The sequence below is a fragment of the Magnolia sinica genome, chromosome 5, assembly GCF_029962835.1.
Source record: "Magnolia sinica isolate HGM2019 chromosome 5, MsV1, whole genome shotgun sequence".
NCBI classification, from domain to species: Eukaryota; Viridiplantae; Streptophyta; class Magnoliopsida; order Magnoliales; family Magnoliaceae; genus Magnolia; species Magnolia sinica.
Window position 1 is genome coordinate 109,435,143 of NC_080577.1, and position 72,089 is coordinate 109,507,231.

Here is a 72,089-nt window from a genome sequence, read left to right on the forward strand (position 1 = left end):
ACATAGATCTAGACAAGGGGAAGACATAAATATCAGCTTGATCCTGGATCAGTGGACTCCAGGAGGTTTTTAGCTATAGCATTCAAATCCCCAGTCTTTCCGATGGTGTGGTCCATTTGAGCATTTGATCTGCCTTGTTTTTGGGTTCATTGCCTAAAATGATTTGTTTAAATGGGTGGACGGTGTGGATAAAACATATACATAATCATGGGTCCCATAGAGCCCTTAACAGGACCATTTGTCTCTAAGTAGGTCCTGATGAGGGAAATACCCAATCCCCACCCTTTGGAACTGTATCTTTTGAAAATTTTAACACCATATTTCAAAGGCATTCTTGAAATTCAAACTTTAGGTACTCAACAGTGTATTTCCATCCATTTTCTCTGGACAGTAGGAAATATGTGCACGAAATCTCCATGCTCCCTAGGTTACAGCAGCTTGATTGCAAATGTGGGAAAGTAGGTTTCTTATGGTGTGATAGAAGTCTGTTTGACCACCATTTTAAAAAATGCAGAACCTCTTTAAGTTCATACATGGTATGGTTGTAGGCCCATCTAAATCATTCAAATTGCTGACCTGATCCAGGATAGCCTAACGATTAGATGGAGAATATGACATTTACTATCTGATTTTACTCTTCGAATTTGGACCGTTCACTTCTTTTCTAACAGTCCATTTGATAGCCATCAATTGGATGGTTACGATTGCTTAGGTGAAATGGATGATGCACATGAAAAGCACTTTTGTAAGCCATTGGTGGGTACGTAGGTATGAGTACTTGATGCGTGTAGGACTCAGGCCCAGCTTAGCTATCCCAAATGAAAGCTTGCACTCATTTACTCTTTTTCGCTATGGCAATGGGCCGGATTTGTTAGGATCTGTGGAGCCTAATCATTAATGATGTACTACTGTTTATCTAAGCAGCATTATCGCAAGTCGAGCTCTGCATTAATTCCTACTACGACGAGCCTTGCAATATACATGATTTTGATAATTGAAACATGACTCCGAATTTAAAGCGCCTTCTAACTAACTTGTCACAAGTAATGTTATATTCTGTTTCTTTTGTATAATTGTGGCCCACTTGATAATAGGACCCACAAACTGCCTAGCTAGGTTATTCATCATTGGCCCAACCTAGTGTGGCTCAGTTTTTAAGCCTAAGCCCGGCCCTCAAGCCATGTTTAGGGGCCCAAGCCCTAACCCTACGGAGTGGCTGGGCCCTACCGGTGGCTGGACAGCCCATCCCATTGCCACCCTTTATACATGCACCAGTTTTTATGTAATGTGAACTTATCAATCTATGGGCAAAACAGTAAACTTATATTAACTCAATCTAGCCCCGAGTTGATCTGAACCATTGGACTTGAATCCAACCTGATCATTAATTGGGTTCAGAGAAAAGACCTAGATCCAACAAAATATCAGGTTGGCAGTTCATGCATGCACAGATCCGAGTAGCCATTTTTAAGTTATCTTACACAGGGGTGGCAATGGAGCGGGTTAGCCTGTGGGTCAATTGATGCTAAGCAAAATGAGTAGCAGGTCAAGCTCGAGCTAGAAATCTGACCAATTTAAGTAAATGGGTTGGGTGGGTTAATCATACCTGACCTAACCAGCCCACATAGGTTATCAATGGGCTGAGCCAGATGACTCGACCTGACCAGACCCAAAAGTATACATGCTTTTTTTTCTTTTTTAGATACGTATGTATCCACTCACTGGTCTAAGTTGTGCATAACCATAATCCCTTGTTCCATTGTTAACATGAGTTGGGTCATGGCAGGTTGGGTTGAGTCACTCAAATCTTACAGATTTACAAGTAAATGGATTGAGGCGGGTCAGGTTTGTCTTGGTGAATTTCAAGTGGGTCAGGTTGGGTGAGAGAGTAATGGATCGTGGATCGGTTTTGGGCTAGAATACTTGGCCCGTTTACTAAATGGGTCGAACTTAAGCTAACACAACGATCAGGCCGGAACCCGACTGGCGGCCATTCTTATATATGGGATGGGTACAGGATTTGGTAAATATGTCCCTATCCTGAGATGAAGATCTCCTCTGCCACCTTACACATGAAATGAGAGACAGTTCATTACGGTCGTCCATGTAGTGGGTCTATACATTAGATGGCTCGTGAGGGACAGTTGAATATTATTAAGGTAAAACGTGCTAACATGCCCATGTGGACACTTAAGAATTTATTTCAATACACCAACTGAAAGTTTTCAGAAAACTGTCCATCCATAGTGGGGCCACCGTATGGATGATCCAGATCATCCGATCATGCAACCATGTGGACCCCATCTAATAAATAGGAGTCTTAAGGCTTAATTACTTGCATTTCTTTATTGTCAGGATCATGAATAGATGTGACTGTTGGTACACTAGTTACATGACTCATCCACAGTAGGGCCCACTAGAGGAACAGTTCAAAATCATCCCATCATGCAACTACATGGGCTCCATCTAACAAAATAAGGAGGCAAGGGTTCAATCTGGACATTTCCTTATGAGAGTAAACATGAACGTGAATTGCACCTCAATGTTACCAAGACATGCTTTTCAGTTTGTAATTTTCTGCTTCTTTATTTACTTTTTTTTTCCCTTTAGGGTGTGTTTGCTTGCACCAAAATTCATGAAAACTCATAAAATTAAACTGATTAATCACGAAATTTGGTGCAACCAAATGGACCCTTGTGCTTGATTTGTTGATGAAATCCCAAGTGCCAATCTAATTGTATTACAAATAAAGATAAAGTCTAAGTGACCATAATTATGGACCACAGAGTTGTACATCGAGCTGAGTTGTGCCAAGCTCAACTTAGCTAGGCCCCAATCTAACCCTAGCTCGAGCTTAGCTCGGCTTTGCCTTCGAGCTCAACACATTAGCTCACCTTGACCCAATAGTTTGAGCCGAGTTGAGCTTGGATAAGTCAAGGCGAGTGAGGTGGTCGATGCGAGTCGAGCTAAGCTATCTTTAATAACATATGAGTGAGAGAAAGAGAGTGAGTAGGAGAATTTCAAACTTTCAATCCAATGGTTCTTGGCAAATGAGCGCAAACAGCGCACAAGACAGGTGCAAGGAAAATTTTCACATTATATATATATATATATATATATATATATATATATATATATATATATATAGATATATATATATATATATATGGGAAAAGGTACTATATGCTTGACCGTATTGTACCTGTCATAAGGTTGAGTGTTGGCGTTACGTTATTCGCCAGATGGTGAGGAAATTTTACAAGGAAAAGGAAACTAAATAAACAAAACCGCAAGAAATTTGGTAGGAAACGGACACGGATTAGCTACTGACAGGTTGGGTAACGGGATTTGCTACTGAAGTTACGTAACCAAGTTTTGTGGGCGTCATCATGATGTATATTATGTATCCACTCCGTCCATCCATTTGGAGAGATCATATTATGGCATGATCCAGAGAATGAGTCAGATCAAAAGCTCAAGTGGACCACCACAGATAATTGTGGAGAGAGTGACGTCCACCGTTAAAAACTTCTAATCGTTACAAAAGTTTTAGATCAAGCTAATATTTGAAAATTTTGTATTTCATGTCTGCGTTAACACATGAACAGGTTGGATCTCAAATAAACATCATGATGGACCTTAGGAAGGTTTCAACGGTGGTCGTCACTATCCCCACTGTTTTCTATGCTGGGTCCACTCTAGCTTTGGATCTTCCTTATTCTTTAGATCATGCCTTAAAATGATCTCTCCAAATGGATGGACAATGTGGATACAACACATATATTGTGGTGGGCCCACAAAATTTGGTGACGTGACTTCTACAACGAGTTTGGCTAGTCAACCCGTCAGTAGTTAATTCCCGTCCGCAGGAAACCCGCTGGAATACGCACTTAGGGCTGAAAGTTGGACGGGTTCAACCCGATCGACCCGTGACTGACCCGACATTGGGTTGGGCTCGGGCAGGATATATTGGGTTCGATCTCAAGCTTGGGCTATACAAACACCAACCCGAAAAAACTTGGGTTGGGCTTGGGTTGAGGTCTCGCGTTGCCCGACCCAACCCAAACCCGATCAATATATTAGTTACTTATAAATTATAATTGAGTGTGGATCATTTGTGTCGAAGGCACACTAGTGATGTCAGATCTCATTTGTCCACGTCATTTTCAAGTACTCAAGCTAACAAGATATGCCAAATTTCTCTCCCAAATAGATTGCGTGCTATGCTACATGACTTTTAAAGGAGTAATTGTCCTATATTTTAGCGTGTTTTTTTAAAGAAAAAAATAAAGTTCTTTATGATGAATAATCACATATATAATTAATAAAATCATAGATACAAAAAATAAGTCCCACATTAAAATATAATAAACTAATGTAATAACGAAAATATTAGCACGTATACCCGATCAACCTGACCGAGCCCGCTTGGGTTGGGAATTCCCAATCCGAGATTGGGTTGGGTTGGGTTAGGGTTGAGGTATAGGAACCTTGGGTTGGGTTAGGGTTGAGCACCAACCCGACCCGACCCGCCCGACTTTCAGCCCTATACGCACTTCACCCCTAGATTCTCGAGACGCAATCTACTTTGAGTTTTCGTAGGAAGTTAGCTGGAAACTAAGGTGGGGCCCACCATGATGTTTATGAAAAATCTACCCCATTCATCCATTTTTTGAGTTCATTTTAGGACTGGAGACCAAAAGTAAGCTTGATACAATATCTAGTCCACCATGAGAGGTTGAGTAGCTGAAGTGATGTCACCAAGTTCTGTGGGTCCCAGCATGATGTATGTATTATATCCACACCATTCATCCACTTTGAGAGATCATATTATGGCATTATCCAAAGAATGAGACAGATCAAAAGCTCTAGTGGAGCCCACCACAGAAAAAAGTGTGGAGAGTGATGCTCACGCTTAAAATCATCCTAAGGCCCACTGTATTGTTTATTTGACATCCAAACTATTGATTAGGTCATGCTGACCCATGTGAAGGAAAAAAACAAAGATCAACTTGATCCAAAACTTTTATGGCCCCCCAAAAAATTTTAATGGTCGATGCCCATTCAACACTATTTCCTGTAATGTGGTCCACTTGAGATTGGGATATACCAATTTTTGGTTTCATTACCATAAATGATCTAGAAAAACATATATACGGCATAGATGAAACACATACAGCATGTTGGCGCCATATAGCACCGACCACCCGCCATTGGTCGGTGGCAGGGGAGTAAGCGTAGCTAGTATATTTACCGAACCAAGGAAGCGGATTTCCTACTAAAGCCTTTCCTGTGAAGATTTGCAAAAGGATTCTGTGGGGCCCATTGTAATCTTTGTGTGAAATCCAACCCATCCATTCATTTTTAGATATCATTTTAGGGCATTATACCGAAAATGAGGAGGATCCAAAATTCAAGTAGGCCATACGAGATGAAACACGGCAGAAAGGATTGCTTACCGTTGAAACCTTTCTAAGCTCTACCTTGGTGTTTATATTCCATCTAAACCGCTTATAAGGTCATTTTCATTGATATGAAATGAAAACACCACGTACATAAACCAATACAAAACTTTTGTAGCTATATGAATGTTTCAAGGTCACTAAATCCCCGTTGTTTCCTCTCATGTGTCCCATTTAGTTTCTGGATCTTCCTCATTTTTGGTCGCATGTCCTAAAATGATTTTGAAAAACGGATGGATAGGTTGGATTTATCACAAACATCATAGCGGGCCCCACATAGAATTCTAGATCATGATCTTCCAACAACGAATAGCTCGCACATAAATTTCCTGCGGTTTTGTTTATTCACTTTCCCTATGAAATTTCTTTACCATATGACGAATAACGTGTTGCCAGCACTCGACCTCATGGAAGGTACAATACGGTCGAGCATATAGTACCTTTTCCCTATGTGTGTGTGTGTGTGTGTGTATATATATATATATATATATATATATATATATATATATATATGGGAAAAGGTTCCATACAGTCGAGCTCATGGGAACTCCCCATGAGGTCGAGCTATGTGGGCCCCACCATGATGTATTTCGAACATCTACCCCATCAGTCAGATGCACCATTCCATAGTGGGCCTAGGACTTAAAAATCAAATCAATCCATGACTTTTGCGGGCCACACCACATACAAAAGTTGAGAGGGGTTACCCTCCATTAAAACATTCATAATCATTTTTTGGGCCCACCGAGATGTGGTTCACAAATCCAGCCCATCCATTATGTGTGTCCCACTTGGATGAGGGCTCAGACCAAGTTTCAGATGCATCCAAATTTCAGGTGGGCCCCACCAAGTGCTTTTATATGTTGTAGGCATGTCTTCACATGATTTTAGATGGTATGGCCTACCTGAGTTCCATATACATCTGATTTTTAAGATATCTCATAATTTAAAGGGGACCCATCAAATGCACGGTGTTGATGTTCAACATACATCATGGTGGGGCCCACACAACTCGACCTCACAGGGAGTTCCCATGAGCTCGACCATATAGAACCTTTTCCGTTATTTTTATATATATAGTGATCCAAGACCTCGTATCGGTATGAATCCAGCTTTAAGCTGAGCCAAGCCGAGTTATCTGTTGCTTAATTGCTTGCTTTTTAACGAGCTAAGTCAAACAAGTAAAGCTAGGCACAAGATGATTTGACTGGTCCGACTTGTTAAGACCTGACTCAACTTGAACTGAGTGGGTGAGTTGATCCAAACCGAGTAGACTTTGTCGAATCCAAACTCAAAACGAGTCAAATTTAGGGTCACCCAATAACTCAACTCAACCCGAAATCCAACTCAGTACTGACTCAACTTGATCCAAAACCCAACTTATACATATATATAATAATAATAATTTAAAAAAAAAAAAAAAACAGATTTGATGTTTCATATCTGCAATGCCATGTAGCTGATGGAGAGGCTATAATTCCAGTAGGTGCACCCGGACTTGATGGATCAGGTCAGACATGTTGGACTTAGTACTGAGTTGGGTCGAGTTTGGGTCCGGTCTATTTCAAAACCGGGTCGAGTTGGGTCAGCCCTAACTCAGTCTAACTCGACTCGATGCCCGGCTCTACAAACAGGCTTCGGCCCATCTCGAATCCTCCTTTGAGCCAAAGCAATCCGAGCTAAATCGAGTAGAGCTCAGCGAACTTTTCAAGCTAGCTCGGTTAATGTACAGCTTTAATTGAGGGCTAACACTACAATTTTCTTATTTTTTATGCATTCAAACAAGGAATCTACACGGTAGGACTTATAATGGGCTGACTCGCTCTCTAACTCTCCGCACTCTTGGGTCTGTCATGGGTCAAGCTATGTTTGTGGATAGGCCTGGCTCCGATTTTAAGAATGGCAACTCAACGGGTTGGACCTGATCTTGAGCCCGACTATTGAGGTGAGCCGAGTCCCAGCATTTTTATGTTTCTCATAGGCTGGGCCCATTCCTGAATTTTAGGACAATCTGGCTTGGGCTGACCCACTTAGTCAGCCCACTGTCAGCCCCATCATGCAGCAATTTGATTATCGTGCAAGCTTAGCTAACGGGCCTAAAATTCTACCCAAGCCCATCTTATGGTGGACCACTCCTCTCAATGTAAAAATGTTCACTTCCGAATGCACTTTTAAGTTTGCTTGATCATTTCCATATTTGCACCGTTAACTTTTGTTACTTCATCTTGATTCTGACCCATCTAAATTAGCGGGCCTGAAATTAGGCATGGACTAAGCCTGTTTAGCTTTTGGGCCTAAATTTAGGCTCATGACCATCATTACTGGGTCCGACCTCAGACCTGCACATCCGGTCCAGGACACGCTGTAGTGGGATTTCACCACCTATGGGAACTCAAAACCAATACCTCATGTTAAAACTCCTGAGAGACTACAGACTCGAACCCAGACCTATAAAGGTTTATTTGACTTTTCAGACACCAGTTATTACAACACTTACGCGAATTCATAAAGGAAGGATTAGTTCTTTAAAATGGATTATGTTTACCTTAAGCTAAGGACTTTTTCTCTCAACAATGATAATATATTAGGTTTCTAAGAGAATTTATAATCGACAAACAAGATTTAAAAATAAGACTAAATCACCCATTTTATTGATTTGAATTTAAAGCAAAGTACGATCAGCGAGCATGAATATAAACTAAGCAAAGAAAGAAAAATACATACATATGGCTACTTGTGCTGGCAAATGGCCATGGAAAATTAGCAAACTGTTGTGGTGTGAAGTCAGCAACAGGATGTGATCAATGATCTGTCATATAAGATTTCAACGATTAAGGGATCCAATGATGGTAATTGTGGATATTTATATTACTCCTAGGCATATTGCAATAATGATGTTAATCAGTAGCAGGTATAAACTAAACTAAGAATTTTGGACTTGTTGTAGTGTGACTGGACAAAAATGGAATTATCTAAGCTGATAAGTAAAACTAAAGAGGTTGATTGTTTGTGGCGGTGACCTATAACTCTTCATCAAGTACTACTTATATAGAATTATAGGAGGCGGTGGCCATGTTGTAGTTCCCTTCTGAATGTTTGATCATTCGTTTGGTTGCATCCTAACAAGATTTGGATTCCTTAATGCACTGGATGTACTTTCCATTGATCGCTCTAATCATTTGCTACCTCCAAGAAAATATCAATCCTCTTTAAGAATTTCCCTTATTAGTATAATTATGTGAGATGGCCTTGCCATGCGTATATTATATTGTTGGATATTTAATGTCAGTAGGTCTTTAGGAAACTTTTTGTGTACGTTACGATTCACACACGTCGTGCGTGCATTGGTCACATGTCCTTCGGATGATGTCATTCTTATTTTCCATTGCAGGCATATGTATGGTTCTAAGTCATTTTACTTTTAGCAGGCGACATGTCGTCAAGGGATGGGAAAGTTTCTTGAAAACATATCCAAGTGGTCTTGCTTGGAATCAAGGGATTTAGACTGCAAAATTAGTAGATTTGTTGTAATTCCAAGCCCACAACAAATCTGGATCGATCCTAAAAAATAAAAACTTAAATTTAATGCCACCTGTCTATAACACGCTATGTGAAATAACATTCAACAAAAATAAAATAATAAAATCAGAAACAACCAATCAAACAATCACAAACACACGATTTTACGTGAAAAATCCTTGTAGGAAAAATCACAGTACAAAAGTGATAGAGAGATCCACCGTAATCGAAACTTTAGAATTAACCCTTGCAATTTACACCCTATGAAAAACCTTAGCCATTGAGAAAAATATATTCTCAGTTTTTATAAGTATAGAAACCCTCTCACCTGGTAAAACCCTTGACTTATGTGAAAAAACATTTGTCTATTTTAAATACTAACAGAATTAGGATTTAAATATCTCAACTTACGTAAAATCGTATAACACGTCGGTCGGACCGAACTAACATGTCAGCTAGATCGAACTTACATGTCAATCAGACCGTCTCAGATCAACAAGGTCCTGCTTTGTTCTTGAGAAAATTTGCACTTTTTAAGGTTTGGTCTAACCGACAAAGCCATGCTTCATCTCCCAGACTGCAAAATCCAAGGCATCCATACAACAATCTCCAACTTAACTTGTATTTTGCCAAGTCACCCTGAAAATCACCCACACTAGCCTCCACCTTAAACTTGGACCGCTCTTTGCGTCCTCCCCCTAGAACATAACTCCATTAGTACCCCTATAAAAGGACGCTTAATCTCATCAAAGGCTGGTGAGATCGATCAAGCCCAAGCAGTGCTTTGTCAACATGTCTGTAGTATTATCATCAAGGTCGACTCGACTCGACTCAACTCACATTTAGAGGTGGGCATCGGACCGAGTCGGATCGGATTGAGGCTAACCTGATTCGGTCTGAAATCTAGCTGGATTGACCCGATCCGATCCGGGATCGGGTCCGAGACATACAATCCGATCCGATCCGACACACGGTTGGCCTGACCCGAACCGAGTCCGACTCGGTCAGGGAAACCGAGTCAGATCGGGTTGGGTGCGATTCAGATCAATTTTTTAGATGGTGAAAATCATTATCCTTGTTATTATTTTCGGTGTGGTTCATTTAAGCTTTAGATATGATTCATTTTTTTTCCAGATGATCTAAAATGATCACAAAAAATGGATAAACAGTATGGATATAAAAAAAATAAATCATTGTGGGGCCCATCTAACATTGATATCATTTGAGCCGTTCGTACAACTCGGAGGCCGAGGCGTACAACTGTGAACGTCAAAGCAGCTGTAACGTATTATGCAAGCTTTGACGTTAGCAAGTTCTGTTGGTGGCTATAAATCATATCATGGGATATTTGTTCTATCCAAATTATTCATCCATTTGGCGAGCTCGTTTTAAGGCTTGAGACTAAAAATAAGATGGATTTGACTATCAAGTGGACCACACTTTTGAAATCATTCTTAGCTACTATTTGTGGTATGGTCCAGATGATTTTTGGATATGATTTATTTTTTGGATAATACTCTATAATGATTTCTAAAACTATATGAACGGTATAGATATAATAAATACATCACTGCGGGGCCCCTATAACTTTGATCTCTTTTGAACCGTTCGTACAACTTGGAGCTCGAGGAATGTTAGTGCTCGACTTAGCACGACACGTGCCTAAGCTATAATGCTATAGGCTTATGGACACGGATTGCCTATTACCCACGCCCGTCCCTAGCTCCGAACGGGCAGTTTTATGGGCGGGCCCACCGTGATGTATCTGTACATCCACATCACCTATCCCTTTTCTTGTATTATTTTAAGGCATTAAAATAAAAATGAGGCAGATCCAACGATCAAATAGGGCATTTTCAAAGAAGTTGAATACTTGCAGACGGGTAAACCTTTCACTAGTTTGAAAATGCATCAGAGTTGCTGACTTGAAAACGGGTTCAAAAGAGTCAGTTTAAAATTTTGGACTCACGCTGATGTATATGATAAATCCGTTCCGTCCATACATTTTGCCACAACATTTTGAATCATGAGCTAAATAATGAGCCTGATCCAACACTCAAGTGGTCCACACCAAAAGAAATAGTGGCCCCAAGAAGTTTTTAATGGTTAGTGTTTGATTCTCTTTTTCAAGTGGTGTGGTCCACTTGAGATTTGGATATGCCTCACTTTTTGGTTCATACTGTAAATTCACCTACCATAATGGATGAACGGTGTGGATAAGCGACATGCATCATGGTGGGACCCACAAATAATATCTTGTAGCTTTCTTGTTTTTTGTATCTAAAAAGTACACTGTCAAATTAGGCCTAGGGAAAAACGAGATAAATACAAAGGAAGTAATTATCACCCCTTTCTCGGGTGTTTACAACTTCTTTGAAAAATCAAGCATGCCCTTAATGCTTTGTGCATTTTAATGCAACCAAGATTATTATTTGGTGTGGTCCACTTGAGCATTGGATATGCCTCATTTTTGTGTCCATGCCTTAAAATAATATGAGAAAAGGGATTGACGGTTTGGATGTACAGATACATCACGGTGGGCCCAGGCAGTGTATTTTAGTTTGGATATTTTATTTGGCTTGCATGATATATATATATATATATATATATATATATATATATATATATATATATATATATAAAGAGGGGTAAACGTATAATTCACTGGTTACTACACCCGGTCTGAATTCGACCGAATCAAATCGGATCCAAATGGACCGGATTTCAGTTCGGTTGGATAGTATCAGATCTAAATGGACTGGATTTTGGTTCGGTTCGATTGGATTTGCTATTTATCCGAATCCGATCCGATTATCGTTTGGATCTGTCCAATCCAGGCCATTGGTTCTGTTCGAATCGGGGCGGATCGGGTTAGATGAGTCCATCTTACCCACCTCTACGCACATTCTACCATTAGCTGGTACAATGGATGGATGGAACCGGTGGGCTCCACACAATTTCTGCTGCATGGGCTGTCGGGAGACGGGGGACTCGACTCGACCCAACTCGTCCGGGTCGACTCGACTCAGGACCGAACGACCCAATCCGAGTCGCCGAGTATTTTAGCCAAGCTCTTTTAACCCCTCTTCCAAATGCAAGATATTTCACTATCTTCCTCTCCAAAGTCCTAACAACAAAAAACCTCGCCGACTCTCTCTCTCTCTCTCTCTCTCTCTCTCTCTCTCTCTCTATCTGTATTATGGTATGATGACATGTTGTTGAAGAATCCGAGAGCGAGAGAGAGAAATGGCAATGGCTGGCTTCGGATTCGTCTGCAAAAGCAACTCCTACTCCTTCCCTTTCCGCCCTTCTCTCTTCTACTGCGTTCGCAAGGTCTTATCTCTCCCTCGCTCTCTGTCTGTCTGTCTCACTCTTTGAATTTTTATATCTTCTTTTCTTGGCAGGTTCGTCGCAGCAGCTCTGCAACTGCGGTCGAGCCGCAGGTTCTTACCAAAGAGGACCGTCCAGATCCCACCACTTCTTATCGGAAAGGTGACTTTTTTACTGGAATCTTCTCTCCATGTATTTCTTTTCTTTATTGAAACAAGTTTTTATTTTTTTTTATTTTTATTTTTATTTTTTTTTATTGAGTTTGTAACCCTATATTAGAACCATTTGAGGCATGGGGGAAAGACTGTGTGCCCCGAGTGTTCACCAAGATGCATGTATCTTCGACCATCCAGTAGGGGTCGTTTGGATTGGGGGCATTTGGATGCCTTGGTATTTAAATTACCAGTTGTTGCACTGCCTACTTATTCCAATTGCTGGCAATTATAATTTCTTTGTTTGGGTAACCTCCTATAGTAGGGCATTGTGATTCCCCGAAACTATAATGCCCGTGTTTGGTTGGCTTACAAGCTGGGAATCACTTGTTGTGTACTGTTTATTTATCTAAGAAGTGTCCAGATTAAATGAACAAATGTGGCTATCTCTATCACCTGATCAACTACAACTCTTAAACATAGATTATATCATGCGATAAAATTGATGAGTGGATTGGATGTTGCCCATATGAGCAAAATTTGAACCTGTAATCCACAATAGCTAGGGAAATGAATGACCCATGTCGATCATACCACGGTCCAATCATTAATCTAGACTCTGTCACATGTTTCTCATCCTTGATCGCCCATCCTGTAAAAAAATAAAGATCCTAACTGTCTATTCAATGGTTAATGAAATGGACGTCCATATTGACAATGCTACAAACAGTCTGATCATTGATCTAGACCATCCATCGTATGGACTCACCCTTGATTGCCCATCACTATCATAAATCACTTTTGCTGGATGCTCTTAACCATCAATTCAATGGTTAGGGAAATGGATGATTCATATTGATCATATCGCATTTGGTCTAATCATAGACCTAGACCATCAATCGTGTGGGTCTCGGTGTTGATAGCCATCTAATGACAATCGCCCATGTCATTGCAGGGACACATGCAGGCATTAATGATGATAGATCTCTTATTGTCCCTAACATGTGTTGTATGTGTAGTAAGGACACCGAGGCCGTTGATCATCTGTGCATCCATTGCCTGTTCACGTCTAAGGTCAGGGAGTTCTTCATATTGGATTTTGGGGAATGCTAGATCACGCTAGGTTCAGTTAGGGATCTCCTTTGGGCTTGGCATGGGGCATCTGGGGGGAGGCACAACTGGGCAAGTTGGCTTCTGTTGCTTCCGGCTATTTGGTAGGCAATTTGGGGCGAAAGGAATAGCTGGTGTTTTTGAGATTCAGCTCGGCCAATTGGGGCTATCGTGGGGTTGGTTAAAGTGTGGATATCAGATTGGAAATCTACTTCTTGAATAGGACAGAGGCTTCGTATTTGTCTCTTTGTTTTTTGGCCCTTTCATATTCTTTCCTTGCTTCTTGCAGGTGTTTTTTTTTTTCAAAATAAATTTTCATCATCCTTAAAAGAAAAATCGATGATAGCTGATGGCAGAAGCTGCTGATGGATAAACGAATGCCATGACTTGGTGACTAATCATTTATGTTCAGGATGAATTTAAGCACCCTGGGAGCAACTTAGTGAAGGGAGAGCCAAAGACTCGAAAACAAGTGCAGATGCATCGATGTAGATATTCTTAGAATATGGCCGCGAATGATGGGCGATCGGGCATTGATGTTCTCATGAATATAGCTGTCAATCATAGTAATTGATATTCTCAGAATATGGTCGTTAATGAGAACTCCACTACGAATATCAAGGGATTGAAGAGCCCTCTCACTTTTCTTTCACAAAAGAATTTTTTTTAAAAAAAACACATTTCATAAAATCAATCAATTAGTGTGCTCTTACATTTGGGAGATAAGGGCGTGTTTGGTTCATGGAATTGAATGGTATTGAATTGTATTAGATGGGATTAACGTCATTATTGCACAATGATTGCATGTCTGGAAATTCCATGGTATTGTAGCCATCCAATCCCACATTTGGGATAAAAATTTTGTCACCCGAAAACACCGGATTAAGCAAAATCATGTTTGGTGGACCATGGAATTGTAATCAACGGAGCAAATTCAAAATGGATTTCGTTCACTTGTACACATATATAACTAGAATGTCATGTGTAAACGGTGCATGTAGATGGACGACATGGATAAACGCGTGCATCAATGTGGGGCCCACATGTGTAGTGGATTTCAAAATCCATCGAAATCCTACATGGGACCAAATGCAATTTCATGGGACTAAATGAAATTACATCCCACCTAATCCCAACCTCTCCAAATGCTGGATGGAATTGCACGGTACCAAATGCAATTCTATCCCACCTAATCCCATCTAATACCCTGCGCCAAACGCCCCCTAAGTGAAGCCAGAGCTCCCGTATGTTTATTTATTAGGTCTTGAATTTATGTTGGGGCTTGGCATAGCTCACTAGGGTTTGCAATGGGCTAGGTGATGTAGCCTTGTAGGGCCTTGGCTTGGGCCCCTAAACTTGGATCAAGGGTCAAGCCTTGTGTGAAATCTAGGCTAGGGAAGGTGTGCCGTAATGGCCATTACGTAACGGTAACGGTAGCAACTGTTATGTGTTTTGGGGTCATAATGGCTGTTATAGAAAAAATGACCTATAACGGTCCATTATAGGGCTAATGTAGTTTTTTTTTTTTTTTTTTCCACAAAAAAAGACTGTAATGACCTTTATTATGGGGGCCGTTATGGCCTGTATCATAACGGTAATGGTGGTGGCTATTACGACCACGATTACTGTTATGGAATACCATGAGGCCAGGTGTTTGGGCCAGCTGGGCCGGGTCGGGCCTGGGGCAATGACGAATGTCCTGGCCTGGACAATTGGCCTGGTTCTAATCGTTAAGTGGGCCATTATCATACAAAAATAATGGAGGGTTTGAAGACACTTGTGAGCGGTTCCCATTTAACATACATGTGTAGTTTAAAGGCATTCTTGGATCCTAGGTCATGTTTTAGTTATCAAAGTGATTTATATGATGGGACTTGTTGTGCATGGGAGGGGTTATTGCCAAAAAATTCTTAGATTGCCCTATCCAAATCTTTGATCTCGTCACTATTTTCCTTATGGTGCAAGGGCTAAGGTCTTTTTAACCTGATTAGGGCCATGGCTTAGTGGGCTAGGGCAAGGGGACTAGGGCGGGGCTAGGCCAACCATGGCCTGGTCAGTGGTCATAGCTTGGCCCATTGCCATCCCTATAGTGTGCTCAATTGCATAGTTTGATGGTCCTTCAGTCACACCTGGCCCATTGGTGGCCCTATCCACTGTACGCCTTGCGTACACATGTCAATTGGAACCATCCAAATCACAAGTGTAGTTGTGTGACAGAGCATACCCCAAAAATTATATTGGCCTACCACCATTTTCCCATTGGTAGCTACCAAAATGGATGGTGTAAAAGAAAATGTAAAACTTTCCAAATCAACAGGCAAAATTGGATGGTTAAGATTGGATTATCATGTATCTTTTCTAGTCCATGCTCCATTCACATTGGGGACGATGGTTTGGACAGTCATGATTGAATTTGATTGAGCGCATGTATGGATGGATTGCTAATACTCTCTTGAGTATGGTGAACTCACGCTTGGTCAATCTTGAAACTTATGATGAATCGTCTTTTCTCATCTATTTATTTTATTTTGTTTGAAGCGACTGATGATGTCAACGCGATGGAGTGGAAGAAGCTGAGTTCTAAAGAACTCGGGATCACGACATCGATGATTGCAAAGCCGACAAGATTAGTTCTCAATGGACTTAGGAAAAAAGGTATTGCATTTTTCTAGCATTTTATTTTCAGTCACGTTTTGAATGAATGTAATCAAGGATGTGGTGGAGATTTACAATTTTAAGCAATGAAGTACTGAGGACTTCGATATACATGTAGTAGCATTGAATTAGCAATTATCATAATGATGGGTTGGGCCCACTTTTATGTGATCCACTGTTCATTTGGTGGGCCACATCATGCATGCCCCATGCTCTAAGGATTCTCTCTCCATGGATGTTCTTAACTATCTGATTGACGGATCATTTTAATGTTAAAGGTAGAGCATTGGCTATATATGGATGAATACAATCCTTCTGTGGGGCAGATTTGGAGTCATGGTCTATGCTATGATGTGGCCCACCAAAACGAATGGTTTGTATCACCGAAAGGTGAGCCTAACCTCAATGGCTGTTGGCCTAAGTGATGAAGGCTTATTTGCTAAAGCGAGCATTGTGTGATACCTCCATAATGTTGGGTTTTGCACATGGATACATTAATCAAAGACAGGTAATTATGCATATGCTGACATATTGGGCTCTTCCAGAAAAGAGGCTCTTCCAACAAGTGTACTAGTGAATTGGGTAGCAATGAATTTAAATTTCTTTTAATTGTTCTGAATGATATAAATATATGTTGTTTCAAATAAAAAAACTCTTCAAGTCCATGTTGTTTCTTGATAAGGCATCGGGTTTGAATTTAGTCTTTCATTGTGTTTTGATTTTCTGAATCATTGACTTCAGTGTCTGTAGTATCTTCATATCATCCTCCTTGCAATTCTAAAGGCTTTTGGTGCAGGATATGACGTTTACCTTGTTGGAGGCTGTGTGCGGGATCTCATTTTGAAACGAACTCCAAAAGACTTTGACATTATAACTTCAGCCGAGCTCCAAGAGGTTCCCAACTCAATAGCCAACTCTTTATCTTTATCCATTCATTGATTTTTCTTTTTCTGTTAAATGTCATGCCATGATGTAGTTGAATTTGTAATATAAATCTTTGCATTATGTTTATTTTAGTACTTTAGTCATTTAGCGTCATTACCACTCTTCAATTCGGAACACCTTATTCTAGCTATAAGCTTTTTCATTCATATAGTTGGTTATCTACATCTTTGCAGCACTGAATTGATCAGGGTTGTAGTCTCAATCTCATACTGTTTATATCAAGGTGTGCTGTATCGGTTTCGGTGAGCGTAACAACGCCTGTTGAAAATACTCCAAAAAAATGTAAAGAAAAAATTCAGAATATTGAGAGGATTCAAAATATGTATTCTTTTGTGGTTTTTAACATGTTTATAATGGTGCAACGGTCCACTCTTTTGGTAAGAATGTTGTCTCATACTCTTAGCCTGTCTGGTGATTTTATTAACCTGATGGGTTAGATTGATCCCGAGTTGGCCCAAAATTCATACAAGCTATGACACTCATCCCACTAATGCATTTCTCCAAGTACTTGACATCATTCTCTCCAAGTAATTTAAAGAAAAAATAAAATAAAATTCAAATAAATAATGCCGACGAGTTGGGGGACCACTCAAATGCCCCCAAATTGACCTCAAATTCATGCACTCTATGGTACTCATCCCACTAATGCATATCTCTAAGCATTCAATATCATTCTTCTCAAGAAATAAAAAAAAATAGAATTAAATTTGGATGAATAGTGTCACCAAATTTGGGTACCATTCGAATGCCCCCAAATTGGCCCGAAATTCATGCAATCCATGGCACTCATCTCACTTAATACAATGGGCTCCAAATTGTGCTTATTTCACCATCTGATTTTCAAATCGATGGACATTTATTGGACCGTGAAGAATTAAAAATATCCAGTGTTCTTATTTTAATAAACAAGTATCCACAAATCAATGGTTAGGGTCATTCAAACAATCTAATTTTGGGATTGTGACTTAGCATTAGTGGGCCTCACATTTTAATGGGTGTAATTTGATTTAATGCATTGCCACGTGTACAAATTTCTGAGTGCAAGTGTATCAAGCGTCATATACCAATAAGGAAAAAAGAGAGTTCTCAAGTCAAATTGGTTGGACCACTAGCTACGATCCACCCAGAAAATAACTTTCAACTGGTTAAGTGCACGTGAAGTCCAACATTTCCAATAGCTTGGCCCCAAAATGAGGGTCACCTAGTGCAAAAATCATCCATATATACTCATCAAATCGGCCGCACCACAGACAATTTTCTAGCCATTGATAATAAAAATAAATAAATTACAAGTGTGGTCCAATCGATGCTTGAGTTTTGCAAAAAAGTCATCTGTGGTGGGGCTAACTTATTGGATGGATTGAATTTCTCGCACACATAAAAGATTGGAAGTTATTCGCTGCTGGACTGTGACTTATAGTCCAATCGGTTTGGACCATCTCTTTTAAATACTAGGAGATAAAGAAGCCACATTTTGGCACTCTTTTGAAAAGAAGCCACATCGGTCCACTCGTTGCTTGAGAAGAAGAGGAGGAAGAAAAAGAAAGAAGAAGAAGAAGAAGAAAGAAGAAGAGACTCCCATCTTAGCCCCAGCTACGCATTTTTCTTCTTCTTGAAGAAGATAGAAGAAGAAAAAGAAAAAAGAAAAACACTTCATCTAAGCTGTTTTTTATTTTTATTTTTATTTTTCTATTTTGTTTTGGGAGGTGATCGTTATGGCCCCCATGACGATGCCATTTTTTCGTGGGTGCCCGATTTGAGCCTGAATTGCGTAACGGGACACCTATGTTGGTTTTGGGTTGGGATCTCACCTTTAGGTATGTGGGCATGTTTAAGCACTCTTACATTCAATATATTATGAGTTGTTAGTGCGAAACCCACATTCTGTAATGTGCGTTTATAGAAGTTCATCATCATCATGATGTGGCAAAAGTTTGACACTGGCTGCCAGCTGAATGCAACCCTCCTTCATCCGGGCTTGGGACCGGCAATGAGAGCAAAAAACTCCCCCAGGCGTGGTGTAGTAGACTCTCACAAAAGTTCATTACATTCAAGTGCTATCTAATAGCATAGGTTGATTGCAATGGATGTTACTGATTTTGACGGTGTTCTGTTCAATTACCCTCGTGGTAGAAAAGATGACCGATTGGAGGATCATGATTACACTTATGATGTAAAACTTAAGATTCCTAAGTTTTATGAAGAATCTAAGGATTACAAAGAACAAATACAGGATTCCTTTGAAGTGTTTGAAGATTCGATGAATGACGTGTGCCACAATCTAAGAAGATACAAAGCAAAGATTCTATCAATGGATCGATAGATGAATCTATCAATGTATTAGCATATGGGTTAGTTGATGGAACAAGTAATGGATTAGTGTAGGAAGAGATGATGGTGCATTCTGGCATGTAGTATGTCAAAATTGAGGACATGTAGTGAGTATTTGGTTCAAAATTGAGGAAGAGATGATGGTGCATTCTAGCGAGTATTTCGTTCGGAGTCTTTGCCCTAGCTGAGGTTTCTTGGGTGAGGCCTCTATGGAAGACTTCTTGAATGCTTGGCATATAGCATATGGTGGAGGTTTAGGTCAAAGATTCTTCTCACGGTTGTATGGTCCATTTGGAGAGAGGAATAACTGATGCTTTCACAATGGTTGTATTTCGGCATCAGGGGTCTACAACATGGCCCTTCTTCTGTTTTGTGATTGGGGGCCTTGAGGGGTTCTCTTTGTTTAGTCGGATGGGTCTCCCCAACCATGGGGCTGGTTATTGTTGTATTTTATCCATAGTCTCTTAGCTTTTCCTAGGTTTTTTTCCTTGTTTCCGTTTTATTTCCCCTTGTTCTTGTTCTTGTTTTGCTTTCTGTTTGGCTTTGGCCTAATACATTCCATCTTTTAAAATAAATAAATAAATAAAATTGAGGACATGTTGGTCCCATCCTGTGATGATCAAAGCACATTAGCCCCCCAGCTCGGGCTTAACTGGTATCATAGTCAGTTTCAGCTAAGGTGAGAGCCAAGACCTTTTAGAGGTGTCATTTTGTGCTTTTTTACTATTCATCTACTATCTACCACGTCCATTATAGAACCAGAATGCATCCTGTTTTTTAATTTCTTAGTTAGCCAATATAAGGGATATGATGAATGGGTTCTGGATGAGTCACTCTCATCTTCAGTTTTCTCCCGATCCCTCCACTCACAACAAAGCCAATCATTTGAAAAGAGTGTTCGTACTCTCTTCCATGGTCTAAGTTAAGGGGTTACTCTTCGTATTTGGACAAAGGTTCTTCGATTATGTTGAAGTTGAAGGAGTTTAAAAAATCTTATAAAATGCAAAAAAAATAAAAATAAATGCATTTTTGTTTCCATTCTTAATGATGACAAGTTAAATTGAAGCATGCAGAAGGGAATGCACTTCTCCATTATCGATCTTGTTTGGCAGGATTTGGATGCTTTGGTCCTCTTTTGTTTTCTCAACTGTTGAGGAAAGCATGTTAATTGGAGCTATCAATGCTCCTATGGACAAGGGAAAAGTGGTTTCCTATATTAGTTCGGACCTCTTCCTCATGTTGACAGACATGTACCTCAAATAGGCACTTTGATTATAGATGCAGACTAAAGGATTCAACATGCTTCCTAGATCGATGAATATTAGTTTCACGTGGAAGATTGGGTATTGAGTACTCAATATGATCTCAACCATTTCCCAAAGAATCCCACCTTTAATTGTCTCTTCGTACAAGGATAACACAAGGGTTGAGTCATGATGCGGCTATGACTACGACATAGCGATGTCCAGATCTCGAAGTCATGGACCCTAGGCTCGGTCTGCCCCGAGCTATCGGGCTCCTTTAGCCTTTAGGCTGACCTAGAAGGCAATATAGTTGTGCCCTTTGATGAAGAACGAGAACTCGTCAATGAAGCCTAATCAATTGGGGGTCCAATATACCCTCGACAACGATTGGTCTCGATGGTCATTGCAGGAAAGAGGTGCTATACATGGATGGCACCAAAGGAGTAGAAATAGAAAATGCTGAATACTTGGAAGGATAAGAGGTGCAGCCGTTAGCTCATCAATTTCTCTAAAACAACTAAGATACATATTAGAGAAGCTTGGCGTGAGACAAGATCATTGATGTCGCACAAAGTCTCTCTTATGGACCTCGTGTATGGCACTAAAACTAATGTAGAAGACCTTACCATCGGGGCAGTCAAATAGCCCTCGTGGGTATCAACTAACAAGCCACTACCATCCTTTGCCTTCCCGCAAATGAGTCCAGTCTCCTTGATAGTGAAGTTGATAAGTTCACTTTTCCAACAGCTCATTTTTCGACTGAAGCCAAAGGGACTGCGCTAATTACTCGTACATCCAGATTCTACTGAATAAGAGGAGTAATGGAGACATCCATGTGGCTGAAATGCACGAAGCGCATGTCCTTCACCATCATTCGATGTAACTTGTCATAGTTAAGAATGCAAACAAACTCCCATAAAGTCTTGTAAAGCTCACTTTTTTGTATTTCCAAAAAATAGCCTAAATAAGAGTTCTTGCTGATAATGATTGAAACCCCAAGGCCATGATACTCAAGATGTCTGTATTCTTGTATTAAAATTATGATATGCAAGTTACATATTAGTGTGCATGTTTTGAATAATGATATACATGATTCATACGGCATGCCCCTACCAATGTACGAGTGTTGCAGTGTCAATAGTGCGGTACACTATTTTCAAAATTTTCAAGGATAGATTACAAGGCCAAGAACTATTTTAGAGTGCACAGAGCCAAATCTTAACTGCAAAGTTGAGTTTCAACAAATGTCATGTAGAAATCATGAAATATGGCGATTTTTTCGGAGCTCTTGTTTCATTCGTTTTTCTGTTTTGGGAAGACCTCTAATCCAACCCTCGCTCATTTGAGGTTAAAGGGTGCAAGAAAAATGGAAAGGGTAGTCAAAACAGTTCTTAGAGGCGTCTCTATTGATTGGTTTCATCCACCTATATCCAGTGTTCAAAATATCAGTATCGCGTTACGTATCGCATTCTTGGCATACGGATACGTATTGGTTATTGCAGGGGATATATCGGTTGTATCGTATAATGTATCGCTGTTGTTGGAAACATGGGGAAACATTGGGAAATTGGTTGAATTTTTCGATGAAACTTCGGTGATTGTTAAAAAGACATCAATACACACTTATAAATAAAAAAATTACAAAAAAGAAGTACACATAATAGGTTTTCTTTGTATGGGGTCCTAATCTATGCGTTGTCTAACTGATTTGATGCAAGTATATTCAATTTCTATCCATATAATTTATAAATGTAAGAAGACATGTGGAAACACAAGCAATACATTCAAAAGCAAAAGAAGAATCACTATATTAGGTTACAGACATGTTTAATGTGATGTTTGAACACAAAGAATGCAAACGATTTGCGAGAAATTGAGAAAATTTAGTTCTTTTTCAAATTTTCGCAACTCGGCCCATCTCCTCCAAATCTTGAAATCAAAGCTCCCGATCCATGTTTTTTCATGCAGAACATGAAAAATCATGAATTTGTAACAATTTGACACTAATTTAACATGATTTACAGAAAATGAGAGCATCAAAATTTGAAAATGCTCACTAGATCGAACATGTGGGATATTTCGCACTACTTGTGCGTTTCGTATCGCACTGGTGGGATACAAGATATATCAGTGGGATATATCGGCCAATATTGTCGATATTTAAAACAGTGCCTATATCTATGGTTTGGTTTCCCTTGGGCATTATAGGGACCTCTTCCCGGATTCCTGCCTTGAGACTAATGCTTCCAATGCCTTAAGAAGCCCATCTTCATGCCCAAACAATTGTTTTCCTTGTGTCTGTGCAGTGGCCAACTGGCCATGGACTTAATAGACCAACTGCCATGTGCTGTTCATTGTCAATTTAAACTAAGATGCCTGTGTTCATGCCTCATTGAGACTTTCAAGAAAAAACCACCAATAGTTTGACCAACATTTGCAGGTAGTGAGAACATTTTCAAGATGTGAAATAGTTGGAAGGCGGTTTCCCATCTGCCATGTGCACGTCAATGACTCCATCGTGGAGGTATGTGTTCTTTCAATGCCTTATAGATACCTTCCACTGGCTATTACTGATGAGTCAGCTTTAAAGAGATGCTTGGTAAGTTACTCTACAAAGATGTGCTAATGAAAAGCGAAGTTGGTACGAGAAATTCTTGTGTGTGAAGTTGGTACAAGAAATTCTTATGTGCCACACACATGTATATATGTATATGTATTTATGTATGCATGAATGTATTTATATTTCTTTTGGACTTATTTTCTGCAGTTCTTTTATGAATAGGTTTCAAGTTTTAGCACCTCTGGAAGAAAGTCTAGCAGGGACTTGACTTATTTCTTTAGAAGACCTGGCTGCAATGAGCATGACTATAATCGTTGGAGAAATTGTTTGGGACGGGACTTCACAATTAACGGGTTACTAATTTGACCTTGCGCACTTGGAACTTTCAACATGCCATAGTTGTTAGTGATGGTTCGAGCACAGTTATTCTCTTGACATAATTTGCACCTCATTCATTCTCCATTTAAACAATTTATCTTATTCAAGAAATGGAGGAGATCTTGACCACCTGGAGGATAAAGCATTGCCTTACTGTACATGCAACATATGTGATGATTATCCAAACTGTTCGTTCATCTTAAGGCTCCATAAATGGACCACAGACCAGAAATCACAATAATCAGACAATCCCAATAATGTAAAATGTCTTATGAGAATCATTGATTGGATTTTTGTGATTTTTGTACACCACTTCATTTAAATGGCGAAGATTATTTAACACCTTAAGTTTTCGTCTATGGTCTATTCATGGTTCTTCCCAGAATGAATGGTTCATATCATTACACACTTGCCATGCATACAGCATTGAAGGTGGAAGTTTAGTCCTCCCAGGTGTGCTGGACTACCTCCCTTCAAGAATATTTCTTTGGTTGTTTTTCTTTGTTCGTTTTTACTTAACTTTGCTTGGGCTATTCTTTTTCATGCTTCTTTTTCTTTGTGGCAGGTTGATGTTCGATCCATATGCAAATCTTGTGTACGACTACATGGGAGGCATGGAAGATATTAAAAAAGCTAAAGTGTGCATGTATCTTTTTACATTTTCAGTTTAATTGAGTTCCTCAGGCCATTGTCCCTGTGTCTTTTGTGCTTATCTGGATCTTGCCTATTCTCAGGTTCGGACTGTAATACCTGCATATACATCTTTCCAAGAGGATTGTGGTAAGTATCTATGTACTGCATTTATTCTGCTAAAAGCTTGTATGATGGGAGATGCTCGTGAGAGAAATTCATATCCTGTGGTGGCATGTGTGTGTGATACCTGTGCCATTCATCAGGTGGGCCACTCCATTATATTTTGTGGTCTGAGATCAGGAAGGTCCAGTCATCAGGAGGGCTATTTTTTGCGTACATAAAAATGGACAGTTAAAAATGATTGACCATGTGATCCATATTTGTTTTGCACCTGTGGCATATGTGCTGACTAGACTTGATTGATTATGAAGCAATGGCATGTACATGGAGGGGGCCACCTTTTTCTATTTTTAATTTTATCTTTCTATGTGAAGTAGCAACAATTTTGTTAAAAAGGAAAAGGACACATTGAGGAAGAAGGAAAGAGGGAAAGAGTTACCAACACAAGCAAAAGAAAAATGGACTCCTTTGGCTAAATCATTCGCCTCTCTACCCACTTGGGTAGGTGAAACTTCTGAGTTGGAGGCAATGAACTGGATTTTGTTGGAGAGAGGTTAGATTTCAATGTTCAGAATGCTCTTTACAAGCCCAACTAATCACATTCATGGTTGGCTTAGATGCTTCAAAGAAAACAGTGTCAAGCCTTTCTTAAGAGCCAAAGCCTCTACTTTGGTGAGTCCCCTTGGCCAACCGGCCCAAACAAGGACGAGATCTCCCCATTAGCATTCCTGACAATACCTCCTATTCCCAATGTACGAGCCATCATATGCAGCTGGAGCATCAAGATGCAAGGTGGAAAAGAAGGATGTTGATTGTGGGAAAGACCTAACAATGCTTTAGTTAAAACTAGGGGTGTACATCGAGCCGAACCGAGTCGAGCTGGCCTCAGCTCGACTCGGCTCGGCCATTGGCTGACCTCAGCTCGAACTCAGCTCGGCTCGGTTTGGTCAGCAGCTCGGGCCGAGTTCGCCATTGAGGCATTTCCACAAACACTTGTACTGCACCTTCAAAATCCACAATCACCTGGGCGGGGTAGGACGCAATCCACATCCGGCTTCCACACCCTTCTCAAACAGAGAAGCAAAGATACACATTTCGTCCTCGGGCAGTGCCAAACCGACCTCGACCCCCCTTTCTTTGTCCCTGCTGTCTCCAATATAAAAGCTTCCCTCTCTCTCAATCGATACCATCTCTATCTTCCTTGGCTTTCCCCACCCAAAATCCGTTTCGTAGACCCACCAACAAGAAGGAATCTGTCACCCAACCAGGACAAAGTTCTATAAAGCCTATTCCAGACCTCCGCCGTTGAGTCATTTTATCAAACAGTTGGTAAGCAACATGCCAACATCAATGGCAAAGTAACCGAGTCACCGAATTGGTACGATCCGAGTTCGATCCAAGCTGGATTCGAGCCGAGTCGAGTTGAGCTGGGGCTTGCTCGAACTCGGCTCGAACTCATTTTCAAGCTCAAAAAATCAGATCGACTCGGCTTGAACTCAGCTTCGAACCGGGTCGAACCGAGCTTTTTCGAGTCGAGTTGAGCGAGCTAACCGAGCTAGCTCGGTTCGTGTACACCCCTAGTTAAAACTAGTGTCACAAGACCCCCTACCATCTTCAGTTCTTCCAAAGAAAACATAAAGACTCGAAGTTCAATTTTATTTCTGAAAGGCAATGATGCCAAATGTCACATAAGGGTGCTTTATTGGTCTTAACAAAAGAGAGAAATCTTTCTGCTATGTAAAAGACTAAAATACAACAATGCTTGCTTATTTCCCAATGAAAATAAGAGGGGTACTTTGGAGTTTGGACAATTCTAACACCTGAATAACCTAATCAATTACTAACATGCACGTGATCAAAGGATCCATACGTGTGACCATGTGGACCCACATGTGTGATTTGGTTGGGCACACCCTTGATTTTTAACGATTCCTCTTGAAGAGGGTGCCCCATCTAAAGTGGCGGCATTTGCTTGGCTAGTTGTATGGAATAGGGTGTTGACGATTGAGAATTTAAGGGAGAGGGGCCTTGTCATTGTTAATGCTTGTCCTTTGTGCTGGCAAGATGAGGAGTCAGTGAATCATCTGTTTCTGCTTTGTCTGTTCTCTAGGGAGGTTTGGGAAAGCTTCTTTGGACTCTTCGGTGTGTCTTGGGTTATGCCTAGGTCAATTGATGGTTTCTTTAAGCAGTGGCATTCTAGTGGTCAAGGTATATTTGGAATTGTGGTTTAAAGGCTCTCTCATAGCCGGATTATGGGCTATTTGGAAAGAGCGGAACAATAGATGCTTTCGGGATATGTCTGGCAATCCAAGAGGAGTTTTTCTCCGTGCAAAATCTAGGGTTGCAGCGCGTGGGCTGTGTGTTGGACCTTTTTGTTTTTTGTGTTGTTTTTCCCTGTATTCTTTTGTCTCTACCGTCTTTTTTAATAAATTGTCATCCTTAAAGCAAAAGCAAAAGAAAGTTGAGTTTCCAACAACCATTCGGTGGAGATTTTCATCTACAACTCAGCGTCCTCTTACCTTGTTTACCAAGGGCTAATGGTAGAAGACATCAGAAGTGCCCCCCCAAACTTGGGTCTTCAAAATGCCCCACTCCACTTGATGATGTTGCTTTTTATTCTTTCTGCCACTTTGACAATGAGTCTTCTAACATTAAGGATTATTTCTTTCCTTCAAAAATCACAATTTCCCAACATAAGGATAAGGGAAGCTTTCCCAGTTGCTTTCAAGGGGGGCTCTTGTCCCAACTCCTTTATAACCAGTGTTGGAAGTGTCAATATTGCATTATGTATTCACACCTTTGGGATACAGAATATCGTGGGAAACATTGGGAAATATCAAATATCACGTACATCACCTAATGTAACAGTTTGAGAGAAATATTGAGGAAGCTTAATGAAAATAGTGGATTTTTTTAGTAGAACTTCAGGAGATGTTGTAGGGCAGATGATTACAACACTTAGAACTCCAAAAAATAAATAAATAAATAAATAAAAATAAAGAAAAAGAAAAGTGCTGTCAGCCATAAATGATGCAGTCATAACGAAATGTTCAAATTATTCAAATGTCATACAATACAAGCAATAAAACACAAACAATAAAACCAAGTTAGCACAAGGAGGAGTGTTGTTGTGCTAAGTTTGAGTGGCATCTTCATGTGAGTACTGTTGTAACAAAGGCAGACTGCATGTTATTAGAAGTGGTAGGATCTTACGGATCAAGCCACACACAAATAAAAGTGATAGAACGTGGCATATCAGATGATCCATCGGGAGAAACAATAGAAGTAGGAAAGACAGACTAAATAGAGACCCGAGTATTAGGAAAGCTATCGGTTGCTAAGTAAACAAACATAAGAAATGAAAGGGGAGTTATAGTTTATGTGATTAAAAGTCACTTCCATGGTTGAAAGATAGAAGAGGAGATGTGATGTAGAGAAGATTCATCAAGAGAAACCAATTTCAAGTTCTCACAGGAAATATTGCTAAACATTACAAGTACCACTAGATATCATAGGTATAGCCAGAAATAGCAAGAAATATCATAGATATCACGATATATCAGCATCAATCGATGATATTATCCTCGATATATTGGATTTTTAAAATTTAAAATTTAAAATTTTTATTTTTATTTATTTATTTATTATTATTATTTATTTATTTTTTTGTATTTTGGCATGGTATCATTTTGCTGACCGACAAACTGAAAATATCAGCCAATATTGTTGATGCATAGAGCACTGCCTACAACATCTCAAGCTTTCTCGAAAGCTTTAAGTCATTTTAAAAAGATCTACAAAATACCCGCTTATCTTCTAAGCCACAAGGCAGTGGATGAATACCTGTTTCCAGACGATACCCTTGTCTTTTGTGAAGCGTCCGCCGCCATGATGGATAAGCTAAGAATTGTTGTCAAATGCTTTGAGGTCATTTTGGGTCTTAAAGTTAATTTGCTCTAAAGCAAGATGTATGGGGTGCAGATGGAGGCAAATGAAGTGGAGTTGTTGGCTGATATTTTTGGTTGCGTGGCGGGTTCGCTTCTGGCTACCATTGTGGGCCTTTTGTTGTGTGTGGGAAAACCAACAAAGCATCTATGGGATAAGGTGGTGGAAAGATTTGAGCAGATGCTAGCTCATTGGAAAGGTTGTTATCTCTCCATTGGTGGTCATGTTACCTTAATCAAAGTGGCTCTATCTAATTTCCCCTTACATTTGATGTCGCTTTTTAAATGCCTAATGTTGGTGCTTTCTAGATTTGAGAAGCTTAGGAGGGATTCCTATGGCAAGGAGCGGACAAGAAGAAAATGTTCCATCTCCTTAGTTGGAATGAGGGTTTGTAAAACCTATGAGGAGGGAGGTGTGGGGATAAAGGATCTCAAAACAATGAATATTGTGTTACTTGGCAATTGGCTTTGACATCTCGATGAGGATGATGGGGCTCTTTGGAAAGAGGTTCTCAAAAGTGTGGATCCTCAGCGGGGGGTTGGGGGATAAGCGACTTGTCTCTTTGTCGAGCACTAGCCCCGTGGAAAGAAGTTTGTTCGTTAAAAGTGGCCTTCTTGCAAGGAGTGGGGTTTTCCATTGGTAACGGTGAAAATAATAATAATAATAATTAAATTTTAGAAGTTTGTATGGGTGGACTCTTTTGCTCCAAAGAGTCGTTTCCTTCCATATCCACTTTGGTGTTGGATCCTTCCGTTTTAGTGGTGAATTGCTTCTCTTGTATTGGAGGGGTGTTAGTGTGGGAGCCTTCGTGTAGGCATCTCCTTCGAGATGAGGAAGTGGAAGAGTATGTCAATCTCTTGGAATGCATTCACCTCATCGCCCTGGTTGATTCTGAATCGGATAAGTTGGCGTGGAGAGTTGATAAGACTGGTGTTTTTTCAGTCAAATCTTTCTACTCTCTTATAGGTGGTGTCAATCATCAAAGAGAGGTGTGGGACACTTGTTTTGAGTGGTCCTATTTCATCCCTCCTAAGATAGTAGCTTTCGGGTGGCTAGTCGAAAGAAAGAAAGTCCTTACTATACATAATTTGAGGAAAAGAGCAATCGAGATTCCAAATATTTGCATTATGTCTATGCCAAATGAAGAGATGGTTGACCATCTATTTTTGCACTACTCCTTGTTGGGCCTGATCTGGGCTTATATTTTGCGCTGATTTCAAATCTTGTGGAGTCACCCAAATTCGGTAGATCAATGTTTGTTTACGTGACACGATGTTAACTTCGGTCATCCAAAGAAAGTGCTTTGGAGAATGGCTTTACTTGCTTTATGGTGGGCGATGTGGGAAGAAGGAAATGCGAGGTGTTTTAACAACACCAAGAAGTCGGTGGAAGGCATCTCCCAAAGAGTTATGACTTTTTATTATTAAATGGGCTTCTTCTGTCTCGAAGCTTAGGGGTTGTAATTTGGAGTTTCTTGGGATGTAATTGAGTTGCCGCCTTGGCATTTCTTTGCTGCTGTTTTGTTGCTGGCTGTAGTCTTTGTTTTGCTTTGGCTTTTATAAAAATTCGTTCTCTCCAAAAAAATAAAAATTGAAACAAATACCAGGGAGCTTGTGTTCTCAAGGTATGTGGCGATCAAGGATGGGAAGTCTGCTTTAGATGGGGATGTTAATGGGTCAGGCCTAGGCCCGTCTGCAGTCTGTCCAAGCTCAAACCCCAAAGTAAAACAGCAAGGTTGGTCTTGTCATGGGTGAAAATAGCTAGACCTGAGCCTAGTTCAAGATGATTTTGCTGAGCTGAACCTGAGCTTGGTCCATTCACCCATTGTGCATGCATTGTGGCCTAGAAATTAGGCCACTTCGACCATCATTTCGACTACACATTCGCAAAGGAACCAGCAGGGCTAAAACCCTCAATGAGTTGGGCTGATGGGCTTTAGACACATATCGCGGGTCAATAAATAAACATGCTTGAATTTTAGGCGGGGCTACGCAAGCCCAAGCCTGGCTCATGGTGGGCCAGGTCCGAAAGCGCCTATGAGTCAACCTGGCCCATTGGCAACCCTAGCTCCATGATGCAGGACAATTAACCACTTGCTCTAAAAGCTCGAACTGATAGAGCATGGTGAATTAATCCATTTATCTCATAGCCCAAGCCCCACATCGCATGGGTTAGGACCTCAGCTGAACCCCCCTCGTGGGCCCCACATCACATGGGTACTGCCTCACACGAGCCACCCGTCTTACACAGGCCGCCCACCACGAGTGTGTCCTTGCATCCCACCGGCTATCCTACTCGAGCCCAGTGTGAAAATGCCCCTGCATTAATCACTCCCGGCGAGGAGTCTCGAACACAAGACATCTCGCTTTGATACCAATTTGATGCAGGACAATTAACCACTTGCTCTAAAAGCTTAAATTGATAGATCATGGCGAATTAATCCCTTTATCTCATAGCCCAAGCCCCGCATCGCATGGGTTAGGACATCGGCCAAATCTCCCACGTGGGCCCCACATCACATGGGTACCACCTCGCACAGGCCACCCGCCCTGAGTGTGTCCCCGCATCCCACAGGCTAGCCCACTCGAGCTTGGTGTGAAAATGTCCCAGCATTACTCCACTGTGGGGCCCACCAAATAATGGTTGGATCTAGCGCACATGTCATATTGCTTTCTGTGGGGTGAGAAAGCCAAATCCTACTCATGCTGGTAGCCTCAGCAGGGTTCTTGTAAAATATGATGGTCAATTCCCATGTATGATCATCTTATCCACTTTTTATCCGCATAGATATTGTCATCTAATACCATTAATGTGTTTATTCCACAGCTCGCATTTTACGTGCGGTCAGAATCGCAGCTCGTTTAGGCTTTCGCTTTGCGAGAGAAACAGCTCATTCTGTGAAGTACTTATCTTGTTCAGTACTAAAACTTGATAAGGTATTGGAATTATTTTTCTTGATATCTTGCTTAGTCTTTGCAGTTTCGCCCAGCATTTTCCTTTGGGTTTTGGAATCTGCTGAAACCCCCATCTTTTTGTTGTTTAAAATTCAAATACCACAGGGAAGGCTTCTGATGGAAATGAATTATATGCTGGCATATGGGTCTGCGGAAGCTTCTTTGAGGTTACTATGGAAATTTGGTCTCTTGGAGATTCTTCTACCCATCCAAGTATGTGGTACACAAATTTTTTTCTTTATGTCAATGTTTCTACCTGATTCATCCTGTATCTATCCAGAACAGTTTAGGTTTTTTTTTTTTTTTTTTAAAAAACTTGGTCATGTGATATAGCTACACCACGCAGGCAGCATATTTTGTTTCACAAGGTTTTCGGAGGCGTGATAAGCGATCTAACATGCTCCTGGTATGTGCAAATTCTGAATGCATGCATGCATTTTACGTACCTTTACTCTCAATTCTTGCTTGCTCTTGTTGCTTTTAGATGGTTCTGAGCAGGTTTTGTCTCTGTTGTGCTTGAGGATTTGTTGCCCTTGGCTTATCCATGATGAGTCCGTGTGGATTGATGGTCATACAATCCAGACCATCCATATGATGGGACATAATTATGTGGATGGGGTGACTGGACAGAGACCACCCTGATGGCCTTCGTAGACAACTAATTTTTTCCCTATTGAGCAAGGAACATTGACCATTGCTTTTGTTTTTTACTATCCTTTTGAAAATCATTGATTGGGCAGACGGGATTTTTAAAACTGTGATACTTGTATAGCCCAGCTATGGCAAGAATCGTCAGATTAATGGTTCAGATCATCCATCCAAGCAACATTTCCTTGTGCACAATGGATCTGCTTTTGTGCTGTTTAGTTTTTATGGATAAATAAAATAAGTGATTCACATGGTCATTTGGGAAAACATACCTGCAATATCAACAACTGCTTTTCTATTGAGTTTTGTTCATTTTATTCTAGATTCTTATTCATGCTTGCTTCTGTTTTTCTTTGTTGATGAGTCAAAATTTTGTCAAGTGCCGAGTCTTCCAATCCCTACCCCTCAAATACCTTTGACATCTTTTCCCAAGTCATCAGAATAAATCTGATCCTCTCTGTCACTCAATATATCGGAGAGATGAGATCATAAAAAATTTCAGTGATTTTACTTTGAAATGCCCCACAGTATCCCACACAACAGCTCGTTGTACACGATATCCCATTTTCCTCATAATTGAAGGAGATAAGATCCCTGATCAAAGAGTTCAGGAGAGTGAGGTTCGTCTTTCTCCCTCAAGATAAAGCTAGGGCTTCACACGGGTTTCAGCTTCGCTCACTTCAGCTCTCGTGATGAAGCCTGTCTCACAATTGAGAGTCCCATTGGGACGGGAAGTGAGAGGACGTATCTTAGGGGTGTCGATCGCTAAGGTAGACAGGGGGAAGCAAGATAAGATGGATAGTGCAAGGGACCGTAGCCAGGGTTCCTCCTTTATTGGAGATCCAGGGAAGAGCGCCTCATACACACCCCCCAGCGAAAACTTCTCTAAAGGAATGGTGAAGAGCAATGCCAACAGAAGGTGCTGATTTTGTTTGCCATATGCCATGAATGAGGCATCTCGCTGGTCACTCCCATCAGCCCAAGGTCGAGAAGATGGGAAGGGCTAGGAGAAATATTGCAGGCATTGTTGTTGAATACATCTTTGTTTGGTATCAAGCATGAGATGTAAGCTACATAGCGTGTAGTGTAAGCTACATGCTACTTCTAGATTTTTAATCAAGGTGGCACTTAGTTGCACCAAATTCATCGTGTTTTGCACCAAATTAGACTGATTAATAATAAAATTTAACAAAATTTCATGATTTTTGGTGCAACCAAACTCAACCTAAAGTAATAGGAAAGGGTAATATTAAGTGTAAATGTAAAGAAGGAGCAACAAAACTAATTTAATATTGTTACTTATATTATTTTTTTACTAAAAGTATTGAAAAATTAACTAATTTTATTGAAAATAGGAAAATGTAACAAATCATTGAAAACATTAATTGATTTGATTATTGTAGTGAAAAATAAATTGTAATGTGAGCTACATAGTATGTAGGGTAGTCTATGTAGCATATAGCATATGCAAATTATCATGTAGCGTTAGGCTACATGTGACTTAAGGTATTTTCATGAGATATATAGCGTTAATTCTAAGTTATGCTACATAGCGTATCTATTTAAAAAACTAGCGAATGCAGCTTGCCTATATCCCAAGGTTATAAGAATCCCTTGTAACCTTAAGCTTTGTGGGGGCCATCGTGATGTATGTATTATATCCACCCCATCCATTAGTTTCTCTAGCTTGTTTCAGGATATGAGACAGATCCAAAACTCAAGCAGGCCACACCATAGGAAATTGTAGAGATTGAACGCCCACCGTACAGACCTTGGGACGCGACAAAAGTTTCGGATCAAGCTAAGATTTGTGTTTTCCATTCATTAACTTAACAAATGGGTTGAATGGCACATAAACATCTTGGCAATCAACTTGCGAACGGGTTAGATGGCATATAAACATCATGTGTGGCTCGAAGAATGATAGAGGCCGGGTCAACTGATGATTTCTCTTATCTTTTAAACGATGTCGGTAATGTTTCAATTGCCCTTGCTAATGCGGACAACCGACCAACACACAAAAAGCTCCAGAGTTGTTGGGGGAGTACCGATTTAGGCCACCCCACCCCTGTGGAGATACAGTGCATCCTTGGAGTCACACCAAGATGCCCCCGCATCATCCACCCACACCGGTGAGGAGACTCGATCCCTGGGCTCCCGCTCCGATACCACTTTGATAGCAAGCAACCGGCCAACACACCAAAAGCTTTAGAACTGTTGGGGGAGTATCGATTTATCCCTATATTTTGCTCTCCCAAACAAACCCAGGCGAGTCTTCCAGCATCACACTAGTCCCCGAATCGCATGGTCCCACAATGGGTCCCACCTTGTGGCCTTCCTGCATCTCACAAGCCCCACCTTGTGGGCTACCCCACCCCAGTGTGGAGATACGGTGCATCCTTGGAGTCACACCAAGATGCCCTCGCATCAAAGAAGGTTTTAACGGTGGGTGTTTGCATCCCTACTATTTTACATGGTGTGACCCGCTTGAGTTTTGGATCAGGTTGATGTCCTGAAATGAGCTGGAGGAATGAATGGACATGGTGGATGTAGCACATACATCGCAGTAGGCCCCATAGGGAAGGTTACAGGGGATTCCTATAACCCTGCATTACAGGCAAGCTGTGTCGTTTGTTTCACCAGGATGCAAATCCTGAAATATCATCTGATATCATCAAAACTTTTCAAACCTAACAAGTTCCAATGATCCACATGAATTTGAGTAATTAGAGAACCTTACGACTATAGGTGGATACCCAAAAACATGATCTGTGAAGGTGTTCTAGAGAGTAATGATCATGAGCTTTGATATTTGTATTTAATTTTTAACGTCTATGTAGGCCGATAATGTCATAACTTTAAAACATAGCAAGTTTCCTGGATCCACTTGAATTTGTGTAATTAGAGAACCTTACAACTATAGGTGGATATCCAGCAACACGATCTGTGAAGGGGTCCGGAACAAGCTATAAGCCGAACATTCTAGAGAAAGAATGATCAACTTACAATTCTTGTCGTTTGCTGATATCTTGATTCGGGAAGATATCTCAAAACCCAATTGCTCCTCCTTTTTTTTTTTGGTAGTAGTAGTAGAACCCAATTTCTGCTTCCAAGCTTGGACTTTCCTTTGCTGCTCCTTTTTTTAGTGACTAATACACATTGAGGTGTGAGTTTGCATGAGGAAATTATTGGATCAGTTTTATTGTCGTGGGATCAGCTGGGCTTAAGCACTTGATTTCATGCAATGACTTAATATTAATTCATTGTAGTGGAAGATAACATGGATATGTGTATGCAACATCTGAAGCATTTTGGGAAGGAAAAGACATTGCCTATTGTCATGGTTGCTTTAAAGAAGATTGCTGAGTCATTTTCACTTCCAGGTTCCTCTAACTAGTCCTGATGTGTTAGTCTCTGGTTCTCTATGCCCATTTCAAAATTGTCTTGGTGGTACATAACATGTATCCTATATTTTAGAGGACACCTTACTGCTTTCTCATTGATGCTTGTTTCATCATGCTTTCTTAATGTAAATTTTAAGTCTTCTTACCTTCGAGGGGAATGGATATTATTCTGTGGCTTTTAAATTGTACTTGAATTTGAATACTAGCTGGTGATAGTTCTATGCTTTGATAGAAATGTACGCTCTTCCTTGAAAACTTGAGTAGCATAACATTATTCTATTTCAAAGGCAGTCTATCGTATTTAATGTCAGAGAGACTACTATATGTTTGGCTCCACGTAATTTCTAGGAGGCAATGTGCAAGTTGAATGTCTGATCGATAAATGTTATGGTTGTCTCTGTGCAGACTTTGTTTTCTAACTTGGATGGACTTCTTGCACCTGACAGGCCATGCCACAGTAGCCTGTGGTAAGAACATTTGGATATTTGAATGCCTTTCCTAATCAATCATATTAGTGGTTTCGTGCAGCCTATATAAGCACAACAACATCTGAACATTATTGGATTGGAATCATTAATGTTGAGTGGTTTTAGAAATTGGCACTTAATCTGCAAAAATATGTGTTTATACTATAGTTTCCCTTTTATTTTTTTATGCACAAAGGTGATTTGACTGATATTAGGTCTGATTTATTGGGTGTTGTATGATGCTCAGTCGAAAGAAACAAAATGGTTTGAACCAGCAATGGTGTGCATGTCCAACATTTAGGAAACTAAGCTGTTGATCATGAAGGTTCCATCATCAGATGGGCTGCACCCCAATGTCTCCTGTATCAGATAATTCTTGACATCTGGTTGGTGGCTTGCAAATGGATAATGAGAGCCATTGTGATGGCACCGAATTGGAATGTGAGGATCAACGGTGGGGGAGAATTTTGTTATGTCTACCATCCAACATGGGGCCTACCAAATGAACCCTTTAGATGACCAAGAGGTGGGCACCACATGTGTAGTTCATCAGGCCGTGCAAATTGCTTGATCGAACGTTGTATGTTCCTCCTGATTTATACCTTTGACGGGAATCATCATAGTATCTGCTAAACTAGACAATGAATATTCTTATTTAATCTTTGGGAAAACATTTTATGCACATGATGCATGGTACCTTCCATCTTCTAAGAAAGGTAGGCAGGAATCCAAGATGTATTTCAATTTAAAAAGCCCATTTTGAAGGTTTGCTTGAATACATCCCGACGTATTGCAGTAAGATATATCAGGACTCTAGCCTTTGAATCTGGGTCATATTACAGTTATCTAAATGGTTATATGATGCGTCTCATTTTTTGTTTTTTGACAACACATAAAAGCTCTGGTTAGATTATTTCAGCCCCTTTGATAGTTGGCTCTTTTGCTTTGGATATGGATGGTCACCTTAACTTTGTATAGTCAAAGGGTTTAACCTTGTTTCAACACTAAGGTCTTGGTATCGATTCCCAAGTGGGGTGTGGCTAACAGTGGGGTGTGTGTACTAATGTGCTAACCAATAATAATAATAATAAAATCAATTTGAGAGTTTTTTGGGGAATCCTCTATCCAAGTAGAGCCCTACCACATAAATGTTTTGGGTCATTGAAAAGGCCCAAAATCCAGTGGCTTGAGTCCTGGCGTATCTTATTGCAATATGTTGGGATGTATTAGAACAAACCTCATTTTGAAATGCATTTTGGATTGCTATCCACCGTCTCTGGACATCAGTAGATGTATGTGAAGCGACTCGCATTGCACAATGTGACATGAACTCATGCCCTTAATATTTACAGGGTTTTGCTAATGTCCCCTCCATGCAGGTTTTGCTGGGGACGTTAGCAGCGTCCCCAAATCTTTTAAACAGCACACTGGGTGACCTATCGTTGACCTGAACCATTCATTCATTCATACAACTAGGAGCAAGCCATGGTGCAAGAATCACTCCGATTGGATGATCCAAACCCTTTGGGGCCAATTTGTTACAAGTCTCTTGTTTATGAGCCATAAATTACATGGTCAGAATAATCAAATCAAGGTGTTACTTTAGAGTTATAAGAAATACAAAGTGAGATCTACCTACTGGATATTTGAAGATGATGATTGGACCTATTTTGTTTCTCCGGTGAATCTTGACCGTCCAGTTTCATGCTATTTAACCAGAAGCTTAGGATCACCTGATTGGCATGACTTTTGCACCATGACTTGCTCCTAGTTCTATGAATTAATGAACTTTCAGATTGACAATAGGTCATCCCATGTGCCATTTAAAAGGTTTGGGGACATTGCTAATGTCCCCATGAAGGTGGGGACATTAGCAAAACCCATATTTATAAATTAAAATATTGGGTTCTTCTCTGCTGCTGTCATCCTGTTGGTTCTTAAACTGAGATACATTTGTTGTGCTAAGACCATGGATCCATCAATACACACCTGCAAGTGCTTATGAGCTGATCATGGTTTTACAGGGTTGGAATACTAGCATTCCACCAAGCACTGGTGGACCAACCTCGAGATCCTTTGGTGGTTGCTACATTCACACTCGCTGTCAATAATGGGGGAGATTTGTTAGAAGCAGTAAACATAGCGAGGAGGATCACCCAACTGCATGATAGCAGTTTTGGGGAACTGCTAGAAACTCAGGAAGTAGAGACAGATGGGGAATTGATGGATGAGGTGTTAGATCTTGCATCATCAGTTAAATCTACATTGAGCATGATGACGGATGAGTATTTTATCTCGCAGGCGATGGCTAAATACCCTCAAGCCCCGTATTCGGATCTGGTAGGCACCCATTTCCTATTTTCCATCTCTTCTCTCTCTCTTATCATCATTACCATCATTTTCATCATCATAAACTTGTCCGACCTATTTTGGGTCAGCTGTATGAGTCCTATTTTGATGTGGATGTACAGAGAGAAATTTGTAAAGAATCTTAGACCCAGACAATAGATCTCCAAATCAATGTTTTAACAGCTGGACCAGGCAGGCTGGTTAGACAGTTTAGACTGCAACTGGTCAAGAAAACAGGTTCACTCACTTACAGTCTGATTTTGGGCTAGAAATTCTTCAAGCTGTCCAGATCAACTTGTCTGGCTGTCTAGGTCAGGCATTCCGTTCAGTTGGACCAAGCCCTCATTGTCAAAGTATAAAAATTAAGACTGTAGGATTCAAACCTATGATACTTGAAGGAAACATACCTTCTCATTCTGATGTGCCACAGATGTTTGGTTTTATGATGCTGGCCAGTTTATGAAGTCATGGCTCAGACTTGTTAAGCTGCCAGTTGGACTGGTTTGTACTGGAATGCCAATATAAAAAAAAGAGGCTTGGAGTCTGTTCCAGGTTTTAAATGTTGCTCCAAACTCTAAATATACCGAGTTAGAAAGCCTTGACCGTACATGAGAACCTTAAAACTTCAAACTATCAATTCAATTGTTGTCCCCTCTGATATGTATTTGCCGATTTTAGTATCAGTTCTTTCGGAGGCAAAACAAGGAGTGTGCTCCAGTGGTACTGGTATCACCGGAAGCTACAGTGGTACTGGCCAGTTGTGGGGGCCACGTGATGCAAGCAAAAAATCCAACGTGTCCATCATATGCTTCAGTGCATGTTATTCCCAGGGCCATAAAATCAGGCTGATACATCAATCAGGTGGGCCACACAATGGGAACAAGTTGTGAGGGAATGTCCACCTTGATTTTTGTGGAGGGCCCACCATGTTGTATATATGAAATCCAGGCCATTCAGACCCTTCATCTGGTCTGGATGAAAAGGTCCTGAAGATCAGGCTGTTTTGAAATTCAGGTGGGTCCCTTTGTAAATCAAGGATGGGCATCCTGCCATACATTGCTCCCTATGTTGTGGCTCACTTGAGTGCTGGATCTATCTGATTTTTGTCACTTGGGGGTAATATGAGGTGACTCATCTGATAGATGGATGGCCTTCATACATCATGTGGGTCTCATGTTTGTGCAGTACCACTGAAATTAAGGTGATATGAGCGCCACTTGAGCGTGCCCCTTACAAGCGTGTACAGATTGTCTAATACTCAATAATGTGTCATCTGATGAAAACTCATAATAAATTCATATCTAACAATGCCTCCCTCTTTCTTTTTTTTTCATTTCTTTTCTTCTTCTTCTTCTTCTTCTTCTTTCTTTTTTTTCTTTTCTGAGTTGCCAAACATTTATTGTACCGAAACATTTATCCATGCCCTCAAAACTCCCAATAACCCTAAGAACTGATGTCTCCATCATGATGGAGCAATATCGGACTCCACCAAATTTGAAAGTTTACAGTTGGTGATCTGGACCCTCCGATTTGGTCATCCTACCATTGTTGGCCCATGCCGTTACAAAACAATCCAATTGGACAATCACAGCTGTTCGATTGATGGCCTAAAAAGTGGAAGGTGAAAAACACAAGGGTTGATTGGTCCACAATCTGCAATAGGAAAAAAGGTCAAGTATCATTTAAGTTGGTGTGATTCTCATAGTGTGGGTCATTGACATTGTATGCACAATGAACCAGCAGTCTGGCTGCACCAAGCATGCTATGGTGATGTATCTGAGTCTTCTTGACAAAATAGATCACTTCCTTTCATTCTTGATATCTAACCAATATAACAAATTTCATTCCCATTTTCTTTACTAAATTTCCTTGGCATGAAAAAAAGGTCTATTACAGGTTTCTCACATGTTTTCTGGTTGTTGATACCATTGTTTCATTTTATGGCTACAGGTGTTTATACCATTGGCATTGTATTTGAAGGTATTGAAGATGTTCGAATGTGTAGGAAGGAGCGGCAAGGAGAATGGTTTTTCCTCTAAAAGAGGGAGGAAGATAAATTATCAGTGTTTAGCCCAAGGTGAGCTGCAAGAGGTTCGACATACATTTGCGAGGGTGGTTTTTGACACGGTTTACCCTCCAAATCAAGATCATCATCCTACTACATGAAGCTTGAAAAACCAAAGAGAAACAGGAGGAGAAAAAAATGGTATTGAAAGAGGGAAATAATGAGAATTGATATGCCCATCTTTTATGATCTCAATTCTGCGGTATGTTCATTTTGAAATTCCTTCGGCAATGAAAGAATGTTGTTTTCTAACTTTCGTTGTTGTGTTGGTGAGATGTGGTTTCTACCATAGCGATGAATCTCATTCCTGGCAATTTCTCAGCCTGGAAATCTCTCGGGAGATAATTAAAATTTGAGGTTTTTCTTGGGATTTTATCAGCAAAATCTCATTGAAAATAGAAGTATTTAGTGTAGAGTAATAAATATATTTAAAAATTAAATACATGTCTGTAACAAATTATTTAATGTCTTTAATTATTTTTGGCAATAATATTGCAATATTATGCAAACAAAAATGGGATATTTAAAATCTGCCAATATTTTGAAAATTTCGAGATATTATTAAAATATTGGCAATATTTGTCAGAGTGGTTTCTAGCATGGAGGAATATTATGATCCTCAAACTGGAGGATATGCTATTTTCACAGGTTTTCAATTTTGTGCAAATTGCATGGACTAGTGATCCCAACCGTTCATTTGAAGGGCCCACGTGGATGGAGTGTGCGTCATAAGTCTCCTTGATAGAAGAATGCCAGCCCTTTGATTGGTCGCCAAGATGGATGGAGGTAGTTATGGAAAGATGCAACAATGAGTAGGGGATATTCAAGTGATTGGGTGGCCTGCAAGCAGATGATTAAAGAAGTATAACAGTAGTTGGGACTACACTAGTAAGCTTAGGGCCTGTTTGTTAGACTCCTAAACTTTGAGATCCATGGAAATTTTGTTGCTCTGGCCAACAAATTATTTGAATGAGCCATTTTTGGTAGTCACTTTTTTTTTTTTTTTTAAAGGTTGAAAATTGTCTTCAATTATGTTAAAGAAAATACAGCAGCATGACTAGTTTTCAGATTTATTTTTTTAGAAAATGTACTAGGGCTATCAAAGGTGGGCCCTGTATGATGGATTATCCACATCAAAGGTGGGCCCCACGTTATGAACATTCCACATCTCGCATGATGGACGGTCAACATTAAGGTGGGGCCTCGTGATGGACAACTTACATTGAAGGGATCACCGCATGAAGGATGGTCAGCATCCAAGGTGGGCTCCACATGGAAGTTCAGGGCGTTTGGATAGTAAGTCACTACTTAAGCCACCAGATAAGTAGCTTATCTTGGTGTTTCTACTTATTCAGCTTACCAAACATACTTGTCAACCAAAAAGTTTTAACAAAATATGTTTGATTTCCAACATCATAAGCAATTCTCTCTTAAATCTGTTCCCCCTCGCATCCACCATCCATCATGTGTGGCTGACCATTGATGTGGGCCATTCATCACTATGGCCCGACCTTTAATGTGCACCATTTATTATGTAAGCCCACCTTAATGCTGGTCATCTATCAAGAGGGGCCCACCTTCAATATCCACAGCCTATCATGTGGAGCCCACCTTTGATGTGGACTGTCCCTCTAACACAGGCCGTCTATCATGCAGGCCGCCTTGGATATGGGCCACCGATAATTAGGGTCAACCATTAATGTGACTTGTCCATCATGTGGGACCACCTCAATATGGGCCATCCACCAAGTGGGGCCTAGCTTCAATATCCATTGCCCATCATGTAGACCCCTTCTTTGATGTGGACCGTCCATCATGTAGGCCCCACCTTTGAAGCGAGTCATCCATCATACTAGCCCGCTTTGAATGTGGGCTTTTTATTATTATGGGCTGACCTTTGATGTGGACCATCCATATGTGGGCAACCTTAATATGGGGTCATCCATCATGTGGGCCCACCTTGTATGTGGACTGTCTACTGTGTAGCCCCACCTTCACATGGGACAGTGCACCGCATGAGGCCTCCTTTGATATGGAGGTGGAGAGAGAGCCTTCTTTGACATGGGCAGTGAAAGAGAAGTAGAAAGGTCCTATGGATAAATATCTAAAAGAAATTACTTATTAAGATAGGTAGCTTTTGGCGCATAAGTTACTTTTGCAATGATACTTACCAGACTAACTTAAGTAAAAAAAAGTAACTTTATTACTTAACATAAGTCAAAAAATAACTTATTTGTTGGTATCCAATGGGCCCTAACTGATCACGAATCCAATGTTCGAAGTCTTCTGTGCCAGCTCTACCAGTTAAAGTTTAAAGCAAGTATTAGCAATTTAGAGGAATCGCAAACACTCCAATTACCTTTCCTGGAAATATATCACTTAGTGTTGTCCACTTCAAATTGAAAATATTTGGGAAGCGTTGAAATGGCATTATGCTTTGATTCTTAGTAGCAACTAGCGGCTCAGTTGTTTTCTTTACATAGAAATGAGCAAAATGGCCATTCCACTAGTATCATAGCAATGGCATATCAATGCCGGGCCATGAAGATCATCTCTCATAACTAAGGAGAATTGTTCTCTTGTAACGTAGTAGGTGCGTGGATAAAAGAGAAGAAATCACCATCTTCTCATAAAATAACCCATGAATCGATGAGGAAATAAATTTATAAAAATAAGAGAAGGAAATTGTTATTGTTGATGTAAGTTTTGTATACAATGAACCTAACAACCTTGTATAAGCAAAAGAAACCTTAGATCATTTGATTCAAAATACGACACTTTCCTAAGGTAGTAAAAATTACTAAAAATAGAAAAAAGACATTTATCTTTTATCAAAACCAGTAACCCTATAGATGACTAAAACAAAAACTCTGGACTACAAACCAACTCTCAAAAACTTGAAAATAATAAAAACAGAATTTGCTAAAATTAATAAATTTTAACTTTAAACCATATTTTGACTCCTAAAACTAATGAATTTTACAAAGCTGTTTGGGGCCAACAAACCTTAGGTGTTGGTGAGGGCATAGAGCTCATTAATAACTTTCCAACAGTAGATTATCAATCACAAAGTTATGGACTACAACATGCATTTAAGCCCTTTTTTTGTCAATTGGAGCGTCTTTAGCCCGAATTTGTGCAATCCCACCCCCTCAAGTCATCCTTTACTCATCCTACATTATCTTGCAAATTTGGGCTAATCATGCCATTTGTTTATATTAATATTGGTGTCAATGGGATTATCAACTCCCAAAGTTGAGTTTAGAAGGCCAATTCTTTGTATTGGGAAATTGATTGGTTAATTTCATGTACTTTTTTCTTTTCTTTTTTTACACACGCATTCACACTCCACACACACTCACATGCTCACACCACAGTGGGATTTCACCACAATGGGTACTCGAACCCATGAACTTGTGTTGAAACTCTTGTGAGCCTACAATAATTTCTTGCACTTTATTACCGTAGGTTCCACGGGGAAATTGATTGGTTAATTTCATGTACTTTTTTCTTTTCTTTTTTTACACGCATTCACACTCCACACACACTCACATGCTCACACCACAGTGGGATTTCACCACAGTGGGTACTTGAACCCATGACCTCGTGTTGAAACTCTGAGTCTACAATAATTTCTTGCACTTTATTATCATAGGTTCCACGCCATTTAATAAAATTTCATTTGTAAATAAAAAGACAAAAAAGGAAAGAAGAAGATAAAGGGGATTCTCCTACCCTGAAGGAGCATCTGGTTCCAACTTTAACAGACCAATTCCCTCAACCTATGTGATCGGAGTGGAGAAATAAAAGCGCGCATAATGCAGTTCCTGTTTTCCACTCTGCACAAATGTAGCGAAGATTCGTTCCATTCAATTCAGTATAGTCTGCTGAGTGCCATACACAGTTCCATTATACCATATCCACCACTATTCATAGCCTGGCAATGTTTTCTAAGATTCACTCTGCTGCAATACCAGTTGTTGAACTGAAGAATTCATTTTCTCCAGTCTTACTGTCCAATCAAATCAACCTGCCTAAATAGTTTCATTTCCTTGCATTTGCATCCATTCCTTCGCTCTTAACATTTGACCACTTCTAAGTTTCATAACTCTGAAATCTAGAAACCATATAATGAACAATTAAACAACATTAGGGCATGTTTGGATGTACCCACACCTCTTGCTGCCAGAATGACTCCCACCCAAAAGACAACAATGTGGACCCATTTGTATTTCTATGATTTACAGCAAAAAATCAAGCAGGCAGGCATGGCCCTGACCCAAACACCCAAGAAAAAAAGATATCCATCTGTTCCACGGGAGCTATTTCACCCATGATTCGAGGGTACATCCAAACGTTGCCCAAGTGCATTCATTCACCGCAGAAAGAGGGTGGAAAAGAAGTGACTGGAAACAAGAGAACAGTCTCAGTGATAATTACTGTACTAACTGTACACAAAACAATAGCAAGAAGAGTATATAAAATAACAAGTTGGCCAAAGAATACGTTTCGCTCGGATTAACCTGTCTGCAAAAGTACAATAACATTCAGTGGAGATTCGCCGCTGGCTTGATCTAAAGCGCTTCACAGCTAATCTCTCCAACCCACAATCTTTTACTCCATCTTCTCCCTGCCTTCGATCTGATGCTTCTGAGGCTCCACTGGGAAATATTTTATGCCAATAAGGTCCCCGACTCTGCTAATGACCTGACATTTGATCATGCATAAGACGTTGATCACAATAACTAAGGCTGCATTTGGATGTACGAGTGAAGTGGATTGAGAACATCTAGTTTAATCGAGAGAGACATAAAATCAATGATTTCCTCATATTCATGGGGGGGAGTTACTTGTTACTCTGGCAGAGTATATGACGCTTGATGTGCATGCACACTGAAATTTAGATGTGGCATATATGAACTCAAATTAAACCAACCAAATTGTGAAGCACACTGTCACTAAGTCACAGTCCCAAAATCAGATTGAATGATCCATCCTAACCTCTAGTTTGCACAATTTAATTTGGATTGTATGCAATTTCTAACTGCCTGCATATCATCCATCACACTCTGCCAGAGAATCAACGTTTCTCTCCATTCACAGCGAGGAAGTAGCCCTCTTTTGCAGCTGTTTCTTTCGCCTCCAACTTTGAAATAGCATGATTGTGATTTGACATTAATATGAATGCTAAAGGTGAACATGCAGTTGAATTCAGAACCACCCAGCATAGAAATGAATTAATAACAGAAATTGGAAATTGGAATAATAACCAGAGAAAATGCCTGAAAACTGGAGAGGAAATATACAATGAGCATCCAAATATGCAACTAGCGGCTTTTCTGTTCAAGCCAGCATCTTGAAATAGAGGGGCTCACTTTCAGTGGTATAGACTGTTCGTCTGGTGGGCCCTGCTGTGTATGGGCAATGCTGAAAAGAGCTCCTCCAAAGGCAATATCAACCATTCCAAAAAAAAATTTAGGATGGCCAAACAGAAAATATAGCCAACACTCGATACAAAATGGGAAAAGGTCAACCAACCAGACGGTCCATTGGCCATCCAAAGAGGTGCCACCATGAATTGATGAAGGTTATAGTGAAGTAGTATTTTTAGTCCATTGCCCATCGAAAGGAAAGCACACCATTCAATGCCAAAAGAACCCATAAAAGTGAAGAGAAGAAGAATTTCCTATTTGCTGAGAGCTAGTAATCACCTCCAATCCTTTCATCAAATCTTCCTTGGTATGAGATGCGGAAATGCAGATTCGCGCCCTGGCCAATAGCAGTGGAGTTGCTGGGAATGCCACTGTCACAACTGCGACCTACACAGATTGGTTGGCAGGACATCTTTGATGTTAATGAAAGGTTAATAAAAGGTTAGAAGTCAAAACTGATGCTACTGAAAGCCACTACGGGCAGATTGATGCCGGTTACAGGTGTTTGCTTCATATGACAACAGGCATTTCAACAGGAATCATAACATGTATTTCAATGAATCACAAAAACAATGGAGTGTACAATTTGCGGAGGTGCAGGAGTCTGAAATGTGGGGCCTACAGTTTTGTAATTGAAACTGTTGATCTTATGGATAGCCACCATTGACAGGAGTGCCCCAAAAGTTCCCCAAATTTGGAAGGCCTTGATCTTTCAGTCAGGACATTGTTCTGAATCCTCAAAAAGATTGTATGCACCATTTGAGGCACATTGGCTAGAAGATCTACAGGCAGGTCGGGTATTGGGGTGACAACAAGCCGTTGATACGGCCAATTGGGCAAAAGCATACAATGTAGCACGGAAGTAAGGGTTTGGATCAGATCAAGCAAGAAAAAAAAAAATCAAAATAGCCCACACGGTTTTCTCTAATAGAGGAAATGCCAGTGGTGAAGTAAAGGTGCTAAGGCTGTGGAGAGACTTGGTGGGCATGCTTCATGAAGAACATCTATGTTCAAATAGCATATGAGATTGGAAGACCAAGTGAGGAACATAGAAGCACATAATGAGGAAGCATGTTGTATGCCAGCCATTTCTATTGCCTGGACTTGTGTGTTTGCTATTGAAAGCATAAAACAAAAAAGAAGAAGAAGAAGAAGGAAAGCGAAGTATTGCCAAGATCAGCCATTATGAAAGAATAATTGCCTTGTAAAGAAATCAGTGAGCATGTCAAAGATTTTCAAGCTAGCCAAACTGAGTCATTTGCAAGTTTCCTTTTACTATTTAGTTCCATAGCAAAGGCATTAACTGTTAATCTTCCTCTAAAGCATTATGCAAACAAATGAGGGGTTTTGTATGGAAGTCCTTCAAATTCGCAATCCAAATATGTAAAAAGAAATACGATATAACAAAAGAGCTTCATCTTAGCAGATATAAACAATGGCTTAAATGCTAAATCAAGAATGACTCTATATATGCAATGATAGTAATTCTGATACATTGGGATTAGGGTGCGACTCAGGCAGGTTGGGCTGGGTCGGGTTGAGGGCAACCTGAGCCCAATCCTATCTCAAAAGGACCAAACCCACAACCCGACCCGACCTGAATTCCAACCCAAGGTGCCTAACCTGAACCCAACCCAAAGTCCTCTATTCTCGACCCATCCTCAACCCGATCCAAACATGTGATTATTCATGACCCGACCTGAATTTTCTCAATCTGAACACAACCCGAATTCAAATAGGGATGGCATTTTCCAACCTGGACCCAACCTGATCAGACTAGAACTCGAGTTGGGTCAATTGGGTTCTGGTTGACCTGAACCCAAATTGCAGCCCTAGTTGGGATGGCATTATCTGTACAATTCCTGCAAGATATTTAGCAGTAAAGTGTAAACACAAATGTTATGTTAGATTGAAAGATTCATATACTCACATTCTGTCTTAGACATCCTCGAGAAAAAGCAGGGATTTTTGCTGGATTGTAAAGCATTATTGGCATCACAGGAGAGTCGTTGTCCCCAAGAACCTCAAAGCCCATCTTCTGAAGTTCTGATCGGAAAAAATTGCTGTTCTCACGGATTCGTGCCAGTTTTTGAGCCCCTGTACAGAACTAAATGTAGCCAGTCAAACCAAACAAAACCCATAGCCTTCAAGCCCTGCCTTGAGCAAGTTGTGGATTCATTCAATACAATAAAACCAAAAGGAAAATCTTTCCGTACCTCTATTGGAACCATCCTCTCCAAGAATAACTTTTATAGCAGATATAACCTGCTGTACTGCAGGAGGTGACATGGATGTCGCATACAGATGAGCTGGACATGTGTACTTCAGATATTGAATAAGCTCCTGACAATGAAAAGATAGGGCTTAACCACACAAGGTTTACAGCCTAAGTTACAAACTTCTGTTAATCAACCAAAGAATTCCTATTATCTTAGGGCAAGACATATCATAATAGTGTTCTCTTAATTTGAAATGCCAACAGTAGAGTCACACATCACTGCCAGTTAAATGTTGCCCAATGAATTGATCATACATTCCCAACCCGGTTAATTTTCAAATGTAAGGAAAAGAATGTCTGGCCTGCTTGCGCATGCATGGACCAAGTGCAACTCCATTCTATTTGCTGTTTCAAATACATAGAAGAAGAGAAGAGAAACTAAACCTTGGATCCTGCAATATAGCCTCCGCATGATCCAAATGATTTTGTAAAAGTTCCCATCATTATATCTACATCAGCAGGGTCCACTCCTAGGAGCTCACAAACACCTCTTCCTGTCTTGCCAACTGCTCCAATGCTGTGGGCCTCATCTAAATACGTGTATGCCTGCCTCAAAGATAGATACACAATGAGAAAGAGAAACCTTTGAGTTTTCATGTAACATTTCCAAGATTGAAGAAAATAGAAAGATCATCATTGTAGATAGCTGCTTATGTGAGTGAAGAGATCTGTGAGGAGCGAGGACCAGAATAAGCATCAACCATTCCCAAAATCAGATAACAAGAGTTATAAAAGAATTACATATGAGAAAAAGAAATGCTTGCATAAAAGATGAAGGTGGACATTGATAAAAAAGATGGATGAAGATTGGCAAAGTGTGAGGTTTTTTTTTTTTTGAAAGATGATAATTTATTGCTGGAAAGAGCTATGAGGCACACAGAAAGAAAAGGGGAAAAAAAAAAGGAAAAAGAAATGAGAAAAACAGAAACTAACTTAACAAGACAAAGACCTAGAAAAACTACAGAAAACAAGACCAGTCCCATGACTGGCAATGTGTGAGTTAAAATAACTTCACACCAAAAGCTACATTACACTGGGAAATCTAACTGGCACCAATTTCTTGATTAGGTGTGCAGCACACACACAAACACACTCACACACAGAAATGCTCTCCTAGGAACCAGTTCTAGTGGGAACTTCTTGAGAACATTTGACACGTGATGTGGGCACAAAATCTGGACAGTCCACTAGATGAGTCACCTCATGAAATTCCCCCTGGAAACCACCAGGCCCTCCCTCCTTCCCTCTCTGATGGGCCAATGTTCACAAATTACAGCTTAGACGACAGGACCCTTCTGATTGGTGGAGCTTTTCCTTCCAGTGCCAGCAGTTGCCAACTTTATACCATCCATTTGTAGGTCCCCAATCAGATAGCTAAGGTAGTCTGATACATGATATTTTTGTATCATGGCCGATCCAAGGTGGAATACACCCAATGAATTAGTTACAATCATGGAACATTGCATCATCTTTCCAATCTCTTGTGGGACCTCATAGTAGGACCAGTGCACTGAGCACAAAATATATAACCTCATATGACATAATATTGCCACATCAAACACTACTAAAAACAGTAAAATACCGTTGATTTTTCCTGGATCAATCCTACGGGTTTCAGGGCATATGACACTAAACATCCGCTAAGTTGGCACAGGTCATTTAAATCATGATCCACATTCAACACATATGTGACTAAAATGTGGCTAAGCTGCAGACAGATTATATAAATCACAATCACATGTTAAAAGAACAAAATATGGGAGCTGAACAAGATTGTAAATATTTTCAGAAACAATAAAGCAGGAGTAAACTTGAAGAGTAGCTGTTCAAAATAGTATTTGAGTTTCTCAGAGAGGCACTTGAAAGAGGGTGCCCTACTATATGATTCACAAACACAAGGGTACCAGGCTCCTAATTACTGAAACAATATATTTACTTGAAAGAGGTAGCTGTGTATTGCTGAATAAGTGTGGAGAAAAGTGGCAACAGATTCGGCATTGGAATAGGGAAGTGCCTATTTCAAAATGCGAGCAAAGTCCAAACAACTAGGAAGTGAGAGAGGGAGGAGGGTCCAAAGTGTGATTTGAAGCTGAAGCAGCACCTCAATAGAGGTTTCTTCAGATAAGGGACTAAAATCTTTAAAAGAGCTGCTTTGACTTCTTTACCATAAATGAATGTGCTGATTTGGGGATTATAGAAACACTTCTATATTGAAGAGGTAATGTGCAAAAAGCAGGCATATCAAAATGTTCAGGGGTCAAAAGGCACTTGCAGATGCATCCACCAAAGGTACAGTACCTCAATCCCGGGGCAAGTTCACATTAAAATACTTTGTCATTTTCTTTCCAACGAAAGAAATGAGTTATTACCATTACCATTTTTTTTTTGTAAAGATAGGCTAACATTTATTAACTAAAGAAGCAAATTACAGTGGTGGAAGGGATTCTCCAATCAAAAGATAGTGGAGTCGAGATCCATCCTTGCCAATTCATTCACCACATCATTTGCTTCCTAGGAGTATCAAGAGAGTCCCTTTTAGTTCCTTACTTCCTCCACACATCTTGACTGTATGAATAGAAAACTGAAATTTTATTGAAAAAGAAGCAAAAGAAGGGCTAATTATCCATAAAGATAATGGAAAACAATTTCTGAGTACAAGAAAATCCCTCACAACACCCTCTTTAGCTAGGGAATCCGCAATCAATTAGCTTTCTACTAACGAAATAAAAGCAGTTTGCCCTCAGCGGCCCTAGCTATAATATCACCAACAAAGAACCCAAGAAATAGTACTTATCACATCTTCTTCCACCAGCTCCACCAGAAGAGGACCACGGAAGGATTCCTGAATAACTTTGACACCTATAAGGATGGACTCCAGTTCACTCTATTTGATTCACCAAAACGTATCGAGTCAGGAGAAGGCCACACTTCTCCATGCTCATTCCTAGCCACCCCACCAATGCCCATAAGGCCCAGGATTTCTAATATTGTTTGGGAATGATCCATTGTTCAAGAGACCTCCAAAAATTCTTCTCTCTCAAATGCCCCACATAATAGCATGTAGGACTGTGCGCTAAAGGCTTCCCTCTCTAACAAATTACCCTGAAGACCAACCAGAAATCGTATAAATGTTTTGTATCGACCGATACTCTCTGATATTTCATAAGTATTAACTGATAACAGCATATATCCTCTAAAAATCATAAAAAGAAAAAAAACTTGCGGCCAATTTTTTTGGGAATATGTTCCTAGGTGTGTTCAAACAACTCCGTTTGAGTTTTTATGCATCAAAATACTAGATTGGTGGAGAATCATGATTTGAAAGGGATTTCGGGTTGAAACACTTAAGGAGGTTGTTACACAGAGCATCAGGTCCATAGACATTAGTGATTGTCAGTGGAGCTCCACTTCCATTTCACCTTCTGGATATGGCTCATATGGCTATGGGATGGGCAATTCCAGCAGCTGCAACCTGTTCACAATCATCTATAGCTATTGTCATGAGTATGCCTAGGGATACAGATATGGGCATGGCTATGGATAGATGTATCCAGGACATGTGATGTGGGTATGGCTATGAATAGATGTATCCGGGACATGTGATATGGGTATGGAGGTGTCCAGCCACAGCCACAGCCAGTGCCACTGGGAGTGATGGCAATAATTCTGGTGACTACTCAGTATGTACTGATGGGCATATTGCTAAGAATGACAACCATCAATATGTTGGAGACTACTCGACGTGGTATAATAGCCTCACCCTCATGAGCTAAGCACAATATTACAATTATGTGGCACAATAGTATTATGGTGGGCCCAATACAGTAGGGATGACAACCTTGAGTTGCCTTGTCACTCCATGTGGATTTAAGACCAAGCAATACATTTTTGTTCTTTTTTATTTTTTTATTGTATTGCTTATGTGCACGTATGAATATCACAATTATGTGGCACAATAGCATTATGGCAGACCCAATACAGTAAGGATGACAACTTTGAGTTGCCTTGTAACTCCATGCGGATTTAAGGTCAAGCTATACATTTTTGTTCTTTTTTATTTTTTTTATTGTATTGCTTATGTTTTATTGCTTGTATTTCATGACAGTTGCACGATATGAACTCATTTTGAATATAATTACAGCACGCATGACAGCTGCATAGTTTTGTCCCCTAAAAATGGCAAACTAATATGATTCTTTTTTTTCTTTTTTCTTTTTTAATTCCGAGTTGTCTAATCTCGTATCTTTAACATCTCATGAAGTTGACTGAAAAATGCCATCGTTTTTTTAAGTTTCTATTGTTTCCTTCAGGTTGCAAGACATTACACAATGCATGCAATATTTCTCGATGTTTCCCAAAATATTTATGTATCCCAGGGCTTTAGTAGAGGACATCTCAGGAAGGAATTTTTTGCCAAACCAAATCCCTTGAAACCCTAATAATATTCCAAAAAATAACTATAGATGTGGAGGCACGCAATCCTTTCCTAACATCTGCAGCATTAAAATGGAAAAGATCAAAATCACCTGTAGATAATTGTGGTTGCAGGATACACACAGGAGTTGTCATTGCTTGCAATTTAGGAGTGGGGATTTTTGGCATTGGTGCTATTCTTGATAATCAAAATAACTGACATTAACAACATCAGTCCCGCAATAGAAGAAACATTTATAACGCAAGGAACTCCTGCAAAGTAATATTTCTCAAAGCAGAATTTTTCTGTGATGTGCAGACCAATTACATACACATGTATGATGATCAGGACCATTGATTTATTGGACCGCCACATGGATGGGCCATGTGTCCACACAGTGAAGTGGGTAACCATCTGATCAGGAACCTGAAATGGGAACAAGTTGCTCAAAATAGAGCAACTGTACACATTCAACAGACAGCTCACAACTAGATGCATACAGTGAGTTGACTAATCACTGCAATTTTGGGATATAGCCCATCCATATGGTGGGCCAACATATCAACAGTCCTGATCGTAATGCATAGAACTACAATACCATGCATGGCATAATAGCATTTCTCATCCTAAAAACATCATATGTAGGAAGTCATTTGACTTCAAGCAATTTTCCCTAAGCTGAAACAATCCAATACAATGGGAAACCAAGAAGTTGTCGAATAGACAGGTCGCAACCTTATATTTCTTGCAGACTGCTATGATCTCAGGAAGTTTGCAAAGCTCCCCTTCCATGCTATAGATTCCCTCGACAACAACAATTATCTTTTTCCAGGGTCTATGTGTTCGGGGCTGTCCATCGGCAATTTGTTCCCTCAGCACTTCCTCCAAGTGCGATGGTGCTATGAGAAGGATGGTTAAAAAAAAATACAAACAAACAAACAAATACAACATGCATGAGAATAAATGAGATACAAATATGTCAAAAGGTCAAATAAAACTTCTAAATTGGAAGAAATTATACACCATAAACTCACTATTATGCTGGAAAACGCGAACTGTGGCTCCGGATCCTCGAGCACCATTGACAATTGAGTTGTGATTCAAAGAATCACTAATTATCAAGCCTCCCTGTGTATATCCATAAAGAGAAAACAATCATTGCTGTGAAAATTATTTGTTTTACTATAACTGTAAAATCCTATAAAAGAATTATTGGGTTTTGATGCCTCAGCGCGGGAATCGTATCCTGACAATCCAGAAAGTACAAGTGGGCCCATGGTTTGGTGATCCATATTGTTGATAGACGGGTCCCCCGTGGATGGGGAATGCCCCCAACTCATTGAGATTTGAAGATCCTAGCCATCCAATGTTTAGCCCTTTTTCCCAATCATCGTTGCATCTTTTTCTTAATCATCCATTTTTAGACCAATGATTAGAGGATTAGGATATGCCAATCTGGAGGTTTTGGGGCATCTATAATCCACAGTGGGGCCAATCAGACCAATGATCCTGATCAATGGACCATGGGCCTAAATTGTACAGTGGCACATCAGGACACTATTCACGTACTGGTGCATCAAGGCCCTATAATTCCTCGTGCCTATGATGCAGGCTAATCTAGTTTCATCAACTCAACAAACCTTTCCAATCAAGACTGGAATGATGGCAGAGTTTGTCACGTAGCCCATACCGAAAACTACAGCAGACGGCTTCCCAACAAATTTTGCAACCAATTCCTCCAGTTCCGTGTGCAATGTAGTGGTGCCTGATGCCATAACAATATTAGCAGGAAACTTAAGTAAATAACAATTGGATTTGTAACACAATAAACATACCTCCATCGACACGAGTGCTACAGGTGCTTGGTGAATATCTCTTCAATGATTCAATTGCACGGGGTGTGCAATATTCATCTGCTGCTGCAAACCCAAGGTAGTTATATGATCCTAAGTTAAGGCATTTACTGGTATTCATAGTTCGCCTGCAAGAAAAAGAAATTGGTTTGATTCAACTTGCTAGATCATTGCCTTCTATAATATTCCAGAAGATGACAACCAGAAGAGCACAGTGCAAGGGATGTTTCATGGTCACTAATAGAGTTCATCAGAAAATCATCACCTTGAGCACCATGATCTGTAATGAGAAACATATCCACCATGCTCCATATGATTTTAAGTATCACAGATCTGGTCTATGTTACAATTTACAAGTACATTTCTGTCCGTAGAATAAGTGAAAACCAAATTGCTAAAGAAAGGAAGACCTCAACCAAAATTCAAAAAACAATTGTGGAACTCACAAAAGTGTCTTGTTATTGTCATTAGAATACCGCTCAACCACATCAATCCAAGCATCTGGTGCACTTGCAATCGGTCTTCCAAAACAATCCTGCAAAACAAACGTTATAAAAGAAGAGGTTATTACCACAATTTGCAGCTTACATCTTCAATATATCTCAAGCCTTGGATGATAAACATGGAAGAAAAATACTAGGAAGTTTCCTTTATGTGCATATCCTGTAATATCCTCTAAATCTCTTATTATCAATGAAAAGACAGCATATGCAGTGACAAATCTAGCATTAAATGAACAGCTTGAAAGAATCATTACATAAACTGATTGACCCGTTCAAGGAAATGACCAAACACCCTAATGGTCTGCTTGTAAATATTCATAGGGTGGTTATCTTTTTGTTGCACAGTGACAACAGACAACACCCTCAGTCTATATCATCTCAAGAAACAAGTTTCTGGTTTGCAAGTTCTCAAATTAATGGATAATTTCTTTCTTCATTTCTTCGTGGTGTGGAGTGTGTGGCATGGTTTTAAAAGTCCAGCGAGTCCTATGTCCGAGTCGAATTGACTCCACGAGTCACCCCCGACTTAGGCGAGTCATGGCTCAACTCAAGACATGACAGATAGGTCAGATAGGCTGAGTCTTTTAGCAATGGTGGGTGGTATTTCTTTATTAATCTCATAGGAGTAAGTTCAGTTGTTTTCATTAACAACAATTGAAAACTTAATTGGAGGATGGAAGGATCATTTTGGAAGAGGTTGTATCTTACAGAAAATCCTTCCTCGTCGTCCTATCGGCTTACAGCAGGAGCTGTTAGTGTAGGCCATAGAGATTCAGTGACCACAGTCCCACAAACAGATCCTGGTCTATATAGCAAGGGCAATCAATATGAGCCCTTGAATTGTTAGGGACATTCTACAAGTGGTCGTTTTGATATTTCCAATGTAGATTTTGGAAGGAGTGAAATTTGTTAACTAACCCAGTGTCAGTTTAAGGGTCACCCAAACAGGATTATCCAGTGCTTGTTGTACCTTGATCTAGAAAAAGACACCAGCTGTCCTATCCATTCACATCTTTTAAAATAAACCTTCGGAAACATTTCTCTATTTATTATTATCTTTTTTACTTTATTGAAAGAATACAAACATAGATCCGAGGACTGTAGGACCTACTCTCTGCAATCGACATTGTGTGCCTCTCTCTCTCTCTCTCTCTCTCTCTCTCTCTCTCTCTCTGCAATCAGCATTGAGGAGGTAGGGTCAGGTTTTTCTTATTGCATTTGCCGCAATCAGTGAGGCCGTGACAGTGGGGCCACCTTAATGTATGTTTTGTATATCCACACCGTCCATCAGTTTTGCCAGCTCATTTCACAACATGGACCCAAAAATGAAGTAGATCCAAATCTCAAGTGGGCCACACCCCTCTCTCTCTCTCTCTCCCTCCTTTACAATCAGCGTTGGGAGGTAGGGTTACAAGGTTTTTCTTATTGCATTTGATTGGACCATGACAGTGGGGCCCACTTTAATGTATGTTTTGTATATCCACACCGTCCATCACTTTTGCCAGCTCATTTTAGGGCATGGGCCCAAAAATGAAGCAGATCCAAATCTTAGGTGGGCCACACCACAGGAAATGGTGGTGATAGAATGCCCACCATTAAAACTTCCTAGGGCCCACTGTAATGTTTATTTGCCATCCAACCCGTTGATAAGGTCACAAAGACCTGGATGAAGGGAAAACACAATTATCAGCTTGATCTAAAACATTTTGTGGCCCATGAGAAGTTTTTATTGGTGAGAGTTCAGTCACCACTGTTTCCTATGGTGTGGCCTACCTGAGATTTGGATCTTCTTCATTTTTGGGCCCTTGCCCTAAAATGAGCTGGAAAAACTGATAGATGGCGTGGATATACAAAAGATTCATCAAGGTGGGCCCCAAAATCCATGCTGATCAGATGGCCCTCATTGTCTTATTATTCGAATTCAAATGGCTGATTTAGTATGACTTTTGGGTTATTTAATGTAACAGTTGGCCCTTATTACTGGATTCCTGAATTAGGTAATTAGAAGAAGAGACTATTTCATGAAGTTGAAGTGGGCAAAATCAGGGAAAAAAAAAAAAACGGAAGAAAAAATCCCCACTTCTTCTTGAGGTCACCAATTTTATTTGGAAAGGGGTTAGTTAGTGTCATTGGATCAAACTGATTCTTGAGAAGCCATGAGCAATCAAATGTCTAGTCCTTTTGACGGTTGGTGCGAACTAATGGTTGGACCTTTTATAATTAGTGCTGTCTTTTTTTTTCACGTCATTGATAAAATGATTAGGATTGACTACAACAAAATGATTTTTCAAAAGATATGGCAATCCAAGGTGGGAAACATGATGGACAATCCAAATCTGTGTTGAACCTTTCAACACGATTAATTCTTTTTTTAGAAGGTAAGACATAAGAGTTTTCAGTATTTCTGATAAGGATTTATGAAAATTATTGCTTGTGGTTTTTCAGTAATTAAAATATCGTTGAGCCACTCTTGTTATCCTTAATCCTTAGCATCAAAGGCCTTGGTTTATAACCTTAAAGTTTGGGCTTACTGAACAGGATAACATGCTGGTATTAAGATAGTAACTTTATGACATGTCTAGTGGAATTTGATGCGGAAGGAAAATGATGAGAAGTGAATCATATAATGTTTTAATTCAATAACACACTTTGGTTTTTTGGTGTTGAGCTTACCAGTTTCCATGAAGGCATGAACTGATCAAAGCCGCGAGAGTTTCAAGTCCATTTGTCTTTCACATTCTTCATTGCACCATTTTGTAAGATACTTAAATGTGATAGAAAGGCATCATCTAGTCTTTTTGTTTTGCCTAGTTTTTATTCATTTTGAGCTTTGATATTTTTACTAATGTATTTTGTGTGGTTAAAGAAGATGTTATTGATGTACTTTGTTTGTTTGATCTACTATCAATATTTTTAGTTTACCTCCAATGCTTATATTAAGTTATTGCTCTACATTCAGGTATTTTGAATCAATGGGCACACTTTTATGGCTCACTTGATTACTGGTTTAGAATAAGAATATGCTTAAATATTCATCTAGATGGGTTTAATAAAATGATATATTTTGTGGCAAGCTTTCTTATGTGATTATAACATTTTGGAACGATTCCCAACTCTTAAGTTCTACTTGGTGTAAATACACCAATACTTATCTGCAATTGACTTGCATCTTACTCAAACACAAAAAAAACGACTTTACCTGCAACTGACTTACAACTCATCCAACCAGGCAGAATGTAAGTGACTTTCACCTAAAAGTCACTTTGAGGTGCTTTTCGGGGAAACTCATTAACAACTTGAAAATTTACTGGCATCAAAATGACCTTTAAGGGATTAAATCTCCATTTCCATTTGCAAAAAAAACAAAAAAAACCCACATGAATTTATGAAACAACCTTTGCCCCTAATTAGGGAAAAATATCAATTAATAAGTATAACTGTGTGTTTGGGCGCTCGGTGTATTTGAAAGTGCAACCATTCCAGCAATCACCTTTTGCAATTTCAAACAAGAAAAGAACCTCTGCCACCCAAACACCCCAACTTTCAAATTGTTGGAATTTGAAGAGCGCCTTATATCCTCCCGGATCAGGACTTGCCCATTTCATGAATATGAACTTAGACAATACCAGATCCATGGAAATCAAGATTTGGACGGACATCCAAACGCACTAATCTCCAAAAATAAAAAATAAAAATCCACCGCAGGTGAAAACAGATCATCTATAAACTATTACAGTCAAGAATCGAGGAATAGAGAGAGAGAGAGAGAGAGAGAGAGAGAGAGAGAGAGAGAGAGAGAGAGAGAGAGAGAGAGAGAGAGAGAATCATCTGTCGAATTACTTGAATACGGAGATATAACCGACGGGTGTAGAAATCCTCGAGGCCAAGACAGATCGGCGCGTATCCCTGCACACAAGAGAACTCTGTCGGTTGAATATCGGAGATGTAGGAAATGAAATCGAAAGGGAGAGAAGATGAAGATGATGATGATGATGGTACGGACGTGGAGATTGTTGGAGGTGGACCAATCGAGCACTTTACGGAAGAGATCTCTGATCTGGCCGAAGGCGAAGAGGAGGCCGTAGCTGAAGAGGGTTGTGAGAGCGGTGATGTATGGGATTGTGATCATCTCGACGGATGGATCTGGGGCTGGTTTGAGAAAATACGAAAAGAATGCGGCGGTAAAGTTGGAATTGCTGTGATATGAGATTTAAATCTGAGAGAGAGAAGGGTATTCTGGGAAGGAATCTGAGACAGGGATCCGAACGTGGGAGCTCCCGTCAGAGAGGGCGGGCGGCCAATCCTCTCTCACGCGTACTTTGTTTCTTGTATGGATGAAGAGGGAGGAAGAGAAGAACTTTGTTGCTCTGGCGGACTGTGATGCTTCATACTCGTGCAGTCAGGTATTGAAAGCCTGGAATATGATGAAGGGTTGTGATTCCGTAGGTGGAGCGGATTCGGTCAGCTAGGGGGAACACGGCCAGGCCGTCGCCAGAAGCCCACATTGATGTATGTGTTGTATATCCATGCCATCCCTCCGTTTTGGTGTATCATTTTAGGGCATGGGCCAAAAAAATCAAGTAATTCAAATATCTGATGAACCACATCGCATAATAAAAGAGTGGTGACTTAAGGGCCACCACATCGCATAAAAGACTGGTTCTGGGCCCACCTGTTGATAAGGTGACATAGACTGCTGGATAAAGGGAAATTATATGTATCTGATCCAAAGCTTTTGTGGCTTACAAGAAGTTTTTGATAGTAAATCACCTTGTTTTATGTGGCGTGGTCCACCTAAGATTTAGACCTACTTTGTTTTTGTGCCCATGTCTTAAAATGAACCGGCAAAATAGATGAACGGTAAGGATGAGTCAGATCCCAGTAGAAAGTAGGAATGACCTTATGAACGGTTTAGATGGCAAATAATCTTAGTGGACATAGGAAGGTTTGAACGGCAAGCATTTTCCAGCCCACATAAAGAACGGATTTCTCACAAATATCCAGTGTCCCACACGTAACTTCCGGTCCTGCTCCACCCTATACCCTGTCAGGCAATTGCCTGTGGCCAGCACTCCAATGGAGAAGCGAGTTCGTAGATCCCTGACTGTGGGACCCAGATTAATACATGTGTCTTATATCAATGCCGTCCATCTGTTTCTCCAGCTCATTTTAGAGCATGACTTAAAAAATGCAGCAGATAAAAATCTCAGGTGGACCACACCATAGGAAACAATGGTGATTAAATGCTTACCATTAAAAACTTCCTAAGCCCCACCGTAATGTCTATTTTCCATCCAACCTGTTGATGAGGTCTCACAGACCTGGATGAAGGGAAAACAAAATTATCAGGTTGATTCAAAACTTTTGTGGCTTAGTTTATACTGGTCAACCAACGTTATTTCCTATGATGTGGTCGACTTTAGATTTGGATCCGGTTTAGTTTTTGGGCCCATGCCCTAAAATGATCTGGAAAAACGGATGGACGGCGTGGATATAAGATACATACACTACAGTGGGCCCCACAGTCAGGGATCCACCGACATGGGTGGATCTTATCCGGGGACCCACCGAAGCCACTCCCCCTCACGTGAGGGCCCAGGGGGCGGAAGACGAACCGGAGATCCGGGCGTATGCTGCACACGCGGTAAAGATCTAGATGTACGGTATAGTTGTTTGTGATCCAGACTGTTAATTAATTTGGGTATATGATGATCATGCCATGTATCAAAAATAAGATCGGCCTGCTAACGAGGTGGATCAAACTTGTATGAGAAAATGGGTAGTTGGAAAATTAATTCGACGTTCCAAATTCAAAGAAAATGTGTGGCTCACTCAATGAGTTTTCTGCCATGAATTTTTTCACGTGACATACTTGAAGTGTCCACTAGCTGATGAATGGCCCAGATCTCTGAAAAACTATCCCTACGTCCATATATCTAATACGTATCCGGTTGTCCCTCGTTACCCAACGGTGCCGAAATCGTCTACAACACCAACGCATAAAACACCTACTCTTTTGCCCCCGTGTTTTGTGTGGGAAATCCACTCCGTCCATCAGGTGATGAATCTTACTTTAACCGTGCATAAAAAATATCACCTGTTTAAAATCTCAGATGGGCCACACCAATGGGAATAACATAAAATTGCGCCTAAACCTTCTAAGTTCAAGATTTGTAGCTGGCCTGAGTAATGAATCAGGCTGAGTTTGCACGGTCCCTTCATTATTTTGGTTGAGTCCTGAATGAACGGTTTTGATGAAAGGTATGCACAATGGTGGCCCCACACACAAACCATGTTTAGCATCCCAACTCCATTATTTCCTGGGGTGGCCCACCTGAGTTTTTAATCCAGAGACTTTTGAAACCCGTACCTACCACGTGATTGAGGGAGTTGATTTTACATGTCCAACAAAGATGGTGGGCCAAAGAGGTTGGGTGTTTTACCAGCTGCGTGAAACAGATGTTTTCAACGCTTCCTATCCCACTGGTCCAACAGGAGCTTGAGTTGCGTGCAATTACACTCCGAGGCAGATTCAAAACTCAGTGGGCCACACCACAGGAAAAGGTGAGGATTGATATGCCAACGGTTGAAACTTTCATTAGGCCCAACATGGTATTTATATGTCATCCAAGCCCGTTCATGAGGTGATTCCAATTAGGATGCAGAGAAAACACAAACACCATCCTAATTTAAAACTCAAGTCATCGATGGTGTGCATTCTATCCCTAATATTCACTGTGATGTGGCTTACCTGAGTTTTGTACATATTTTATTTTTGGACTGACGCTTTAAAATGATTTGGCAGAACTGATGGGCGGAGTGGAAATCACAAGGACATCTCAATGGACCCCACAAAGCTTTGGGTTATACGGACATCTCATATGGATTAATTAATGAATAATACAGTGGGATGCTGATTCGAATGAATGACTTGATTGACATTTGTCGAAGGCTGGGATGAAAAGGCACTGAACAGTCCCGACCATATATCCAAGGATTTGGACGCTTTTGATTTGAGTTACATGCATGCCAAGTGACAATTTTGAGAGGCGACGCTCCTGTGTGGTAGGGACGCGGATTTCCTGGAAAAGCTTTGGCAGGAAGCTCCTGCGCTGGAAACCCAGGTGGCCCCACTGTGATGTTTGTGAAAAATCCTCTCCGTGCATCTGTTTTGTGAGTTCATTTAAAGACACATTGTTAAAAATTAACCGTACCCAAAGCTTAAGTGAGCTGAAAACATAATAATTAAACATGCATAGTTGAAGTATTTGTAAGGTTAAATAAGTTTTGATTCATGCTGATATTTTTGTTTTTAATTCTTCCCAGTGGGAATGAATTTACCAACGTAGGTACGGCATCTAAACAATATTGTTGAATTCGTGAAGGTTTCGACAACTTTTCTAACCACATTTTTCCATCGGTACGGCCTACTTGAGCTTTGTATACATTCAATTTAGACAACACATCTTAGAATGAACTCACAAAACAGATAGACAAGAAGGATTTCCGGCAAACATCACGGTGAGCCCCACCTAAGTTCCCACCGAGGAACTCCTTACGAAAGGCTTTTGCAGGAAATCCGCATCCGTGTGATAGTTCCAGACGCGGATCAGCTACTGACACATTGTGCAGCGAGATTGAGACTGGCACAGAAGTGACGTCTCACGAAGTTCTGTGGGGCCCACTATAATGTATGTGTTGCATCCATACCATTCATCCATGTGAAGAGATTATTTTAGGGCATGATACAAAGAACATGGCAGATCGAAAGTTGGAGTGGACCCCACCATAAAAAAACAGTAGGGAGAGTGACGACCGCTGTCAGAATCTTTGTAAGGTCCACTATGTTTATTTGAGATCCAACTTGTTCATAAGCTAAAATAGACATGAAAGAAGGGAAAACACAAATATCAGCTTGATCGAAAGCTTTTGTGGCCTTTAGAAGTTTTAACGGTGGGCATCACTCTCCCCACTATTTTCTGTGTTGGGATCCACTAGAGCTCTGTATCTCACTCATTATTTTGGCTCATGCCCTAAAATAATCTCTTCAAATGGATGGACGGTGTGGATACCAAACATACATCACAGTGGGCTCTACAAAACTTGGTAACGTCACTTCAACTGGGAGTCTGGCTACTTAACCTGTCAGTAGCTAATCCGCTTCCCGTAGGTCCAACTCGCGAGGTTGCTAGTGTGCCACCTATGAACATGTGTTGAACCCACCAGGCAGGTCTCCACCTGAGCGGATTAGCTGGTGAGATGATCACTAGCATATTTATGGTTACTTGATTTGGCGGAATTTAACTGGACGACACGGACAGTGAAACAATAGGGCTAGTAGGATGCATGTTTGGAAGTTGTCTGGTATTGGTATGCCCCATCCATTATTGGACCGGGTGGCCCAATTAAATTTCACTATTTGACTACCACTAGTGGAACAACTTTCAAACGTATTTTGTGTGCACTTTATTTTTTATAGTGCCGTGTCACCAATTAAATCCCACCACATTAGATCACCGAGGATATTCCAAATGCAGACCATGCTATTGGACAATGCTCTATAGGCCTTGCCATGATATATGTGTTTTATCCACGTTGTTCATTTATTTTTCCATAGATCATTTGACGTAGGGATGAGTGTGATGAGGTCGATCACTATCTTCCTCAAGGATAACTACTCCGAATCTACAGAGCTTTTCCGGACTCCTCACAGAGACTTCTCAAATCCACGAGGAAAGAAAGTAAGAAAATAGAAATAAATTCAAATTTTAATTGATTGAAATAAACGAGTTCACAACCCTTTAAATAGGGATACCAAGCAATGAGAGAGAAATCAGAAGCAGACTATAATTAAAACTCTTAGAAATTTGTAACTCATTATAAATAGTAAATTTACTTTTTTACAGTAAGTGTCCTATGTGGCTTAACCACGTTATTCTCTTAATTAATCTAAGTACTTTTCATGTTGGACACAACTCCTAAAGCCCAATGGATGAAGATTTATAATCAAACTAAAACTTATTATTTATAGTAAAAACAGAACTAAACATAGAATTTGGCCGTCAATATGATAGAATCTTGCAAATTTGGCGTAGGTAACCCGGCATAGCTGGGTTGGTTGGCTAAAGTAGCTTGTCCTACCCCAAAATCATATATGGCACGTCGAGTAACTCATTTCGGTTTGCGAGATATGCCTGTTTTAAGGTTCTGATGGTCTTGATAGCTTCTGCCTTTGATCGGGCCTTCTTTGGTCCATCTTGAACATGAAAGTGTCCGCAACCCAGTCTACATCAGTCCCCTCCACTTCAAAAGAACTTGTCCTCAAGTTCTCGTGCTACTTTGGTTCATAATAATCTGTCTGGTGTACCGTAATGATACTCGGATCAAAAGTTATGATCAATTTACGTTCCACCTTCTTTTGGTCCAACCGTGCTAAAAATGTATCTATAATACTTTCTACATCAGACCCCTCCTCTTGGAAAAAACTCGTCCTCGAGTTACTCAAGGGACTTGGATCATGATTCTGAGATAACTTTTGATGCCGATGTTTATTAGCCATTTTCTTGTATTTGACATTAGGCTCTTGAGTTGACACAATACATATACTCATGCTCTCCTTGACTTGCTAGTATGGATCAATTCCTTCACTTCTACCTTCAAGATCTTATATTCATTCTGATAATGTGGGCAATTAGGCAGACTTATCCATGTGACAAGATCAATGTGGTTTTATATATTTTGTATGTGAGGTAATTTATCAGGGAGTTCATCGAACACAATTGCCTTAAACTTCTACAATATTGGTTTTAAATCCCTTCGGATGTTCATAAGCTCCATATATTCTTTTTTTTTCAACTAATGGATATATATATCATGTTTCCTTAGATTGTTTAACAAAAGTATGTTCAGTTGTGAGAGATTGTCCCTCCACTTTAGAAGTCTTGGGTTGGTTCTCCCTTCCCATAGGGGCGAGGGTTATCTTTTTACCATCTTTAATAAATATAAATAAGTTATCTTGATCCCTATGTGTAACATCAATATTATTTTACTAGAGTTAACCAAGTAACATGTGGCAAGCTTCCATATCAACCACATCACACGTTACTTCATCCTTATAATATTTACCAATGGAAAAAGATATGCGACATCGTTCAGTTATCTCTATTTTGTTGACCTCCTTGATCCATCCAATCGTGTATGAAGATAGGTGTCTTTCTGTTTTCAGTTGTAGTTTTTCTACCATTATTTTTGACACGAAATTCCCATCGCTCCTAACATCGATGATCACATTACACACTTTTTTGTATGCAGTGCACCTTGTTCGAAAGATGTTGTGTCGTTGTAAATTTATCTCTACCTTTGGCATATACAATGACTTCATCATGTTCACAGTAGTAGCTTGTGATTCACCATTATTGGTGGGTGCTATGTGGAAATCGAGGTTGCTTCGTACAATGACCATAAGCGGTTGAGTGTCACCTTAGGCTCAGGGCAGAATTAGTGCATCTGCAATATGGTTAAGGGTTGTCTGCAGCCCTTGCATGGTCAACTGACTCTCCTGGTGGAAAGCCTCCATTCTTTCATAAAGATGACAATTTCCCGGATCACCGTCCACAGAATTTTGATTTATACCTTTGTTGTTTGCCATCGGCCCGGGGGGAGTCCTCGCTCTGATACCAATTGACATAGAGATGAACGTGATGAGGTCAATCACCGTCTTCCTCAAGGATAACTACTCCGAATCCATGGAGCTTATTTAGATTCCTCATAGAGACTTCTCGAATCCATGAAGAAAGAAAGCAAGAAAATATAAATAAATTCTAATAATTTTGAAATTTAATTGATTGATTGAAAGAAACGAGTTCACAACCCTTTAAATAGGGATACCAAACAATAAGAGAGAAATCAGAAGCAAACTATAACTAAAACTCCTAAAAATTCGTAACTCACTATAAATAGTAAATTTACTTTTTATAGTAAGTGTCCTATGTGGCTTAACGACGTTATTCTCCTAATTATTCTAAGCACTTTTCATGTTGGACACAACTTCTAAAGCCCAATGGATGAAGAGTTATAATCAAACTAAAACTTACTATTTATAGGAAAAACAGAACTAAACATGAAATTCGGCCGTCGATATGATGGAATCTTGCAAGTTCGGCATGGATAACCCGGCACAGCCTGGTTGGTTGTCTAAAGTAACTCATCTTACCCCAAAATCATATATAGTACGTCGAGTAACTCGTTCCGTTTTGCGATATATGTTTGTTTTAAGATTCTGCCGGTCTTGATAACTTCTGCCTCTGATCGGGCCTTCTCTGGTCCATGTGTCCGTGACCCGTTCTACATAATCATTTTAGGGCGTGGGCCCAAAAATAAGACAAATCCAAATCTTAAGTGGACCACGCTACAAGAAAATAATGATGAGTGAATGCTCACCATTAAAAACATCCCAAGGCCCATTGTAATTTTTATTTATCATCCAACTTATTGATTAGGTCACATGGACTCGAATGAAGTAAAAACATAAATATAAACTTCAACTAAAACTTTTATGGCCCCTAAGAAAATTTTAAGGTAGGCGCTCGATCACCAAACATTTCTTGTGGTGTGGTCCACATGAGATTTGCATTTACCTCATTTTTGGGCTCAAGCACTAAAATGATATGAAAAAGTGGATGGGCGGTGTAGATAAAACACATGCATCATGGTGGGGGCCACGTGCACCATCTAATGGCTATTGACTAGTGACAACGTTAGTAGGCAATTCACGTCGAAATATCCCTCGTCATTTGATTGTTGGAAACTGCGGAAATACCCAGATACGAATCTAGTAAAGTACACATAATGGCACAACTAAGTCCAAAAAAAAAAAAAAATCTAAATTTTACATGGGAAAATCCTTGCAGGAAAAAGTCACGACACAAAAGCGATAAGTAATACACTATGAAAACATAAATTATAATAAATGAAGTCTTACCGATTCGAACAAACCTTGAATCTCTTTCCACGAACCCTAAATTTACCCTTGAACCCTTAGGAACAAATTAGAAAACCTTAATACATATCTCTCTCCCTTCTAAAACCCGATTACACTTGATATATGTAGTGCTACAACCGAAATAGGAAATAACTTACACACTTATGCAATTTTGTGTGCATCTTCGATTTAACGTTCGATGGCATTGACGCTTGATTGAGGATCTGTCGATGGCATCGAACTCAGTCGATGTTATCAAGTAGCAACACTAAAACATTCAAGCAACCAACTTGAATTTTTTGAATTTTTTTGATGGGATCGAGCACATGTCGATGGCATCGACCTTTACTCGATGGCATCAATAGACCCTGTTATTGACAGACTTAAGACGCCAATAATATCGATCACTCCTAATTTGGCTATCGATTCAATTATAACAGGTGGGGCCCATAGTTTCATAATCTAGACCATTGATTTGTTGTGTCTCGTTGTGGATGGATTGTGCCTTGAAGATCTCTCATATAAGAAGATCCCCGTGGTTACATCTTAAAACAATTTAGAATGTGAGCCGTTGTTGTATCTCTCTCTCTCTCTCTCTCTCTCTCTCTCTCTCTCTCTCTTTTAATGGTTTGAATTATCCACTTATTAAAATCGAAAACTTGCAAAATGTCGTGGAAGACTACATTAGTCTTATGTCACATCATGAAGGTTTGCTAAGTCCACATGCGTTATGACCTTGCTCATGCACACATTGGAGCACTTGCCCATATGGCATATGTGTGAAGGATCAAGCTTGCCATGAGATATGACCTAACAAGTCAATGAGTTCATGAAAAAATGTGGTCATGGTGTACAAAACAAATGAACAATTATGAAAGAAATCATTTAGGCCTTCATTTGTTTTTAGAATCTTACCTACCCGAGGATTGAGTTGTAGACACTCCACTTGATATAAGAAAACCTACTTAGCTTGATCTAAACCAGTGGTTGAATCCAATTCTAGAAGCACCCAAATCAAATTCCAACCTAAAAAACTCTTATATCCGGACAGAGGGTGTCACGTCTCGAAATTCAGTATCCAAGTTGGCCAAGCCTGGATCCGAATTTACGGGCTATGAGTTGACTTTAAACAAAATATATACCACAACCCATATTATTTTTATGATTTTCAAGACAATCAGAGTAACTAAAATGGGTCAAAATAATTAATATTAAATAACATCCATAAATCAATCCTTGAATATTTAATTACATTGATATTTAAAAATAATTAATAACAACATACATTGAACATTGATTAATTTCTAAATAAATATGGGAAAAAGTCTTCGATCTTGCCCAACTAATTCTTCATATACAAACCTTGCAAAATAATATATACGGGTGTGAGCATGACGGCTCATAGGGTCATATCCTTCCCAAAATTGAAAATTTTACGTTAACACCGATACAATTCAACAAAATAATATGATCAATTAAGATTTTTGAATTGACATTTTACATGACAATAATAACAATTTATTTTTTATAATAATAAAATAAGATAATACAATCATCTAAAATCCTTTTTTGGTTTAATTCAAGGCAGATCATCCGTATGTGTTGATCCTTTTAGGGAATGACTCTCGACAAAACACCAGTGTCGATCCTTTCAGGGAATGACCGTTGGTAGAGCACATGGTAAATAAACTTTTAGGGTGAATACCTAGGTCAGAGCACCCGTGTGTACATATCTTTTAGGGAATCACCAAGGGCAGAGCACCCGTACCGTGCCGATCCTTTCGGGAATGACCCTGGGTAGAGCACCCCATAAAAATAACATGGTGATCCTTTTGGAGCAGAGCACCCGCCTGTAAATTTAAATACATTATACATCATGCAACAATAAGAAAATAATTGTAATTTAAGCACATAACAATAATTAATTGAAGTCAATTAATAACTCAAATAAATTACCTCTATAATATACAATTAAGAATCAAATAAAATAATCTGCAACTATGACAACAATCAAATAAATTGAATATATAACAAATAATCAAATCAATCTATATGTTTACCTAAAATTTTCAACAGGGAAGATCACATACCTGATTTAGTGTTTTAGATCTGATATGATGTTTTGTCTAATCACCATTAGAGTTACAATGTAATCGGCTAATCCCTTAAAGATTCAATTTGACATTTTGACGATGATAACAACATATCACTCGGTTGATTTATGATCCGCATAGATCGACTTTCCTACAATTGACAACAGTATACTCTGACGATGCTTAATGCATTGGATATATGAACCTACACTTGGAGGTAACTCACACGCCGGCTCATTAAGTTGACTCAGTGAGTCATTGTGCAATAAAAGAGCTAATGCAACAGTGCAATGGAGGAATTTTATGTTGAAGTTGTGTAAAAGAGAAGTTGATCAATAGTGGGGAGATCACTTACGCCTAGTGGGATGCTTTCTGAAGTGGTTCGGGGTCATCCTGAGATCAGTAACACGACGACAGAAACATTGGACAGGCTCGCTGGAACACTAGCTGATGCAGTTGAGCTCTCTTTCTCCTTCTATTCTTTGGTGTTAGGTTTCTCTCTGGCGACGACTTACCGTACTTTGGGTTGGACGGTGAAGACTTCATTAATAACAGTTGGGATCAGAAGAAAATCCAAGGTTTTCATAACCTGCCTGGAAGGATTTGAGGATTGTTTGGGTTTCCAAGTCAAGAAAACATATTAGAGAATGAGAGTTGATTGCGGGAGGCATGCAGAAGTTCACGGAGTTTAGTTGAAAAAAAGAAGCTAAGTGGGATCCACCATGATGTGTAGTGAGAAATCTATGTTGTTCATTTGGTTTGCAAGATTGATCGAAGCTAAGGTCGAGAAATAAAATAGATCGAAAGATCAAGTGGTCACATAAGCAGATCTAATGTAAGAGACAATAATGGCTATAGTTTCTACGAGCTTCGGTTTGGATGAATGGTTCAGATCGGTGGGCTAGTCTCATTTGGATGGTGGGTTGGATGGTTTAGTTGAGTCTAGCACCCTCTGTTGTGGACGAAGAAGACGGAGTGGAGAGAGAAATTTGGGGCTGGATTGTTAACGTGGTGACGTGCTTATGCACATCACGCAATTCTTTCTTCTTCTTTTTTTCTTTTTTTTCAAAAATAATGGTGGGCCCCACATAGATTTTGTGACAAATCTAATCCGTCCATCAGTCTTGGTCGTCCATAGTAGAGCCTGGGCCAAAAAATGAGGCTAATCCAAAACTCAGGTGGACCACACCACGAGAAATAGTGGGGTTCAAAATACCTATCGTAAAAAAAAGGATGTTACATAGGGCCAGAATCGAGAAATGAAACCGATGAAAATTCAATTCATGCTGGTCAACCTAGAATTTGCCAGTGTTTATAATGCCTCAAGATTTGAATTTGGTATACTAGCGGGAATCGGTTTCCGCTACCTTTTGTCAAGAATCCCTAAGTTTCTACTCAAAGAAAATCCCAACATTCAAAAACCAAGCAAACTTGACAACTAATAAAAATCCAATTACTATTGCCAGTAATTTGGCTACCGTCAGCATCTCTATAAAAGGGGGTTTCCTCCCCTACTTGAAAGGGAGGTGAGGAGAGGTTGGAGAGGCAAGGGAGAGAAAGAAAGAGGGTGAGAGAGAGATAAAGAAAGAAGGGCAATCAAAGACATCGCATATAACATCATTACCGCATTCCAAAATCTAGCACCTGGGTTTGTCGGGCTCTAATCTTGCATCTTAGGACATGACTCATATATAATATAAACATAAACCATAAACTATAATCCACCATATAACATCATTCCACAAACATACAATTAATAAAATATTCAATCGCCACGATCTAAAAACTTAAATCATTCTTTCACTATAATTATTCTTATAATCAATTTAAACTAAAAAATAAAACTAAAACTAGCTAAATAGAAATATTATTATAGAACTCCACTCCACTCCACTCGCCCCTTGATAAGATCCTGAACTTGTAATTTTTAAATCCCAATAAAGGTGAGTTATGAAGCCTAATGAGAAAGTCTCACATATATCAAAGTTCGATAAAAATAAATATTTTAATAAAATTCATACCAAATAAATAACGAGTAAATAAATGCAAAATATGCAAGAGTACCCACATATAGGCTAATTTCACCAATAGTCAACACTCTCCCAACAACCCACTTAGCTTGATCATGGCTTTTTACGGTCCCCATGCGCTCATCCATTTGACCCCATAGTGAGAGACCTATTCGTATGTTTGTTGGTCAAAGTACTACAATACTTGGCTTGACTGTGGCCTTTTGCAATCCTTATATGCTCATCCACATGACCCCACGATAGAATTTTTCTACTTGGCTTGACATTAGTCCCATACTCAACCTCAAAACGGAGATTCCAAGAGATATCAATTGGGCTTCAGGGACTTTCACCCAAGAAACACAATTGCCCAACATGTTGACTTTAAAGCCTCTCACCCAAGCGACAATCGACATATGCTGGCTTTACAGATTTTCACCCAGAGGACACAATTACCCTACATGTTAAATATCATATGTCAATGATTGAGAAGTCCAACTCTTGGGTATATTGTAGGCTTAGATGGAAGGACCATTTTAGGCTAAGCTAAAAGGGTATTTGAAACTTTGAGTCCATGAATGGCTCGGACTTTGTGTAGCCAGGGTCTCCCCATTGAGCAAACCCTCACTTTTGGAATAAATTATCTAAGCAATATGGCCTATGTCATGGAAAGCTTGGATCTTGTACACGCGCCAGTTCGGCGCACATAATTGCATGTAGAAGAGGAACGCACACGAGTGGGCCCAAATTGAATTGGATCTAAGTCCATGATGCATCATCTCAACCGTCCTTTCTTTCATCATGCTTAATGGAGATGTAGGGTTGTAACAGTAGCAGCACAGGCCCACCTAGATTCAGAGTGTTTTTGCCGTAGATTTGGTTTGAGCTGACCCAGCCTGAGTTTTTGGCCTGAGCTGGGCCGACGTTCTCCTAAAGGCCCAATAGGTTTCATGGGCCTACACACTTTTTCTAAGTGGTTCCTGGGCGGGGTACTTTAAAAAAAAAAAAAAAAAAAAAACACTAACTGGGCTAGGACTGGGCCAGATCATTAGCTTGTGGGCCAGACCAGGACAACCCGTAGACTGGTGTGACAGGGCCTTCCTGATGAACAGCTCGGATCAAACATAGACATGCCCGATGGATTGAGTCCGGCCGTTGGATCCCATATTTCTAGCCTCATTAGCAGCGAGAAACTTTGGCCGCACCTCCTCAATCCAAAGTTCAACCGTCACGATTTGCCGGGCCCAACACCATTT

The 72,089-nt window shown here is 40.0% G+C and overlaps 2 protein-coding genes across 3 annotated transcripts; one reads left to right on the plus strand and one right to left on the minus strand.

The window, feature by feature from the left end:
• Nucleotides 1–12,086: 12,086 nt before the first annotated feature.
• LOC131246656 (uncharacterized) lies at nt 12,087–40,731 on the plus strand. Of its 2 annotated transcripts, XM_058247005.1 has the most exons (14): nt 12,090–12,314; nt 12,386–12,473; nt 16,112–16,228; nt 17,025–17,122; nt 23,189–23,272; nt 23,531–23,661; nt 24,252–24,324; nt 24,421–24,466; nt 31,211–31,320; nt 31,444–31,551; nt 31,685–31,744; nt 35,796–35,857; nt 37,882–38,197; nt 40,157–40,731. In XM_058247005.1, the coding sequence occupies exons 1-14, from the start codon at nt 12,228–12,230 to the stop codon at nt 40,370–40,372; spliced, it is 1,596 nt and encodes a 531-aa protein (XP_058102988.1). In that variant the 5' UTR covers nt 12,090–12,227; the 3' UTR covers nt 40,373–40,731. The 2 variants fall into 2 exon arrangements, with proteins under 2 accessions (XP_058102989.1, XP_058102988.1); XM_058247006.1 differs by lacking the exon at nt 37,882–38,197 and having other exon boundaries at nt 12,087–12,314; nt 40,157–40,325.
• A 3,943-nt stretch (nt 40,732–44,674) lies between these two features.
• Nucleotides 44,675–59,199, minus strand: LOC131246657 (long chain base biosynthesis protein 2a). Its single transcript, XM_058247007.1, has 12 exons — nt 58,755–59,199; nt 58,592–58,657; nt 54,695–54,783; nt 54,231–54,376; nt 54,036–54,160; nt 53,430–53,523; nt 53,131–53,294; nt 48,366–48,527; nt 47,920–48,046; nt 47,634–47,800; nt 45,983–46,090; nt 44,675–44,978 (listed from the first exon to the last, which is right to left on the minus strand). The coding sequence occupies exons 1-12, from the start codon at nt 58,878–58,880 to the stop codon at nt 44,886–44,888; spliced, it is 1,467 nt and encodes a 488-aa protein (XP_058102990.1). The 5' UTR covers nt 58,881–59,199; the 3' UTR covers nt 44,675–44,885.
• Between the last annotated feature and the right edge of the window lie 12,890 nt (nt 59,200–72,089).

What these genes read in the sequence shown, in the direction of transcription:
- LOC131246656 (XM_058247005.1), top strand. Translation starts at nt 12,228, where the DNA reads ATGGCAATGGCTGGCTTCGGATTCGTCTGCAAAAGCAACTCCTACTCC. An exon ending in AGCGATCTAACATGCTCCTG is followed by an intron (nt 31,745 to 35,795) that starts GTATGTGCAAAT and finishes GTCTCTGTGCAG; the next exon opens with ACTTTGTTTTCTAACTTGGA. An exon ending in AAGCCCCGTATTCGGATCTG is followed by an intron (nt 38,198 to 40,156) that starts GTAGGCACCCAT and finishes TTATGGCTACAG; the next exon opens with GTGTTTATACCATTGGCATT.
- LOC131246657 (XM_058247007.1), bottom strand. Translation starts at nt 58,880, where the DNA reads ATGATCACAATCCCATACATCACCGCTCTCACAACCCTCTTCAGCTAC. An exon ending in TCGCGTTTTCCAGCATAATA is followed by an intron (nt 53,295 to 53,429) that starts GTGAGTTTATGG and finishes TCCTTCTCATAG; the next exon opens with CACCATCGCACTTGGAGGAA. An exon ending in GAGGATGTCTAAGACAGAAT is followed by an intron (nt 46,091 to 47,633) that starts GTGAGTATATGA and finishes CAATCTGTGTAG; the next exon opens with GTCGCAGTTGTGACAGTGGC.